The 71,354-nt window shown below is 42.3% G+C and overlaps 3 protein-coding genes across 4 annotated transcripts; 2 read left to right on the top strand and 1 right to left on the bottom strand.

The window, feature by feature from the left end:
* Positions 1-10,749: 10,749 nt before the first annotated feature.
* Positions 10,750-15,905, bottom strand: exd1 (exonuclease 3'-5' domain containing 1). Its single transcript, XM_026152208.2, has 11 exons — positions 15,526-15,905; positions 15,334-15,399; positions 15,187-15,220; positions 15,020-15,096; positions 14,358-14,431; positions 14,190-14,276; positions 13,997-14,101; positions 13,830-13,910; positions 13,549-13,692; positions 13,274-13,465; positions 10,750-12,000 (listed from the first exon to the last, which is right to left on the bottom strand). Exons 1-11 carry the CDS (start codon positions 15,653-15,655, stop codon positions 11,395-11,397), a joined length of 1,596 nt encoding a protein of 531 aa, XP_026007993.2. The 5' UTR covers positions 15,656-15,905; the 3' UTR covers positions 10,750-11,394.
* Positions 15,906-18,757: 2,852 nt separating this feature from the next.
* Positions 18,758-35,240, top strand: LOC113012193 (RAS guanyl-releasing protein 1). 2 transcript variants are annotated; one of them, XM_026152240.2, is made up of 17 exons: positions 18,758-19,025; positions 19,634-19,809; positions 24,327-24,432; positions 25,865-25,927; positions 26,015-26,146; positions 26,818-26,971; positions 27,175-27,348; positions 28,139-28,255; positions 28,362-28,637; positions 29,035-29,115; positions 29,750-29,854; positions 30,005-30,114; positions 30,558-30,702; positions 30,814-30,850; positions 31,239-31,370; positions 33,646-33,950; positions 34,034-35,240. In XM_026152240.2, the coding sequence occupies exons 1-17, from the start codon at positions 18,892-18,894 to the stop codon at positions 34,166-34,168; spliced, it is 2,382 nt and encodes a 793-aa protein (XP_026008025.2). In that variant the 5' UTR covers positions 18,758-18,891; the 3' UTR covers positions 34,169-35,240. The 2 variants fall into 2 exon arrangements, with proteins under 2 accessions (XP_026008025.2, XP_080149737.1); XM_080293611.1 differs by lacking the exons at positions 18,758-19,025; positions 19,634-19,809 and adding an exon at positions 23,507-23,523.
* Positions 35,241-53,113: 17,873 nt separating this feature from the next.
* LOC113012127 (synapse differentiation-inducing gene protein 1-like) lies at positions 53,114-60,238 on the top strand. Its single transcript, XM_026152134.2, has 4 exons — positions 53,114-53,507; positions 55,308-55,796; positions 58,551-58,688; positions 59,388-60,238. Exons 2-4 carry the CDS (start codon positions 55,374-55,376, stop codon positions 59,544-59,546), a joined length of 720 nt encoding a protein of 239 aa, XP_026007919.1. The 5' UTR covers positions 53,114-53,507; positions 55,308-55,373; the 3' UTR covers positions 59,547-60,238.
* The last annotated feature ends 11,116 nt before the right edge of the window (positions 60,239-71,354 follow it).

Genomic DNA, 71,354 nt, shown 5'->3' with positions numbered 1-71,354 from the left:
TGCTGTCACAACCAATGTTCCCATGGATAGAAAGGGACCCCTCGGGATCCGGAGATTGACAGCGAGCATAGTGGGACCAGGAATTAAAGGTCTCTAAAGAGTCAAGAAGCTAGTCAGAGTGGCAAAAATAAAAACATGCTGTAAAGTATGATCTGAGCTGTGACATGGGAACCTCCCACTCTAAACTATGCCCCCCCTGGACAGTGGGGGTTAGGTCATACATGAGGACCGGTTTGCAGCTGGCTTGCTCCCTCCCTCCCTCCTCATGCCAGGCTGAACTATGCTGGGAACCAACTAAGTTAAGCACAAAACTTGATGCTAGTGGACCCTCGCATGGCTTTTTTGATTTAAAGCCAAACAAGTAACTGTTTTACAAAGTTGCTTTGATAAGGAAATGTTGCAAGGCGAGGGAAAAGAGACTCTGGCAATCATCAGGAGCACAAAAAATTACTGCAATTCAGTAAGAAAACAACTTCCCCCACTGTAAAATAACATTATTCCTGCAAGGAAAGCAGAGGGAAGTTCCTCCCTTATATAGAGAGAGGATTGTTCTCCGACTTTGATTGTTTAAGCAAAGCTAAATGTGTTTGCTTTAAATTATGTCACAATATATCACAGAAGTGCTTCTAGTTTTGTACAGGAACAAATATCGCACGCCTCTTTTGGAATGAGCGTGCATTTGTTTAGCTCTGCATCTCTCGATTTCCTTATCAGAATGCATTAATCCTTGGGGACATGAAAAACACTACAAACTGAAGCCCATTGACAGAGCAATTGACATACCGAAATTTCAGCAGAGTATATTTTGGCTATTTTCTGATTTACTTTAGGATTTCGGGTTTTTTTGGCCATATCTTTACTTTATCTAAACTATCTTTAAAACCTTTTTTTTTTAAATTGTCCTCTTTGATTTGCAGAATTAGAGCGCATAAGGAAAGACAGAAAATACCAAGAAATATCAAATAACCTATTTCAGATACTTACGGTATTGCCACCAAGACCCAAAAGAGAAGATAGCCACCCTCTGCTCTCCTACGCCAGGCCTATTTTGACCCATCATCAATCTCCTTTAATAGCGGTTTCCATGGCACTCTGTGTTCTGCAGGAGAAGATGGCAGGATGACAACTTTAAAGTGACCAGTGTTTTGTGTGATGCTGGACAACGCTGCAAGCAAACATCGATTGGCTCCTTTCCCTCTCCTTTTGCAGCAGGTGTGTCTGCCGGAGAGACAAACAGATTCAAATTGAACAGGATTGCTGATTTGGCTCGGTGCTCTTTGGGCATCCCACGCATGGGAGGTGGAGGGTTTTTAAGTCTCAAATCTGGCCAGATATCAGAAGGACTGCAGATGCAAAATCTGGGCAGAGAATAAAATGTAAGGCACTGAAAGAGTAAAGGAAAAAAGATCAACAAAAGATTTAAGGTGCTGTTTTTTATGGGTTAAAAGAATAGTTGAACATATAATTTTAGAATATGTTCGTATATATTCTTAGAAAAAACAAAACCTTTAAACCAATCAGCTACAACATTAAAGCTACATGCTAAATTCTGTGCAAATTCCCTATTTATATATCTATTTATATACTAGCAAATCACAAGGTGCTTTATAATGCAGGGCAAAAAACTTGAAATAATACAGAGAAATCACCAACAATCAGATGACTCCCAGCAACAGTGGGAAGGAAAAACACCCTTTTAACAGGAAGAAACTGGCAAAACCGAGCAGCCAGTCAGGGAGGGGAGGCCATCTTCTGCGCCTGGTTGAGGGTGAGGAAAGGAAGACAGGACAAAAGAAATGCTGTGGAAGACAGCCAGAGTTTTACAACAACTAATGATTAAATGTAGATTGGTGTATTGAGTTAAGAAGAGACACTCAGCAGCCTAGGCCTATTGGAACAACGCTAAGGAAGGGTTCAGGATCACCTGGTCCAGCCCTAACTTTATCACAAAGGATAGTTTTAAGCTTAATTTTAAAATTAGAGAGGATGTTTGTCTCCCAAATCCAATCTGGGAGCTAGTTGCAGAGAAGAAGGGAGTGAAAGCTGAAGGCTCTGCCTCCCGTTCTGCTTTTAAATACCCTAGAAACCACAAGCAGCCTGAGAGCAAAGTGCTCTTTGAGTTCATATGGTAGTATGACGTCTTTACGATAAGAATGGACCTGATTATTCAAGATCTTTTATGTGAGAAAATCATTTTAAACTTGATTCTAAATTTAACAAGAAGCCAGTAAAGAGAAGCCATTATGGAAAAAATATGCTTACAAACTTTTTACCTCTCAGCCAGGCCTACATCCACTTCAGAATCAACAGCTTTCATAAGATCCTAGATTGTTGGGGAAAACCACAGGACAAACTAGGAATCATCATCTGGGATTTGATACTGCTAACCATTGCATCACCGTGCTGCCCAGCGGCGTGTAACAGCAGGCCGCAGCCTGATATCAGACTAGCTTTGACCCATTAAGGAATGGACAATCGAACTCTGGCGATATCTGTGGTGTCTGGACATTGGCAGCAGATCATTTGGGTTTTGTGGGTTGTTGGGTGGGGCATCTGCGCAGACACTTGATCACACTGGAATCTGGGGAGTTTGGATGCCAGATAAACTTGGAGATTTTTTTTCTTCTTTCGGGCATTATTGGTTAGTTTTTTTTAAACCTTGTGGATGGGATAAACTGTGCTGCCGGGAAAAACATGTGGGTGGAAGTTGAAACCAAGTGAATGCCACAATCAAAAGTTTTCCTGTATAACAGTGCGTTATAATGCCATGAGCAGTGTTCTTCAGTTTAACTGCCAGTGGTTATTAATGTTAAAGCTTGTAAGTGCTTGTTTTTTTATATATATAGCAAGTAAGGTACAGGAAAACATGTAAAATGATGAATATTAGAGGTGCCTGGATGCAAATTTAGAAAGAGCCAGCCTTGCTGTTTTAAGTCATCATGCCAACCTGGCTGAAGCTTCAACTCTTTGCCTCCTTCAAAGCACTCTAAGAGTAACAGCTGAAGCTCTTTTCCGAACTTAGTGGTTTCTGTCATATTGTTAGAAGCTGCTTATAGAACAGAAGGACTGGATGTTCATCAGAAGTTAGAGGATGTTTTCTGAATATGCAGCCACCCTTGGAAAACCCCTTAAACCATTCTAATGGTCATCGAACTTTATTGGTATATAATGAGGTGTCAAACTGGTCACAAAGGGTACTGGAGAAGTCGTCAAATGTCATCTTTATGGGGGAAAGAGCTAAATGGACATAATAGTGGTATAGATCTTCTCTAGAATCATTGGCTTCTAGTTTTCAAGACAGAGGAAATAGTCCTAGCATAAAACAACAGGGCCACATACAGGGCTGGTTCCTGTTTGTCCTTTTGGAGAGAGTGGCTCCTGAGTCTATGTTGCTGCTGGTATCAGGGCACAAAGGGGAAGGAGGCCTTCTGCAGACAACATGGCTCCCCTGAGACAATAATAGTAGGAACCTTCCTACCTTGTTGAGTATCCTGAACTGAAGTTTAAATGGCAATCGTTAAAAACTAATTAATCATACTCTAAAGAAATTTGAGTATGATTTCATTGTGTACAATCAAAAAAAAAAGTTTAAGAAAAACTCCACAGACAACATAATGTTGCTGATACAACACTATGGTGATACTCGAGACTTTAATTTTGTCTGTGACACAATTCAAATTGGAAATTGTGTCATTTTCCTTCCTAATCTACACCCACTTCCCCCCACAATATGGGTATCATCCCTGGGTATAACTCATAGAATTGTGAGGTTATGTCGCCGTCAGACATCACAATGTGCATTGTTCTAATGGCTGCTTCTGGCTGACAGCCCAAGAATAATAACTGAAAGACTGATACGTGAGTGATAATCTGAGAAGTGAAATATGTTCAGCTATTCTAAACTACAATGGCCATGCAAGGCCCTCAGTTTTTGCTGAACCACGTGTGAGTATTTGCTGTATTTAAAAGCATGTATGACCTGGACTACAGACGATTGCTTCTGCGTCCAGTCACCGAGTGACCCATATTGCCTTCTCTTTCATTCTGGCCTCCCCACAGCTACAACCGATACCACTACCTGTGACCAAGCAACCCCCGCACAACCCCCACCCATCCCCATCATCGACCTTCCTTTTTCACATTAAAGTAAAACCTGGAAACCATTTTGCTACTCTTTTTCCTCTGGAGCCCTCATAATGACAGGAAAGTGCTCTGGCCCCAGTGCCACAGAGAGCAAAGGCACAAGCTTGATGGGAAACTGTAAGCCTCTGCATCAATTTCTCCTTTTAGGGCTCTGTGAATTCTGTTACACCCACACTCTGCAACCATAAATTTCAAAAGATTAAATAGCATGTGGACCTTATCTTTATTTACACAATATAAAATATTTTATCTACGTAAGGGAAAATGAGAAAATTGACCCCTAGAGTCTAGAAAGCCCTAACTTCTCATGGAGGAAATCAACTTGAACTAGTTCTATAATTTTGTTTGAAAGAGAACAGTGTTTTTTCTGCCTCGCTGAATGTTCATGTGAGCACTGCTAGTGTCCGAAAAACTTTTATCCTCAAAGTGTGCACGCTGCAGGTAAAATGCAGAGAATTATAGATTTTGCGGGTAGATTTAAATTAAGGAATTACAGTTTTTTGCAATCCATTTAAAGAAGCATTGAAAGTAAGTAAGGGCCATAAAGGTTAACCTGTATAAAGACAGTCTCATATACATACATATCAATGATATGTATGTACAGTATATGAGACTGTCTTTTTTGCTTATGAATAATATGCTGTTTGTGTTGCACTAACGATGCAAGGGCCATCACCTTGCAGATTGGGACTGACTTTGCCTGTGCTTTAGCACTGCAATCACTTGCACTCTGCTCATAACCCGCCCTGTAATCAACCAAGAGTTCATCTTGTTCCAGAAGCCAAATCAAGCTCATTATCAGAGATCATTACCGTGGAATGGTGTAATGAATCACAGATTGAAAACAAAATAAAGTTGGTTGTTTTTCTGGACAACAAACTAGTATGATAATAACTGTCTGAGATCAGAATTTTGGCAGAGTAAAAGGGATTTTTTTTCTCCTTTTAATAATTATGAACCTTTTTTCTTAGCTTACTATTCATTTTGGTTGCCCATAGACAACCAGAACACCCAAGTGTGAAAGAAGGAAGGACGCTGGTTAAAACAGAAGAGGAACACACACACCACTTCCTTCCATAAATTACCACAGCACCCACTAGATAGATATGGCTGCCTAGGAGGTCTTCTCTAGTAAAAGTCAAAGCTTTTTTGCTATCTGTGGTTTTTTACGACCGGCGTTATTGTTTGAGCCTGACAAACTCTCAGGGTCAACAAAGAGCCAGACAGCAGATAAGAGCTGTAACACACCTGCGTGAGGAAAGAAACTGCACACCCAGTAACCTGCTTCCACTATCTCGTGATGGATTAACATACAGTAGGCTGCTTACTATAGAGATAAGATACTCCTTTCTGTTTCACAATCACACTCGTGCACGTATTTCCTGATTATGGTCAAAATATATTAGCTTGGGTGTTTATTTATTTCGATTTTAGAGAATTAAAACATATTGGTCGGTATAATGAGTTTTACAGGAAATAATAAAATACAGGCTGTGATAGCTTCAGATGGTTGCAATAATTAGCCAGCGGCTCCGAAACACTTTGCTCTCATTAGGGGCGAGCCATTGTCTGTCAGCAGTTAGCAACCATTTCGACTCTCTCATTACAAAACAAAGAGAGGGGAGGTAAAACAGTTTACCCACAAATCTTCCCCTGTGTGCACACTGGTTCACTCCACTTATTCAGGCGGGGAAGTAAAGCCCATCTGCTCGTTTTATAGAACTTCCCCCTCAAAACCTTCACCAGTGCACATTCATCAATTCTATTTGGCCTTAGCCAGCAGCATATTTGACCAAACACCCACCGAAACGCTCTCTTCAAAGCACGTCTCACTGAAGGCCAAGGTTGATTGAGCCGCTACTGGGTAAGGTGGCCGTTGCTTAGAATGTGAATGCAAGGTCCTTTCCTACGCATCTCCTGTTGGCTTGGCATGAATGGCTTGAGCCAAAAGGAAAAGTTGGAGCAGCACAAGCTCAGCCGTGACAGCCACAGGAGTAGCTTCACTTAAAAAGAAAAAGAATGGGCAGCTGGTCTCCTGTCCTCTCGTAATCAGGCATGAGGACAAAACATACTTACTAATAGTTAGTAAGCAAACATGCCACAACAGCTTAGGTCAATGAGATTGGTACTGAATGATAGAAACCTCAGTGTTTTGTTGCTGCATGCACCAACCATCAACCTCTCTAGCCATGCTTTCAGGCACAGGTTACAGGAATGCTGAGGTTTTTCATCTGCGCTGTGGCAGGCATTATTGCTATGACTTCTTTGAGTGGTTTCTCAATTGGGTCTGTTTGAAGGCGCAGCACAGGGGGCCAAACAAATACACATTAATCTACACTTTGTATGAATATTCAGATACAGCTGTCTGTGACACAGAGATAGCAGCTGGTGTGCTTGGGCCCCACAGATATCCCAGTGCCATGCCTGGATAGAAGCCGTGGCATCTGGGCCAAAATGGGCCCAGCCGGCTCTGGCAAACCAGGCCCAGAATCTGCCCAAATCCCAGAAGCAGGACAGGTTTAATATACAAGGGTGGTCAAAGTCAATGAAGGCCTTTAACAGCCTGAAGGAGATACACGAAGACACTTTCAGCACGTCACTATTTTGCAATGAATCTCTGTCAAATGTCTATTAACTCGCTGTCTAATGTCAGGAAGGATAAAGATGATTGCAACCTTAATCATAAAATTTCTCCAGCATCCTCTCAGGCTTGGACTTGTGTAAATCTGTGAAACTGACATTACAGTAACACAGTGTTTCCAGTGTTAGTGGAGCTAAAGGCAAGCTCCCACAGCTTTATGTGTCACATTAAATATACCACCTTGTTTTGTTTTGTTTTCTTTGAGCACATCTTGACAAAGGAGACTAAATCGAATTTATCTTAGGTGAGTCATATGGGCATTTACTTTACGTCAGCCTCTTCTTTTGATAAATCAAAGCAACAGCAGGCTGGTTTTTGAACCAACAGCTGTTTAAAACACACAACGATCACGTTTTTCATTACGGCCAAATGTCATAACCAGCTTAGTGTGGCATTTACGTTTTCCCTGATGACATGAACGCAACTTGCCCTTTTTCATTACCCGGCTTAATCTCATACTAATCCAATGATATTGCCATAATAAGTAAAACAAGTATGCTTGGAAGACAAAGCCCCGCAATGGTGACGGCGTTGGTGTGCCTGGCGTTGGCACCTCCCTTACTGTGTGCTGGCTGGCCATGACAACACAACGCCACAGTGCTGGCTGTCAGCATGCCAGGCCCCCAGAGCAGCTGCCAGGCCAAACCCATCGAGCACTAATTCAGCCAGCCACAGGGAGCCCTCCCCTCCGCAGTTTCTTCCTTCTCCAGGCCCTTCCCGTGGCTACAATCACCCCGTCATCTGTGTGCACACACCCACATTACACAATGCAGGTTTTAATTATGACAAACTTGCCAACAGCTAATAGCTCATCTTTTGAATCAAAGACTTTCTTACATAAAGGGGGTGGCCAATAATTTAATAACTCCATCTTGACAACACCTTTGTTTTTTATCGTCAACTCTCCTCTCAAAGCCAACAACACAGGAAAAGAAAAGACCCATCGCAGCTATTATTTATTTCTAAATGTTTCCATAATTGCTATAATTTATTACTCAACATGATATAAAAACAGCAAAGCTGCTCAGCATCAGAGGCTCGGGTAGGGGGGTAGAAGGGGGGTCTTGCATGAGTCATTTGCATGCTTGTCTTTGACACATGTCCACGTTCATTGCACAAATCATTAACATCCCGCTCGTTTTGTCATTATCTCCTGCGAGTGAAGGTGCACCTACGGAGCCTCAGGGACTGCGGCCAGGCCAGTTGCTCTGCGGTCGGTTAAGCGACGGCCAAAATGCGGAAACATTCAGCTGGTCTTCTGATGTGATGGAGAGCTTCTGTAGTTAAATCCTGCTGTGTCCTCGGCCCTTTGGGCTGATTGTGGTTGAAAGGCTTTTTCTACAGAGGATGAATGGAGTACTTTGGGTAAGAAAAAAACAGAAAGTATCTATTTCCATCATATTTCATCCAAAATAAAGAGCTACATTTGCACCAAAGTTAATAGAATTCATCCTCTTGCTGTCTATATGAAGCGTTGTTATGTCATAGCTGCCCCATACACTGGCTACTTATTAGACTGGACCAAAGTGGTGGACTGAAGGCTGACATTCCTAAATCCTGGCCTTTATCATCTGCTCCGTCACCTGTCACTCATCTCCTGTCTGTGCACGTCTATCCCAGCTGAAGGTCACAATATGGCTGATTCCTTTGGAGAGGCCCTCCCAGGTCCCGATGCTCCACGCCGCCTGAGTAAACATGGCGCAGCAGTTCATAAAGATGCGTATTGTGTGCCTGCATCTGTGTATGTGTGCATTTAAATGAACGTGTGCTTATTGAAGGGGGTCTTCCTGAGCAAAGCTTCCTGACTGCGGGGATACGTGCATGCCACTAGTGAGGCCGGCTGAAATATTGATGCTGTGTTTTGTTCTCATTTTCGCCTGTACTCGAGAGGCCATCTGGATAGGTCGGCCTTTCTCACGTTAAATATTAATTGTCCCGTTGAATATGACCTGGGGAGAGTAAAGGAGGGTTGCCTGTAACGTGAGAAAAAGAAAGGGAGAGGAGGGGTGGGGGAGCGGAGCACGATTCAATAGGTTTTTCCTAACAGATGGAAGACTGGCTGCAGGGATGCGGTTAGTGGCACAGTGGAACCTGATATCTGACTGTATGCCTCCCTGCCTATAAATACAAAAGGATTACATGTGGTTACATTAATAATGAAAATCATATTATTCTGTTGACACGTGTCTACACAACCTGTCGTGGCGCGGTCAGAACTGCTGATGCTGCTCATCAGTCTGGTTCTTTGTAGTGCAGCTACTCAGGTAAGACCAGCTGATTGTGTTGTTTCAACAAGCCAATCAAACAAGTCGCTTCTGGCCAAGTCTGCCACCCCAGGCTAAACAAAGTCCCAGAGGAAAGCAGTAGCAGGATTAAGCCGAGAGGAAAAATTTAAACAGCTCACAAACAATCTGATTACTGATGAGCCACTGGTCCAAACTCTGATTAGCTTTCCTTCTTTTTCAGCGCTGAGCTATATCTCCCATGATCTGAGTGAGCACTTAGTCAGCAAACATGATGATCAATTTTAATGACGTGTTACAACAGCAAAGGTTTTCATTCAACTGTCCTTTCACTTTTAATAATTAACAAGGGCCTATTAATTATGAACAAATCCTCGAGCCTAACCCCGATCAGGAGGGAAGGTGTTGTCCAGGTCGTGTCATTTTCAGTTGTAAGCTGGTGGGGTGGGAAGGAGGACAAACACCTTTGTTTCTGGTACTCTCACAACAGCGCCTGAAGCTCTGGTGATCAATAATGCAGCTCGGCACGTGTCTGGGTGGCTTCCTTGCCGTCTTTGAATAATGTATGCAGTTTGTAAAAGTGTGACTTTTAAAGTGCTCATCATTGTTCAGTGAGTGAACCATTTCCATTACACCTTCAGGCCTCGTGGCTCGTACTGCTCAGTCAAAACAATAAATGGTCTTGCGCGGTTGAGATCTCCATTTTCGGATGCAAAATCAACACAGCTGGACATCCTAAAGTTTGTGTTTATGTCTGTGCGCTACCTTTCCGACTTTTAGTCTAAAATTAGCTCGGCCGCATCCTGCTGTGATGCTGAAGGTGCAGTCATCTTTCCTCTCTGAAGGACATAACACTGTCTGAAGTTTGTGGGTGGAGGGGAGGGGAGGCCGAGGGGGAGGGAGGAAACGGTGACTACCGTGTGACAAGCGCGCAGTTCCTTCCTCAGAGGCCTGAGAAACAGGAAGTGCTGCACATAAGGCATTATTGTGACGGAGAGGAAATGCAAGGTCCTCTAAAATAAGAGCTCCAATCTGGTGGTCAATGACAGGAGCCTGTCCTCCATGGCCCCTCGGAGACCTGTATATCCCCCCCCAACAAACTACAACCCCTCCACAACTTCACTGCTGATTGACGCAGATAAATATAGAGGGGAGCAAGCTCCAGTCACATTATATGGAATGAATCCTCTCTCGCTGTGGGATGGGATTTAAGAGCAGCAGCTCAAAGATAACATCACACAAATCGGTATTAAGATGATGCGATAACCCTTTTGTTCCTTGCTGAAACCTCGCGTACACAGACCGAGTAACGGGAGCGTTTCAGAGGGCTGAAAGAGGCATATGGGTACGATCCACCCTGTTGCAGGGTGGTTGCTACGAGAGAAGCAGGGCTTTGTGTCAGGCTGCCTCCCAGTTAATTAAAATCCTACATTATCTGTTTCATGCTTTCAATTAGAAAGCTTTGGAAAGGGCCCAAGCCTCTGCATGTAGATAACCATAGCAATAAGATGTGATTAATACTGGTGGGGGGCTTGCTCTGCAGAAATGCCCTGCTGTTGTGTCCATGGCTTGTTTTGATCTCTGGCAAAAATGGCTGCACAAAATCTGCAAGGCATGTCAAGCAGCAAATTAACAGGATAACATCATCTTTTTTCTGTTATTACAAAATATGGCAGGTGCTGACCACCTGTGATCAAAGCACGTCTAAAACAGCAGCAATGACTGAAGATACAGAGAATCTGTATCCCTCTCTGTGTTCCTTCTGCACCAAGTCTAATGTTTCCCCCCCCTTTTATTATTATCAGTAATCAAAAGAAGTGTCAGCCAGCAATGTTTTTGCTCAATTAACAGCAGATCCATCAGTGCCTGTTTCTGCATTTCACAATCAATTAACTGCAACACAGGCTGTACAGGCAATCAATCACGCTAAGTTTAGCACATTAATGAGGTTGTGGAGTTGTCTGGGTGTACTTGGTGTTCCACCAGCCAAACCCATCATTTCTCGTCACACATGACATATTGTGACATGCTATCAGAGCATAATGTGTGCGATAAAAAGGGGGTCAACTACGACTTAAAACACAAGATGAAACATTTAGTTGTATTAAACAATAAGAACTCCTGTATATTTTTATTTTTCCAGAAACATAAATGACAAATGTCAAACAAATCTTTGCAAAACAAAACAAACAAACAAAGAACATTTACTGCCACCTACTGGCCATGCTAAGGAATTACACAGTGGAAAAGAGTAAACATTTGTGATGACTACTTTAATATCTGAATGATTGGCTCAGTGAAGATGAGATAGGCTGGGGACTTAATGTAAATTCTTCTCCACTCAAACCACAAACATCTTTAGGTGGGTTACTTTCCAAGGCCAGGTTCTGACATTTTATTCTGGAAAGGAGTCGCTTTCACACTACACTGATGTTTGAAGTCCCCAGCACTCTCAATGGGGATCTGAGTGGGTGGTAAGTGGAGAAGGAAGCCTCTTCCTCTTCCTAAGAAAGGAAAAGTGCCGGTGGATGGCTGCTCTTTCCCAAAGAGCCTTCCTCTTCCCATGAGATCCATTCGTACTCCTGCATCCCCTCTGCTCATACCTGCTGACAGAGAACAGTTGATGGACTCTTTATTGGTGAGGTCTGACACAGTGGCAGGAGCAGGATCCCGAGCATCCACAGCAGGCCCACTGGTGACCCTCAAAGGGCTAGTTGCAGACTGGTTAACAAGAAGCTCCTGTGATGATGGTGAAGGAGATTCTACACTTGCAGGTTCAGACACATCTGGATGGTTTTTCCTTTGGTCTTCTTCTACAGCAGGTGAGGCCTGGGATGAAGACTGAGGTTTGGGGCTAAAGCGAGCCAGCAGACCCTGCTCTGTGAGTGGATAGTGACTGGAAGCCCACTCGTGCCTCTCGCGACGCATTACCTCCAGCTGCCTCAGCTCTCTGGGCAACTCCAACACACTTTCCTGTGGATACAAACAGTTGATTGGGACGGTTACTGCTAACCTTTAAACTTCTGCAAACCTCACATGTCAATTAAATACTCAAAGCAGTTTAAATCTGTGCAATGCTTGAGTAAAGAAAACGCCAGATTTAAGACCTTTACAGACACACACAATTAGCCCGCTGTGATCTGTGGAGTTATATTTCAATCTGAAATCCTGCAACACATTAGAGCTGATAAAAGGAAAAGCAAAATGTTTATTTTTGGCATTTATTTTTAACTTTTTCACATAAAGTTATATTAGCTATATTAGCCATTTCGCATGCAACGCAGGGTACTGTAAGAACAATTGAATGAAAAGTGTTGACCATGACTTGTGGACTTACCAATAACTGGTAAGGACAACCTTACCACGCTGGTCTACAATAACATTTATTTAATGATGCATAAGTCTGCGTGAGTGCAGATCATTAATATGTAGACACAACCGAGAAGACTGCATTTATCTCATGTGCTTTTGTGAATTGCACAGCTTAAAAATCATCTGAGAATTGCATCATATCGCATAGACCCTGTTTCTTACCTCAGCTATCATCTCTTTCCTTATTATTCCCAATCTGGAAGAGAAATCTCTCTCAGACATCTTGTACAAGGGCAGAGGGCAGAATCGACACTTTAAAAGATGGATGTGGGTTCTATGTTTGAAAATTCTCCCAGTTGTATAGAACTCTATAGGAAAGCAGCCCTCGGATCTTGCTCTGTGAGCTCACCAAACACTTTACTGATGACTATATTGGCTCACTCACTACTTTCGAATCATGCTGAATAAAATATAAAATCCACTTTGTGAATTCTGAGCATTATTTAGCCACCGTTATCAGCAATCACTGAGACATCAAAGTGGCCACGTCCGTCTTATACACTTTCTAAGAGACAGGCCCATACTCTGTGTTTTACTGATGACGGAGGAAAGAACCAAACATACAAATGTGCAGTTACATCTCACTAGAATCAATGCCATACATTTTTACCAGATATGAAAATACTGTACATAACATGCAGAAATGTCTTTCTGTGTGTTACTGACGTGGGAGTGTGTGAATGAAGCAGTGAAGGATAACGTAAACCTGTCCCACGCGTGAATGACAGGAAGCTGTCACTTTAACAGACTGATGAAGCCAGCAGTGTTGACTAAATCATGCGCGTTTCTATCATGTTGCCCGACTTTTGACTGGAGCAAAAAACTGAAAAGGATTATTTCTTTGAAGACAGCTAATTGTTTCTTAATTACCCACCATGCCAACATGCGCCAGTTCATCGGGCTGGTAATGGCTGCTGCTGAGGTAGGAATCAACCAGAGCCATGTAGTCTCTCATGAGCGTGTCCAGCAGCACCAGTCTGAACGGCTGTAGGTGGATCACTGATAGAGCCATCACCTTCAGCAGGGGTAACGGACAAGGCCGCATGTGCCACATCTTGCTTTCTTCCTGTAAAAACATAAGCCTGTTATAGCACCAAATACCTATACAGCACAAGAAAAAAATACCCTGGATAGGTCTGTGTGGTGTACCTTAGTGAACTGTGACTTCATCTGAAGAGACAAAAGCTGGGAGGGGGGCACCCTCAGATGCAGACTTAACACCTCGTGGAGAGTACTGACTCTGTCAGGAAGGAAACCTCCCGTCTCTGAGTAGAAGCACATGACATCTGCCACCTAAAATATTTAAAGAAGACAAAAAAAATGATTTCAATCAAACAGACAAAACAGAGACACATAAAATGAAAAGAACAATATGGATAATTTAGAGAATAATCTAAAGATTAGCAATAATGTGCATACTGCGCACGTACCTGAGTGTCAAAGACATTTGCCAGCTTTACTCCAAACTGAGCGATCAGACATCCAGCAATGGCTCTGCAGTCATGGATGACCTATAACAAATATCAAACCAATATGCTACGGTAATCATAATCACTGCCATAATTTTAAGAGAGCTTCTAATGCAGTTATTTGTCACCTTTAAAATGTCCTTGCTCTCCAGGATCATAGCGAGGCCATTCTTAAAAGCCCGGGCTCCGAGTAACAGGACATCAAATAGGTATACTTTGTTTTTAGTGGCAATCTAGAAGAATTAGGTTTAAGTTATTTTCCTTTTTCTGTCCTCATGATGGAGAAGGAACAAAAAACCAAAAGACTGACGACCTTCTCACCTGCAGCCAACACAGTCGTCCATTCTTAAATACCTCAACTCCTTCTGCTCCCACACCGATCACGTGCTGTTTCTTGATGTGCATTATCTAACACATTTGGATACGGTACATGGGTCAAAGAAATCTGAGTCATTTAAACAGTAGAAAGCAAACATCAAATCAACTCACAGTAGGTCCGAACTTCTCATGAAACTCATCAACAACTACGTAGTTGATGTACTCTTCATCCTCCTCGTCATCATCTGCAAAAAGAAAAAGAAAAATCCTCTCAAAAGTGAGACGTTCAAAACAAATGTGTAGCTCAGGGTTGTCTAACTCACGTTACCTAGTGGGCCGGACAACCTTGTGTCAATGCGAACGGCACATGTAACCCCCGAGACGACTCAATATGAGCAAAAAAGGGTAATTTCAACACTACGTCAAATTCTTTCTGCACAATAAAGAAATGCTGTTGTAATAAAGGAAAATAATCCTGTCAGGACAGCTTTTTTGGCTTAATTTGTAAGAAACAAACAACTGTGTTTTCACAACTGCATAAAATTATAGAAAAGAATCTGGTACCAGATATTCCTTTAATTATAAAATTTAAAGTTTTCAATAATTTACTTTGATTTTTTTTTCTTTACCGTGGGTAGAAAACAAGCAAACATGTAGTTTAGGTGTTCATCTATTACTTAATTACTTTGGTGTAGTATAAATGACCATTAGCATACAGGCCTCCTTCATATTTTCCAAAGCTTTCCAAAGCCCATTCAGGACCCCGGGCCTTAGGTTTGACACCCCTGGTGTAACTGGTTCATCATTAGCTTTAGTGGAATAAATGAACTCACCCAATGTGCCTGTCTTCCTGTATGGCTGAAACTTTGCTACATCCAAGTGGTCCTCTGGTCTGTGATGGTGAATATTTCTGTGCACAGTTTTGTACATTGAAATTGATTACAAGCCAGGACAAAAGGCATTCTCACCAAAAGTGGCACCTCATGCATGTCTTACTTACTCACGGTCACCGTTCCCATCACTGCTAAATTCCACTGTTGAATTAATTATATAAAAAGTCAAGCCAGATATCAGAATGGACAATGAAAGAATACTGTGCAGCTTGGTACAAACCTGTTCAGGTATTACTTTTCATGAGTGAACTCACCATTCAGAATCTGATGGCCAAAGAAAATGTTTGTTCCGGGAAACCTCCAGCCATCACTACTGACAACTGCAACAAACCAGAAACCCCAACTATCTTTCCAAGACACTAATATAAAGTATTTAGCAGTTTTACTCTCTTATATTACAGAAAGAATTCATAAATAAAGTACAACATTAATTAAAAACATCTAACCGTCCGCCAAAATCAAAGCTTTGTTGGGGTAAATACGTTTCACGACCCCGAAGAACGATGAAGTCTTGAGGATCAATTTGATTCTCGCTCCCTTGAAGTAAGTCAGTAGTTTTACATCATCCACAACCATTTTAAATCATGTACGAGCTGTTTCAAGCGAATAAAACAGTGTATTTGTTGATTTGGAGATATCCTTATCCCCAATCACCGGTTAGCGGCTAGGCTGTTAGCTGCTTGCGATTAGCGCGCTGGCCGGGAATGTTGCGTTCATGAGCTCGTCGTTACTTAATTGTTCGAGCGCCTTGACTCCATAAAAAAACATCACCAGATAAAAAACAACTAACACAGTTTTTAAAATTACATTTACGGCTATCGGAAACTTTGCGTAAAGCAACAAACCGATTTTTTTTTTAAATTTTATTTCTGACTGTAGGGACGCTCTCTGGGATTAAAAAATGTTTTTGTTTCCCATGACAAATGAAGGTAACTCCACGAGTCAGTTATGGGTCGTGCTTACGTATTTCCAACATTTTAAAACAAGGATGACAGAGTATTGAGGGCAACGAGTGCCAAAATTATTATTATAATTTTTTTTATTTAATTAAAATGGGAAATTATTAATTAATTTAATATATAAATAAATGATTACAATTATGTTATCATCATTTAAACCACTTGATAAATTATTTAGTACTTTATTTCCATTTTTTATTAATTAATGACCCATTTAATTCACTATTTAACAATTCAGTTGTTAAATTCACTCGTGACCCTCCATAATCACGAGTTCAGCTCAATTTTCGTCAAATGAGCATAAAAACCTCGACAAAAACAGCTGCTACAGAGGTTGGTGGTCAGACCCAAGTTCAATTAATCTCCCTGCTGAAGGGAAACTGTGATTTGAAGAAAAGAGCTTGCACAAAAAGTACTGTCTTCTCCTGGATGGTGATTGATGTATTTGTACAAAAGATGCTGAGGCTAATTTCCAGTACCTGCAAAAGGACATCATCCTCTCAGCTGGACAGCAGATGATTCAATATATCCACCAGGGGGTGTCCACAGCTCAACTATTGAGTTAACGGCTGCAGGTCCAAGGTATTTGACTCTTTCTTCCTTGAATGTGACACTCTGTGACATCATTTACACCAGTGACCACTGACTACCAGAATAGCAACATAGCCTACTTGATGTACTGTGTGACTGTCGGTGTCTTATTTTCTTTAATCATCAAATGTCATTTTCATGTTTCAAAATTTGCACATTCACTTGGAGTGCATGGCAATCAACAGATATACCTAAATTTATCACATGTCTGAAACAGTGCAGCTTATCAAAGAAAAGTACCTGGCATGTGTTTAAAAGGCTACCATTTTCTTTCACATCAGGATCCTTTTTCTGTTTGTTTAAGGTTGGGTGGAGACTCAGAGAGCAGCAGTATTTTCAAGTAATAGAAAATTAGTGTGTGTGTGTGTGTGTGTTTTATCTCAAGCAGCACATTTCTACAAGTAGCACTGGGATAAGATGAGTGAGAAGTTTGCTTCAGAAGTGCACTTAGATGCATGGGGGCAAGTTGTAAAGGTATCACCAAGCAGTCCGATAACAGCAGAGACACAAAAAAGGGTGCAGATACACTATCTTATCACAAGCAGCCAGCTGGTCTTTACACATATTCTCATGACTTCACTCTGCATGAGCTCAAACTAACACATGAACCCAAGCTGCTGGTCATCTGTAGATGGCATGCATGTAGTCGTCTATTCAAAGGGAGGATATTCCGGTGTGCAGGAAGCAGAAAACCTTTTGACCTGAGTAATCCTGGGTGTGTGAGTGAGAACAATGGACCAGTGTGTTAATTTTCACATTTAAAATAGCCCAACTAACACACACATACACACACACAGAAAAGTACAAATCATTTTTTTTAAGATTATAGATAATTAGATTAAACCTGCACAGTTAAACTGAATACAGACAAATACATAATAACTGGATTTCAAAACCTTTTATACTCATACCTGTCGTCTGGCCAATGGGGGAGGCTCATGTGTTTAAATCCGTTGATGTGGAGTTAATAGCGCTTTGATGCCAGTCGAATTCACTCAGTCAAGGGGCATGATTCACATTGCAAGTGACGTTGATGAACACGAAAAAATCTCTTGTCATGAACAAGCATTACAGAAGGAAACAATAATCATCCACTAAGATGTTTTTAAACTCCCCCTTTTCAGGTTCAGGCGTGCACCTTCCCCTCACAGCCATGCTGACTAAAGGGAACTACGTACAGGGAGTGGAGATAGGTTTCATGACAGAGATGCCTCAGCTTTTCTTACATCACAGTCTTCACAGATGTGTATGCATCCTTCTTTTATGGTGTTGTGAAAATTCAAATGCAAAGCTCCAGAGCTGATTTAGTATGATTTGGATGATCATTTGTTTATCTGTTTATGACAGGGGGTAGAACTAGAGGATCAAACTTCTCCAGGCTTTCTTCTTACCTTTAACTTGCCAGCTGGCCTGAGTGTAATTTAGAAACCAACTCAGGTACATCCATTTCTCACTTGAGGAAAAATATCTCAGAAATGGGCTTCAGTTTAAAATTAATGAGACTATTTTCAATTTAAAACGTTCAGATCTCATATAATCGTGGCCTCTGGAGTAAAATGTGAGCAGCCATAATCCCCATATCTACGTTTGGATGAAGGTGATAAGACTTCCTAAAGCTCCTGAAAGATTTCAGGAAACATCTTCTTTGGACCACCTACAGCACAATAACACAATCCCTGATTTAAGCTGTAGTGGTAATGGAACCTGCAACCTCTGTTATCTGTTAAAGGAAGATCCACCCTTTCCTGTTGTGCAGAATGAACAAACAACATCTTTTAGTAAACCAAAGGAAGAATCACATTACGCAGTGATTATCCAGAATGTACTCATATTAAAGGGATATTTTAACCTCTGGTTATGTGAATATAATGTGAATTGTTATGGAATAGCAGGAAAATGTGAAAATTAAAAAAATAAAAATAATATGTGATCAAGTTCTAAATCATTGATAGAGTGCCAAAAGATAATAGGAACATGTGCTTTTCATTTTCTTGGATGGAATGACTTCAACGAGCCCCCCCCCCCCGCGCCGCTTCCGTGATTAAAATCTTCAAGTATAAATCTAGAGCACGACTTTTGACGCAAGTATAATGACTAGTGAAGCGCGGAGTCCACTCCGTGTGAGTGACAAGCCCGACAGCAGCAGCACGGCCGCCCACTCACAGACAGGCTGGGTGAATCTTAATTGTGTAACGTTCATTGACGAGTCAGCACAATGCTTGTGAGACCGCGGAGGCGCACCGAGCCCAGCAGAGCGATGTAATGCTCCCATCGAGGAGGACACAGATGGACAGCCTAGTTCAACCGCTCGTCGCCCAGTACCTCGCAATGGGATGTCAGTCAAAAGAAAACCAAAACGAAAGTATAACATCAGAGGAAAAGGGCAGAGACGAAGCGTAAGTCGGCTCATCTTTTTGTGCTTTTACTGAGGAGTTTCTGGTTGGTTTTCTCTGGTGAAAACGTGGGCACCTGATCGAAGGTATAGGAAGGTTAATCCTACTATCAGCTATTTGTTAATAGTAAATGTGGAATTTTGGCCAAAATGGTGTCAAAAACTGATGCTTTCCACTTGTTATTGCGCACAAGCGTGTTCAAGTTCACCCACTTCTCTGCGGCCAGACCTGCTACGCTTGAAGCGCTTACATGCGTAAAACTGTTCCATTTGTAAGCTCTTTGCTCTGGTCACTCGAGAGTTTTATGTGGATGTCCGCAATCAGCCGGTATTTCCCCAAGTTAAAGGAAGGAAATGAGAACAATGAATAGCAAAACACACCACGGGGGTTTCTTAAGTGTAAATAACACCTTCGAGTTGTGTGACTGTGGGACAAATCCTTTCATGCGTGTGGGCTAATAACCCGTGCTCTCGTAAAATCATGGTTTAAGGAGTGTGCATGTACAGTCATACATGTTAATAGCAAAAGGAGAAAGGCACACTTTCACTGCAGTTAACCCTCCTGTACCTCCTCCGCCCTTCACTGTTCTTCTTGTGTTGGTGTTTCTCAAGGAGAGTGACTCAAGGATGCACCTCCAGGTCTAGAGTTTCTCCTCCAGGTCGGCCTCACAGGTTCCACAAACCTAGCCCGGCCCATACCCCGCCGAGTAAATCAGTAATGCCTCTGGGACACCTCACCAAGGGCGCAACCTGGGAGGAGCTCATCCAAGCCTGCCTGCAGTCTTTTGGTAAGTTAGCGCTGACCTTCTTGGCTGGTTTGTTTTACAAGGTGAAGTCCTGCAGTGAACAAAAGACTCCAGAGGGTGTTTGTGCTCTATGGTTGTGTAACAGGTTATGCAGTCCTTCGGATATCAGAAGACATTAAACCTTCAGGTTAAGCGAGATCACAGAATGTTGTAGCTTAAGGAGTCTGTTTTTCTCACCACTTTCTCTCACCAGCAACAAGTTTAGGCAGGCCTCTAAAGAAAGAAGGGAGTGCCTCGTGTTGGAAAGTAAAAAAGTGATTTCTTACCAAGGCTGACTTTATTTTTGTTTAGTGTAAGATTTCATGGTTTGAAGATAAAGTCTCTTGTCGGTCTGATTTTGTGCCTTAATGTTGAGGGACACGGTGTTTGAGGCTTGCTAATTTTTTAGAAATGCTTTTTGCTGCACTCTATTAATTGTGCATTAATATTTCACTGGCTGCATGATATATAGAGGGCGTACTTAAATGAAAGAACAGCACAGCAGTGATTGTGTAGGCTATAGTTGGATCAATCAAGCAGATATCATTGGCTTCATCGAGTTGTCTGGAGTGCTCTTTGAGTTATGGTGATTGCATCTCTGAAGAGACAAGCTTTCAAACTGCCGTTGCCTGGTTACGCAAATGCAGCAAGAGCAGTGGAGAAGTGTTACAATGGACTGCACATAAAATGACATCTCATAACTACATTCATCTGCAGAGATGCAGGTATTAATCACAGTCGGCTTCCCGTTGGCAGGATACAGAATCAGTGGGAGGGGTTTTAGCCCTATAGACCCCGTACGCTTGAAAGTTACACCCTCAGTGTGTGACAGTGTCTCTCTGTCAGGATAATGTGTTATGACTGGGGTTTTCCTTGCACAGCCTCTCCTGATAAAATGCATCACAGTTCTGGTCCTCTTGACTCACATCACAGGGGACCCCTAAGGTCCTCGAGTCCTGCCACCTTTTCAAATGTGAGAGTGCACGTAAGAGCTATTTGAAGGATTACCGGATGGCAGCTTCAAGCCTGGCTGAGCTGAAAGGTCAGATCCCTGAACGGTAGTCCTCAGATGCTGACCAACCTTTGAAATGCAGAGCACTGCGAGGTGTGGATCAATAGCTGTTGACATCATCTTTCTCCTTGGACCGCTCAGAACACACCCATATTTTTTTTTCTGTTTTTGTTCTTGCTTTCTTTTTTGTTTATTACAGTACTGCTTGCATTTAATTTGCCTCTTTTTTGCAAATTTGGCAAAATATTTATAAGCCAATAGAATAAGACGCGCTATATAAGTCAAGAAACAGTGGTGGGGTTTTTTGGCCTGATGGAAAGTCTCAATCTTCACAGCTGTGAAGAAAACAACACTTTGTTTATTGCATAAGAATATTTTTATTTTTGTATTTATTTACCCATCTACTCCCACATAAATGCGGGTGCAGATGTTTCAGTATTTATTTAATTTTAATGTTTTTGTTGCAATGTATCTACTGCTTGGACACTTCATTAACTAACATCAAATCCCAATTTGTAGCTATGTAACATTAATGGTTATTTAGCCATGACATTTAGCTTTTTTTTAAAATTCATTACAACTGGCTTTCTGTTAAAATGTGTTAATTTTGCTTGCTCATGACTTTACATAACTACATATTGCATACAGATCACAACATCTATTTCACATCTTTTGCTGTTAGATAACGGTTTAAGTTACTCTTTCATTTTTAAGCTGTTTATATTCAGAGAGCTTTAGCCTTTAGTTTATTTAACCACTTAAATCCACTTTTAATTCATCCTTTTCTATTTGTTTATATGCAGTTTTTTTTTTTTTTTACTTTACTTTCTCCATCTAAGTAGTTTTTTTTTTGTTTATTTGTTTGCTTTTTTCCTGCTTGGGAATTACTGTTGTAAAGCACGAATGGAAACAGTGTTGTCAACACAGTTTCACAGAGTCCGAAATATTATGGAAGATTTTGCCCAGAGTACATAGAGATGGCAATCTGACTCGGGTTCTTCTAAAACAAAAGGACCGTCCAATCTGATAGCCTCTGTCAAAACAAGGAAACATGACGTGCATGTTTGGATCGGCCGATGAATGTCGAAGATAACCTTAAAAGTAGGCCACCGGCCGCATGCCCACTGCAGTGTTTATCATCATTCGCCGGGCAGCAGCTTTCCTAATGTTCCAGTCACTAACAGCCAGTCCGGAGGGGATTTCCTCCCACAATTAACCCTGCACAGGGAGGGTTAGTGGTTGGAAAGTTGTGAAAAAAGTATGGCGTAATTGTTTGCCTTATGGAGACTCACAGCCTCCTGCTGTGCTTTATTTTACAGTAGGTCTGACTCTGAGTGTTAGTAAGTTAAGAGAGTATTAACTGATAATTTGATTAAAGCAATCTTATTATATTTGTGTTTACCAGAAATGCCAAGAAGGAGTGGGAATTGTTCTGCATGCATATGTCTTAACTTTAACTGCACCAAATTTTTGCAACCTGTATCACATGTGTCATTTTATAAGCAGCCCTGTGTTTTTCTTGTCTCTTTTACTCTCTTAATGACTTGGAGGGTAAGGTCACTGACATTCGCTGGGTTTAGATGGCAGAGCCTGCGTGTTACAAACACAAACACACCAGATGCAGGATATGAGGGATGGATTAGTCAGCTGCGGCAGCAGTGGCAAGTTGCTTACAGATAACAAAGATTAGAAAACATGTTGCCATGGCGTCCAAGGTATTTCCAAGGTGATATTGTTTAAAAGTGGGTCCTCAGACGCCTGATATCCTTGATGGTGTAAAGACACTGGCAAAGCTTAAAGGGAAACAGCACGCAGCTTGAGACTTCGCAAATGTTGTTCTTAAGGTTTTCAGCCCATTTTCAGGGACCACAGGGGAAGAAAGACACAAATAGTCTAGAGCTGCTATTAAATTCACTTCCTTTTTACGTCAACCGCAAATTTACGGAACAATACAGTCATTTTTGAATTTGTGCTGAAGATGAGTGGTTTGTTTGAGTGTGTGGGAAAATCACTTTTTGTGCTCATCTTGTCCGATATTAATAGGTCATTGATAAGAAATTTGTCTTTCTTTTCGCGGTTTCGAGATGTCAGTCATAGCGTGGAGTCAGACGAGCATTATAAGGAAAGGTGGTCTGCATACAAAGAGAGGAAGTCAGATACATGCAAGGAAAAAGGAAGCCAAAAAAAAAGGTAGTGAGACAGGCGAGCAGCAGAAGTAAACACAATCAGAGGAAAAGGTAAGCGTTCAACGGAAAGGTAATGGCACGAGAATGTGGGCATAAGTTTAAGCTAACTGTCTCTTGTAAAGTGATGAAAATGTCTATGCTGGATTTATGTAGTACAAAATAAATGAAGAAGGAGGAGGGTATTTCTTTAACATTATTGATGCATAGACCCTCATCCCACCAACATATCTAGCATGCAAGACTATTGGCTGGGGATAGGGTGGCCAAGCGTCTCATATTATTCTGGACTTTACAGCACCTTTATCTCTTGTTCAGCATGCTGACATAATGTCCCACATTTTGATTGGCTCCAGTTTGCGAAGTGAACAAATATTATAGGAAATGAGGGGCTTATGTATGTGTGCATCGCTGCTGAAACTCAAAGATACCACACAGAAAAGTAGCTGAAATAACAATTTGCAGTTTTAGCAGATGCTGCAAGAGAAAAAGCAGAAGACGCAAGAGCACAAAGACTGTTACGTGAGTCTATAAACACAAAGTTTCACTTGAGTAAAGTTGTGAAAACACTGAAATACAATATTTGGTCTTCACATTATATGAATGCAAAATCTATATAGCTTGCAAAATTTGTGTGTTTATTCTGTTAGTTCACAATATCAAAATTTCAAACTCCCCCCTCAGCTTGGCCTGCATTTCCCCACATAAATATACATTTTGATCCAGATTTATTTGCTGTAAGCAAGAAACATCATGGCAACATGTTATTCTGTTTGCCTTCAAAACATCATCAGCTATGCGATTAACTTTCTGTGAGAAAACTGTGTGATGGATCTGAAAACCACATTTGAGTTAAACATGATGCGAAACCAAAAGGGGGTTTATCTTAGTACTAGTAGCGGCTTCTGTATTTAAAAAATACACACATATACACACACACGTATATGTATGTATATATATATGTATGTATGTATGTGTGTGTGTGTGTACGGTGGCCCTGAGAGGCCAAACGGAGTGCATATATACCATCTTTGAGTCATTTGATATTCAAAACCCACCAGCCCCCCAAAAAAGCAACAAAAACCATGCCACAAACTCCCATCTGATCTCTGATAATCAAACAACAACAGCAACAAAAGCAGCTCTAATAGTACATTTTAATGTGATGTGTTCTGGTTGATTGTATTTGATGAAAGGCAGGCAGAAGAATTCTCACCATCAGAGCAGGTTTTATCTGAGAGGGTGGCGTGTGTTTTTGTAAACCTCCTCCTCTTTACAGCGGCGACGCCTAACTCGAGCACGTGTGCGTTCGTTTTCTTTTGCAGACGCAAACGGATGTGTAAACGGGAACGGCCACTTGCTGAACATCACCCTGACCATGCACCGTCACCTCATCTCCTCCGGTGATCTGCTGGACAAACTCGTCTTTTTATATCCTTTGTGGAGTGCATCATAAAAGCTTTGGGGGGGGGCTGCTGTCACAAGGCAGGGACGTGATTCAAACAAATCAGCGGCCAATTCTGGGCAGAAAATGTAGACCAAGATCAGACCACTTGTTCTGCCGTGTGCTGCTTTCATTTGGTTGTCAACAGCAACACGCTGTCAAGTTCATACTTGGCTCACAATGCAGCCTGTAGCTGTCAGTGTGTAAAATGTGATAGGAAAGTGGCAGTTCGTGTTTGCTCCTCCTGTCAGACATTTTAGATTTTGTACATCAGTTGCTTTCAGTGTGCAACTTTCCTCTATTCTGAGCTGGTGTATTCAATAGCGGGGAGTCTATTACCTTTCAGCATTTTGGTCTCTTTCAGAATGTTTGGTTCAGTGCTTTTTTATTTTCTCTGCTTCACACCAAAAAAAACCCATGTTTTTTTAATGCCTTGTGACTTGTGGGGAGGATCTATAATCTCAGCTTTCATTCAGGAAACAGCAGTGGCATCACAAAGCCCCTCAGAGGAGCTTATCAGCCCCACGGTGAGAAAGCCTTGTGGTTTCAGGTGTTAATTACCTCTGCCTCTTTCACATACAAGTTCTCTCCAGCTATATATAAACACAGACCCTCCACTGCCTAAAGAGCCCCCCGCTCGCGCAGACCCACGTCAATGCACGCACGGCCGAATGGGCCTCTCTGCTATTTTTAACCCTCTCGTTCTGTGCCCGAGACCCAAAAGGATGCATCAAATAAATACAGTGTGTGGGTTAGGATCAGGGAAGAGGCACAGGGGGCCATTAACAGTCTTCATCACAGTCTGGCCTTGGAATTGCGTGGGCACTTCTTCTGCTCCTATGACGCAATTAGCCTTTTTATGTGCTTCACCGCAATCTCGTTCCTGCCAGCGCAGAGCTATACAGTCGGTTGGATATAAATTCACAGGGCGGTGTTTTTCTGAGCAACATGTGCTAAAAGGAAGGCAGAGTGACCTCCGTAATAAATAATAGCCTTTCGAGCTGACAGCACTGTTTAAACTGCCGCACGTTTAAAGATCCGTCGCAAAACAGTTTTTCTACAATATACGAGGCACCGATTCTGCGGTTTCTTTGTGCATTATGTTGTTCTCTTACCTCTGTAAGCCAGAATGATTCATTCCGTGATGCTCATCGGGAGTTTTGCTTCATGCAGTCGCCTCCTCCCACATTAACAAATGTCACCTGTGTTTGCCTTTTCAGTTTAGTTTTTTTTTATTAATGACTTTGTTTGCTGGAAAGAAGTTGCACAGTCACATCAACCATATGTTCATTATTTACTCCAGAAAAAAATTGTCTAGAATAACTTGCTGGCAAGACAAGCAGCAGTGAATCCAAGCTTTAACTTTCATATTCATCAGGTTTATGCTCATGTCACTTGCTCCTTAACTGAAGTCCTCACGTTTAAAACGGCAGTAGACAGCGAGCAGCCAGCAGAGTGCCAGAGGATATGCTACCTCATCAGGTCAGTCCCACAAATACACCGACTCAGAGTTCAATTTGGCTTGTTTTTACATCTCATTCACACTGTTATCATTCTTTACTCTTACAGGCACTGGATCCAGGAATTCTGGATGATGTTCCGGTTGCACCACAGCTTGTCAGACAGCCTGGATGAGTTTCGGGATCTGATCCGAGAGCACGGACAGGAGCGACTTTGCTCTCTCCTAGAGACCAAATGGATGTAAGTGTTAATCTCCGGCCAGCTGGCCAACTGAGACATTAGGTCTACAGAACTCTCGGTTGCTTGTTGCAGTCATAAAAGTACTGAAATCAGTCACGATCAAGAATAGAGACTCTCACTATGAAGAACACAGACCCGTAGTAAGCATGCTAAATCTTCCATTTTTTATTGTTGTTGTTTTTTATCATTTAGGTTGCTGTGATGAAACTGGACTGCACAGTTTTAAGTTAAATACTCAGATTGATGCTGCAGCTAACTATAATTATATTTAGAGAATAATCTGCCAATTAATAATTAGTGATGCAAAGAGTTGTTTTATATATAATGTGAGAAATATCAGTTTCACGCATATCACATGCTTTATTGTGTCTGATCAACAGCCCAATACTAAAGCAGCAACATTAATAAAAGTGGTAGATACTTACATTTGTTAAGCTAAAATCATTGAACTGTAGAATTAAAAGATTAAAACTCCAAACTGCACGTTTTGTAGCTGCACCATTTTTCTCTCCAGGAAGTGACCGCAAATAAATGTAATGAAACGCTCTGTGGGAGACTTCCATGAATCAACAAACAAAGAAATCCATTTGCAGCTTTTCAGTCTATGAAGTTTTGCTGCTACATAACCTTTCTTCTGATGCATTCACGTTTTGTTTCGTTGTGTACTCCAGAACCGAACGAGACTGGTCGTGGAAAGCCAGCCAGAAGATTAAAGCTAACAGCAGTAAAAAGAGGAAGGTGTCGCTCCTTTTTGACCACCTGGAGCCCATTGAGTTGGCCGAGCATCTCACCTACCTTGAATTTAAATCCTTCTGCAGAATATCAGTGAGTATAAACACACACCAACTTAAAAGAACAAGCGCACCTGTTTGTAGCTTATCATTAACACTTTGCTGTTTTGTTTTTGTTCTCTGTTTTTTTTTTTTTAATTACATTTACTAAGAACCATTAAGTGTTTCCTCCTGACAGGAAATGCTTTGCAGTTTCCGTGCAGCGGTTTATGCTCCTGTCTCTGCTCTCTTTGCCAGTTTGTAGACTATCAGCATTACATCCGCAGCTGCTGCATGAAGGACATCCCCGTGATGGAGCGTTCCATTGCGCTGTGTAACGGTGTCTCCCAGTGGGTTCAGCTGATGGTGCTAAGCCGGCCAACCGCTCAGCTGAGAGCTGAGGTTTTCACTAAGTTTATCCACGTTGCACAGGTAGTGGTTAAATCAACCCCCACTTCCACTACACATATACTTTCTGTGCTTACATTTCCTCTTCGCTTAAATCTATGTGCGGTTGTTCCAGCACCTTATCTAACTAGTGTTAATATGACTTTTGTCTCACTCTGAAAGCCCCTCACATGTTAGTAATTGTGTAATGCATATTCAGAGAGCTTGTAGTGATTCTCAGGAGCTGTGCTGCAGGCTTTTAGGGTATCCAAATATCTTACCGATAGAAAAATATTATCTGAATGCAAGCTAATGAAGTCACCAAGTGGAACACTCTTAAACAATGAGGACTTTGTAGGAGAAGAAAAGCAGGAAATGACTCGTGAGTGTAGTCTCTGATCAGAGCTGGCTTGTTAAAACCACTCCAACGTGAAGCTGTGTGCAGCCTGCTGAGAAGTGATACACTGGCTTTGGGGAGCCGTTAGGCAGGCTTGTACTCTGGAGGACCTCTTGCAACACTAATGCACCAGTCTGCTGCTGCTCACTGCTGTCAACCTCGAAACCCACGGGTGTGGAAACGAATTTCACACCATAATGCTCCAGTGACAGCAAGAACTGGAGAATTTATAAAAAATAAGAGAGGGAAAAGCATTTCCAAAAAAAGAGCGAACCATCAGAGTGCAGTAAGAAAAAGCCAACGATCTAAGTGGCTTATGTAATGCCACTGTTGTGGATTATATAACCAAGGCTACCTGAAACAAGTTTAATTGCGCGTTTATAAGTGTGTGTGTGTGCGTGAATGGACTGACGTGTGTTTCTTGTGCGTGTCCGCCAGAGTCTGCACCTTATGCACAACTACAACACACTAATGGCGGTGGTGGGAGGCCTATGTCACAGCTCAATCTCCAGACTGAAAGACACCACGTCGCACGTACCGAGTGAAGTCACTAAGGTAAAGGGTAACTGGCAACGCGATGTCCAGTTCATTTAGAGTCAAGGATCAAAATACTGGAGAAAAATAACTGTAGCACAATGATAAAAATGATTTCATTCCCCAGGTACTGAACGAGATGACAGACCTGCTGTCCTCTTGCAGAAACTATGACAACTACAGACAAGCTTACAACAAGTGTACAGGTTTTAAAATCCCCATCCTGGGTGTCCACCTCAAAGACCTGATCTCAGTCAATGAGGCCATGTCGGATTATGTCGAGGACAACAAGGTGAACGTCCAGAAGCTCCAGGCCCTGTACAACCACATCAACGAGCTGATCCAACTCCAGCAGATCCCACCCAGGCTGGATGCCAACAAGGACCTGGTTCACCTGTTGACGGTAGCGAACTGCTCGCGGCGACTTTGGGTTCATTTGAAATTGTTATGCAGCTTCATGTGATTCAGCAAGTAGCGCTGAACACATACAAAGATGCAAATGAGTGCAGCATGTGGATTGTCTTTTTCTCGTGTGGGTGTGATTAGAGTCTATGATCTATGAGTGTGTGGGTGACAAGCTGAATGTGAATGAGAGTGAGTTCAGATTGCTGTATTGTTGTATTATCTGAGTGCAGTGTGCTAATCCTACTTGAATGACAGCATGCCCGTGAAGAGATAATAATTACCCCGCAACCTGAATTCACCTTCACCAAAACATGTTTCAAGGAGAAATCTAGAGACCTTTTTCTCATTCTGTTTACCTTCCATGCAGCAATAAGTGGCTTTTTAATGTCTTGCAGCTATCCTTGGATCTTTACTACTCTGAGGATGAGATTTATGAACTGTCGTATGCACGGGAACCCAAGAACTGCAAAGCACCTGTGAGTGATAGCAACAGACACGATTTAAGTAAACATTTGTTTACCAGCTGGAAAAATTCAGCATATCAACAAACTAATAGATTGTCTTGGAAAGCAGGATTATTCACTCTCTTTCTTTAGAGAGAGCAGCTGTTTATCTTGGCCTAATGCAAAGAGACAGAAACAGCAAGCCTTTCACCTCTTTGGGACCTGAGATTGGTTAAGCAAAAGTGTAATGATGCTTAACGGAAGCAAAGGCTTATTTGCTTTCTCTCAGAGATGAGAATATAGATTTCACTGTCTCTTGTGTGTGCTAAAAATGAAGCAATTACTTAGTCTGAAGACTGAAAATAAGAAAGTGCCTAGCCTGACATCCGTGCAACATTGTTGAAAGTGAATTTTTATGCTTTTGTTAAACTGACTAACTTAAGCGCAGTAATTAGCCTGTAATGTCTTGGTTGTTTCACCCATGCACTCAGAAAAAGAGTCTTTGCCCTCATAATCGTACCTACGTAACAGATTTAAATGGAATTAAATTGCTTAAAGTTGTCGTCATTTGGGCCTTATTTTATGGAGTGTATGATAACTGAAACTCCTTTGGTCAGATGTTATTTTGCATATCTCCTGAGACTTAGTTTTCTTTTTTTTTAATCAGCCAGCCACACCTTCTAGACCTCCCGTGTTTGTGGACTGGGCATCAGGAGTGGCTCCTAAACCCGATCCTCGAACCATCAGCAAACACGTGCAAAGAATGGTCGATGTAAGCGCTTCCCTTTTTCAAGCCTCCACAGTTTTCAAGCCTCCTTATTTCAACTATTCTCTTGCATGATGCCATCCTGACAGCCTGCCTTCCCCGCTATTGTTCGCTAACAACTGAGCAACAATGCTTTTTATTTGTTGTCATTCGCAGTCCGTGTTCAAGAACTACGACCACGACGAGAACGGCTTCATTAATCAGGAGGACTTTGAGAAAATCGCTGCTAGCTTTCCGTTTTCCTTCTGTGTCATGGACAAAGAGAAGTGAGTCTCTTGACAGGTCATGTATTCGCTCAGAGGCTATTTATGACTTCAGGGGAGAGGAAGCAAAAGTGGCATTTGTAGATGTGTAGTGGCGAGTTTAGCAACCGGAAACATAAAATAGCTGCGGAATTAACCATAAAGCTGCCGCTAAATGTGTACATGAAAACCAGCACAACTGATAGGCAACCGGTGCTGTAAAAAACATTGTCACTAAGTGGTATATGTTTTTTTTTACAACCACTGGGCAGATGAGTGGGTGTAGCCATCTATAAATATGGAGAGACATTAATGAAAATTTTTTAAAAAACCTACAAAAATAACATGTAAATTATTACTATTAATAGATTTTTAGTATATCAGGCTCTTTTGCAATCATCCTGTATCACAGCTCTGTTTCCTCTTTTAAACATCAGCTTACAATATATGTGTTGTGGTTTTTTCAGGGAAGGCCAAGTCAGCAGAGAGGAGATCACAGCTTATTTTATGCGGGCCAGTGTCATCTGCTCCAAGCTGGGCCTTGGCTTTGTCCACAACTTCCAGGAGACCACTTACATGAAACCCACCTTTTGTGACAACTGCTCAGGATTTGTAAGGAAACACAAACCTCCTTGGTGCTGTTTTCTAAAAAAAAATGTCATTTGGGTTTTGCTCTTTTATGTTTAGTCACATAAATGTTGTTCTCTCTCTTTTCTCTCACAGTTATGGGGTGTCATCAAGCAAGGCTACAGATGCAAAGGTGAATATGGTGATCTCTCTCGTGTAACTTTGGTATCTCTGGCCAAATGTCAGTTAACTCAAATACTTGGAGAGGTACACTCTGTCTTGTGGGGAGCAGGTGAAATGGAGTGTGGTTTTTTGTTGCGTTGCATGTTGCTAGTTGAACCTTGCAGCACATGACAGAAAGAGACTGCACTGAGAACCACAATTTTCTTCCCCCTCCCCCGTCCTTCTAAAGATCTGAGAACTATTTGTTTGCTTGACAGTAAGCATGCAAAAACAAGAGTCTGAGAGTTGCATTTGCAGAACAGATAGTGTTCAAAGAGAAGTGAGAAGTCAGTTTATTGAAGCTAGATCAACTTCGGTTCCTGTTGTGACATGTCGTGCATTCTTTTGGGCCTGCACAGACTGCGGGATGAACTGCCACAAGCTGTGCAAGGACCAGGTGGCGTTTGAGTGCAAGAAGAACACCAAAGTGACCAACGCCACTGACAGTCCGACCCCGAGCTCCACGCCGGTCACCACAGGCACTTCAGAGGGTGGGTTGTGTTGATGGGGTACACCCGCATTCAGTACTGTTAATCACGCCATGCTTTTCTTGCACATGTTACCGCACAATCTCACCTCAAATATGTAGACAATAACAAATACCCGGCATGGAGTAATCACTAATTTTCTGTATCATGTGCCATCTTCTGGCGGAAAGTTTTTAAGCCACTTGTTCATTGGTGAGACAGTTTTTGTTTCCTGTAATCACTGCCTCCGACACTGCACAGAAAATAAAGTTGTTTTTTTCTCATCTGTGCCAAAAAGAGTTTGCAATAGCTGTAAGAAAAAACAATTCTTGAACGCAAGGTCAGGTCTGCTGTGAGGGTGATTTCCCTCCATCTATCGCTAGGAACAGTTTCACTTACAGTAAAACTCAAGCTGCCCACCGGCTTTAAAAATGCTTCTATATTCGGAGCAGAAAAACTTTCGTTTTTGCTTATTATAGGCTGACTAACTAAGAGACTCAGGCTCTTTCAAAATTAGTCTTTCTGACGTACTGTTTTGTCATATGGTGTGATAACTGATCTGAGCCATTTTCTTTAAGGATCACTGATTGCTCTTTAGGCATAAAAGTTACTTTAAAGAGGAGCTTTTTAGTTAATAACATGAAATAAAAGAAACCAAAGAATGTTTTAAACTATGAGGGTAATCAAAGTTACATTTCAAAATATGTCCAAATCTACTACAATTATTTATAATATTACGAGGATGAAGATCCATTTTACTGTAGTTCAAATGGTAAATGGGCGATCTTCTACTCGCACACTCAAAGCACTTTGTAAAACATGCCTCATTCAACTATTCACACCCATTCATTCTACGCCTTTTCTAGTGCTTTATATCTAGCATTTACATCCATTCACATGCATTCACATTCTAAAGAACGCATCTTAGAGCAACTTGGGGTTCAGGATCGTATTCAGGGATACTTTGGTATGCAGACTGGAGCAGCCAGAGATCAAACCTCCAACCTTCCAATTAGTAGATGACCTGCTCTACCTCCTGAGCTACAGCCACCACATAATTGGTAATATACACTCTCTGGCCACTTTATAAGGTACACTAGCAGTTCCCACTAGTGGTTTGGCCTTTTTATTGCATAGATTCAACTAGGTGCTAGAAACATTGCTCAGAGGTTTAGGTCCATTATTTGCATGATAGTGTCACACAGCTGCTGCAGATGTGTCGGTTTCATATACATCATGCAAAGCTCCCGTTGAGCCACATTGCAGTAGGGGCTTTATGGGACCTTTGGGCAGCAGAAGACCGCTCCTTTTATGCCCATCTGCTTGTATTTGTATGCAGAAGAGCACGTGTTTTGCATTTAAAACATATTTGTGATAAGTGAACAGGTGTGCCTAGTAACGTGGCAAGTGAGACAAATCTCTGTTTAATATTGTGAACAAGACAGTGTCTGGAACAATGAATACCAATATTAAAGTCAATACGTGGTCTAAAAGTAAGTTTAGAGTCAGTGCAATGTAAATATTTTTCTGCTTTCTGAAGGGGAAAATATTCAGGCTATGGCAAAAGATTTTAGTTAAAGGTTTGTCTTTACGCTAAAGAGCATAGAGTAAGTTTTTTTGATCTACAAAGCAATAATTTGTTAGCTGAGAACCAGGTTTGAAGAGTTTTAAAGTCAAAGTGCAGAACTGTTGAGGTTGTAAAACAGAGGTCTTTGATGTATAGACAATAGTGTCATCTGCGTAAAGTTGCGTAGAGTAATTAGTTGAATAGAATACAAAAAGAAGTGGTGCTAGGATAGAAACTAGCAGCACCCCTTGCTGCTGAGTAATCAGATCCGATTTGCACCCACTTAAAAACTGCACGCTGCTTTCTGTTGCACAAATAGGACTTAAACCACATCAATGCCTGTTGGGAAAGAACAATAGCATGGAGATTGTCAGTGAGAAGATGCTGATGAACCAAGTCAAACGCATTGGTAAGCTTTGTAAGACAACCGTGATCAGCAAAAAGGAATCATTAGACAATTTTAGCCCTTTTATTTTAGTTGTATCATATTTCATACATGAGCTTTTGAGATCTCTACATCATCAACGTGATTTTTATTTTTGTTTTTTTGAAAAATGTGTTGTATACAATCAGACACAAGCAGTGCTACTGTGAGCAATAAATTGCACAAAAATGTTGGATGTAGCTCATGGTTCAGGTTTTACAGGGCTATGAGAACAATAGCTATTTCCGTCTGTTAATGTGCATTTTGAAATGAACAGAAATAATTACTAAGCGTGTCCCTCTGCCCAGGTTCAGAAGAATGTCCTTTCCCCTACCCTCCGGATGACAGGAGAGACTGGAGCCCGGACTCCCCAGTCACTTCCAGTTCGAGGCCTAGGAGAGTCCATAGCCATACCCAGACAGATGGACCTGAAGTATCGCCCACCTCAGCTTCTCTCTTAGTCCCAGCAACACCCACCCTCACCTCATGTCCCAGCCCAATACCCCAAAGAAAACAGCGATACTGTGCCAAATGGGAAAACAGAGCTTCTGTTGTGCAAAAGCCTAAAGAGCCAGAGGAGGAGAGCAAACCTACCTACGAAACTCTGGAACTGGTGAGTATCACACTATGAATTATACTCTACTTTTATGCACCATATCGCCCACTTGTTATTTTAATATAAGGTTTCTTTAACAGGAGAACCAGAAGCTCCGTAAAGCTAATGAGACACTACGTAAGAAACTAAAAGAGACAGAGCGGGAGGTGGAGATACTAAAGACATTGCTGAAGAGGCACGCTCTCCACCCAGTGGAGGAGGACTCCTCCTCTTAGACTTATACATACACTGATGCTTCAGCAAGGGGACTGGTGCTGCCTCCGTGTGGCAGCAGGTATGAATCCTGATTTGATCATGAACAGTGCAAGTATTTATCAGTATAATGAGATGAAGATAACATGATATAAAGGAGAAAACGCTGCACAAGTTGTTTTTATCAAGGAAGGAAAATCTGTGTGTCACCAATAATAAGGTTAAGGAATTTCTTTAAAGGTGGTGGATTTTTTAAAGCTAAATACGGTGCAATTTAACAACTTGTTGTTTTTTTTTAAATGCACATTTATCCAAATTACTTTTTAGTGGGAAGATGGTTTTAAAAAAGGCTTTTTTAAATTGCAAATCTGAAGTAAACAGGACAAGCCCCTTTAATGTTTTCAGCAGCTTAGAAAGGTGACAATCAGTAGCTTGAGCATTACTTAATTTATTTAGCTAGTGTGCAAACACAAGGCATCATTGAATGAAGGAATGCAGTATTTTTAGAGGGGGAAAAGGCATTTGCAGAATGTGTTTGATCAATTCTTGATCAGTTAATGAGCTTAGCTATTTATGTTAAACATAAAATGGAAATCAAAGGCTGCAGTAAAATGTGTGAGCAGCGGAAAAGGTCATCAAAAAGTGCATGTCGTTACTAGCAATGACAGGAACCCACTGAGCTTAGAGCAGCAGAATGAAAGTTGTACAGATTGCTTTATATTGTTTTCACTGCTCGTTTCAATGCACAACATGCTTCTGTCAATATTTATTGTGTGAAACACTACACACTTCATAAGAACAGTGAGATATCGGAACATTTTGTACAGTATAGTGGTACTTTCATGGAGTTATTTATGCTTATGTTGGCTTCATATTGATACTTAAAAAATGGCTGGTGCAGCCATGCTATTTTGATGTAGTGTGGCCCATCGTGTGAGTGTTGTACTGTGAGCTGAGATATGTGTTTGTGATGTACATGTAATGTATTGTAAATACAACGTATACACTGTGCCGTTGTACTCATGTCGAGGTTCATCCTATTTCTCAGTATTGTTCTCTTATTGTTCTAATAAATAATTCATATTCTATAGTAAACATTTTCCTGTGTTACTCAGTGTGACCACCGGGAGTCACCAAAGCATCACCATAAGAAGGTTTTCAGATTCATTTTAGTGATTGCTGGTTTTCAGTTTCTAAACATAGAGGTATATTCTGTGAATGCTCGAGTTAGCTGTTGTATGTCTATTTCTAAGAATGTGCCCTGCAAATAATATGAGTGGTAGTTAACTTCAATAACATCCTTTTTAATGCTAGGTTTAAAATATATCGTTTTTAACAACATCCACTACTAGTTAAAATAAGTAGCACATCTCCAACACATTGTTTTGCAAGAATCCACAGACTTGTGCTGAAACAAACCGTTAAAGACAGCATGTATCACCCCGTCTGCCAACTGTGCCAATCTGGCCTGTCCCTAGAGCTTTGCTGCAGGTAATGAGTCTGACTCCACAGTACATGTTGGCCAGTAGATAATGAGAGGGCAACTGTCTGCTGTTGCAGGAGGAAGGACTCAAACGAAGGACCTAATAATTCTCTTTTTTTGTCACTGCTCACTGCAAACAGCAGGTGATTTATACACTACTATATTCCCGGTGCTGTGATTCAGCATGTCTATATTTCTATAGCTGTATTTCATCAGATAAGAAGGCAGCTATCTGAAAGTATAAAGCATTTCCACATATATTGCATCTGTATTGTTGCCTGGACCAGGATAGCTTCTTAGGCACAGCAGCAGTTCCCAAGCCTAGCCTTGTGGTGACAGCTAATTTACTTTTATTTGAATGTGACATCCAGCTGCTGGGGAGTAGCTCCTCGAGTCTACCAGGCTCCATGCACACTAATGCTGAATAATTTCCAATACCATGGCTGGCTGAGAGAAAGTGACAGAAAGAACACGTGTTAAACTTGAGAGAAAATGTCATCTCAAAGGCTGCTTTTTTTCAATCAAGGCTGTGATAAAAGCTTGAGAGGAGAAATGTCTTTGCCCCGGTGTGCTAAAGTAGTCGTCAAAAAGATAAATATATCAGACACAAATCCATTTACAAACCCAACAGAGACTGTAAACATAACACATTGTGGTGCATTTAAGTCTGAAAGAGACCACAAGACACATGTAGGCTAAGTGATACAGAGTATGACTTCCTTCTACGTACACTAAGATCAAAATATGACCAACCAATTAAAGCAGGCAGACTGAAATGATTTATCACCCAGACATCAGTTGCCACTAGGTGTGAATGTGCGAGTGAATGTGAGTGCGAATGGTTGTCTGTCCCTGTGTGTTGGCCCTGCGACAGACTGGCGACCTGTCCAGGGTGTACCCCGCCTCTCGCCCTATGACAGCTGGGATAGGCTCCAGCGCCCCCCGCGTCCCTGGAAAGGATAAGCGGAAGCGAATGGATGGGACATCAGTTGCTGTGTACTTGGGGGAATTGGGCCATTGTGAGATATCCATAAGTTAACTTAATGTGCTAAGTCTAATGAACACACTCTCTAAAACTAATCAGACAAAGATGTGAGCAGACCATTTTATGTCCCCCCTGACAGCATGCAGAAAACACATCGGGAGCACACACAGGGGACTTTCCTTTCAAACACGAACAAGCGCCACCGCCGCAGTGCCTGTAGGATACAGGAACACCACAGCCAAACTCAGCTCCACATATTCCCTTGATTATTAAACAGAGTTCATCAAGTTCTAATGATGGCCAAAGGACCATTGTGGAAGAGCAGAGAGAGAGAGAAACCCCAAGTGAAGGTGCAGGAAAGGCAGAGAAAGACACGTTTTTTCTAAGGAATCTTCCAGAGGTGGCTTTAAAACTGAAGCTGTGGTTACATTTTTTAATTAACCTTGATGATAGCGGAGGAGTGTAACGGGAGAAGAGAAGTGGAGGAGTTCTGCTCTGCAAAGGCAAACAGTACTGCTCAGCTGCCTCCCCCTCTTTCCAACCTTTGTCAGTGAAACCTAAAACAGTCAGTTTTAGGTTTCTAATGCAAGCTAATGCACCTATGAGCTCAAGGTAAACACAGAATAGCAAGAGAAGAGTTATGTCTGAACCTGATATGAAGGTAATGAATGTGTGGGCACCACTGTGTGTGCATTTACACAGAGAGAAACATCAGGCTGCCCTTTCTGGGCGCACACACACACACACACACACAATGCAACCTATGGGTGAGGAAATTCATATCCTGTAAATATCCAGTGGAGTGGCTTCATATTATTCATCTTGCTGGCATACCAGCAAGGCGGCTTTGGAATAGGCATATATTTTCGAGGCTTAGAAAAAGAGGCACAGTGACAGAATGGTGTGTGTGAAAAGCCAAAAAATACATAATTCCTCTTGGTTGTTTTGTGTTTGCAGTGCATTCCTGCAACTTGTAACCTAGAGCATCAGTGATCTGCATCACAAGGAAAAGACTTAGGTGCTGTTTAGGTGATGTGAGATGTACACGCTTCACCAGTGCAGCTGCCAGTATGATTTATGATAGATATTCACTCCCCTGTTGTTCCCTAAGGCGTACTTTGGTGCAAAGTGAGAGTGGTATAAACAAAAAAAGAAACTCTAAAAGTTATAATTGCCCCGAAACAAACACTTTTATATTGGCTCACATCTGTGTGAAATTGAAAAGCAGATTGTTGGCAAATCTATGTCTTGTTTTAAGCTGCTCAATACAAAGATGCCAAAAAACAAGAGACATCTGAAGGCAAACACTGATGGTTATATAGCATCTAACAGAACAAGTACTTCAAAGACAGCCTGGAGAAAACGCAGATTACCGTAACTGATGAAAAAATGAAACCAGGTGGTGATTTTAAAAAAAGAAGAAGAAGAGAAATCACAGGTACAGGGAGTGCAGAATTATCAGGCAAAGGAGTATTTTGTCCACATCATCCTCTTCATGCATGTTGTCTTACTCCAAGCTGTATAGGCTCGAAAGCCTACTACCAATTAAGCATATTAGGTGATGTGCATCTCTGTAATGAGAAGGGGTGTGGTCTAATGACATCAACACCCTATATCAGGTGTGCATAATTATTAGGCAACGTCCTTTCCTTTGGCAAAATGGGTCAAAAGAAGGACTTGACAGGCTCAGAAAAGTCAAAAACAGTGAGATATCTTGCAGAGGGATGCAGCAGTCTCAAAATTGCAGAACTTCTGAAGCGTGATCATCGAACAATCAAGCGTTTCATTCAAAATAGTCAACAGGGTCGCAAGAAGCGTGTGGAAAAACCAAGGCGCAAAATAACTGCCCATGAACTGAGAAAAGTCAAGCGTGCAGCTGCCAAGATGCCACTTGCCACCAGTTTGGCCATATTTCAGAGCTCCAACATCACTGGAGTGCCCAAAAGCACAAGGTGTGCAATACTCAGAGACATGGCCAAGGTAAGAAAGGCTGAAAGACGACCACCACTGAACAAGACACACAAGCTGAAACGTCAAGACTGGGCCAAGAAACATCTCAAGACTGGTTTTTCTAAGGTTTTATGGACTGATGACATGAGAGTGAGTCTTGATGGGCCAGATGGATGGGCCCGTGGCTGGATTGGTAAAGGGCAGAGAGCTCCAGTCCGACTCAGACGCCAGCAAGGTGGAGGTGGAGTACTGGTTTGGACTGGTATCATCAAAGATGAGCTTGTGGGGCCTTTTCGGGTTGAGGATGGAGTCAAGCTCAACTCCCAGTCCTACTGCCAGTTTCTGGAAGACACCTTCTTCAAGCAGTGGTACAGGAAGAAGTCTGCATCCTTCAAGAAAAACATGATTTTCATGCAGGACAATGCTCCATCACACGCGTCCAAGTACTCCACAGCGTGGCTGCAAGAAAGGATATAAAAGAAGAAAAACTAATGACATGGCCTCCTTGTTCACCTGATCTGAACCCCATTGAGAACCTGTGGTCCATCATCAAATGTGAGATTTACAAGGAGGGAAAACAGTACACCTCTCTGAACAGTGTCTGGGAGGCTGTGGTTGCTGCTGCACGCAATGTTGATGGTGAACAGATCAAAACACTGACAGAATCCATGGATGGCAGGCTTTTGAGTGTCCTTGCAAAGAAAGGTGGCTATATTGGTCGCTGATTTGTTTTTGTTTTTGAATGTCAGAAATGTATATTTGTGAATGTGGAGATGTTATATTGGTGTCACTGGTAAAAATAAATCATTGAAATGGGTATATATTTGTTTTTTGTTAAGTTGCCTAATAATTATGCACAGTAATAGTCACCTGCACACACAGATATCCCCCTAAAATAGCTAAAACTACAAACAAACTAAAAACTACTTCCAAAAACATTCAGCTTTGATATTAATGAGTTTTTTGGGTTCATTGAGAACATGGTTGTTGTTCAATAATAACATTATTCCTCAAAAATACTACTTGCCTAATAATTCTGCACTAACTGTATATGAGAGATGAGAGAACAGATGTTGCAGTGCTGGGGCAACCAGAAATGCTCTCAAAAGTCAGCAGAACTCCTTGGCAAAATCAAGGAAAGTGAAGCAAAGCATGGCTGCAGCAAATGCAAAGCAACATACAAGCTCTGAATATAGAGCATAAATGGGAGATAGAGGTAGGAAGGGAGTGAGTTCCTCCCAGTGGGAATTGCTTATGAAGGTGAGACAGAACAAATCAAGCAGCTGTCTAAGCCAGTCTCCACCTGGACTTTTGAATTCAACATCCCCTCTGAGCAGGGAGTCACAGTGGGAGTTCCCACGTGTGACAGCAGCCTTCTCTCTATTAATGCAAAAGCCATAAATGCTTTATATACGACTAAAATGAGAAATCACTTGTCTTTGTTTGTGATACTGTGGACAGCTTGTGTTTTGCAGGATACATAATAAAGACTCACTAAACTATAAAGCACTTCATATTTCATTTCGATGCTATTTCGTGTTTATTAATACATCGAAACCAGGGGTGCTCAAAAACAGCTGAGCTATAATAAGAATTGGAGAAAATCTAATAATACAGTTTACCATTACTATAAACTACAACATGAACTCTAGAGTAATTAAAAAAATACTACAACCAGATTTGTGAGGCCGTATTTAGGGATGCTCTAACAGAGGCAGATTGAATGTGATTAGGTACTCCATTTGAGCTCTCAAAGCCATTCATTCAAATGCCTTTTTCTACAACAAAGAACTTTTAACATTACGTTCACACATTCACACAAGGGTTCAGGATACTTTAACATGCCGACTACAAAAGCCGGGGACCAAGCCATCAACCTTCCAGTTAATAGACAATCTGCTCTAGATCCTGAGCCAGGGGAGGTTAAAAGATGTGGCAACTGACAGCAACATCAGAAAAAAGGAGCAGACTGAAATGATAGAGAAACACCAGGGGCTGACAGAACAACCAGAAAAGACTGGAATAGATGAAGAGTGAAGACCAGTGCTATAAACAGCCCAAACTGGGAGAAAGGCACAGCACCATGAGGAAAAAAAGTGCAGTCCACAGGAAAAACTAAGACACTGTTTAAAAACGGTTAAATTCTCAGGCCTCTGGTACAAGATCTGATCCTGAAGACACAAATAGAAGCCCCACACATCGATATGTTTGGTGGAGTAAAGGTGAGGCTTTGAAACCCAAAAGCACCGTACCAGCTGTGAAGCACAGTGTTGGTAACATCATGCTCTGAATCTGTTTTGTACAAAGTGGATGGACCTCCAAATACTTTAGCCTCACCTCAAATGAGCAGGTAGAGGGTGAAACTTGGATACAATGAAGTGAATCCCAAACAAAACTGATTTTCCAGTTGATAAAGCAGGTTGACACTAGCTTCTGAAGTGCTTCTCCCAGAGCCGTCAAATCAGTTGTGAAAATTTGCAGGCTGCACTCAAAGGCTGAATCACTGCCAGGAAGCCAACCAAGTAAAATGAACTCAACCAAATTTTAAGAAGAGTAATCAAATATCCAGAACTACCGCAGAAGCTTATTGATGCCTGCCGAAAACATCTGGTCGAAATGCAACTTGCTAAGAGTCATTTAACCAAATATTAGTGGGGGTGTATCTATATACTTGAGACTGTATGTCTACTTTTAACCCTGTGTGTCTTTTAGAAAATCTGAAATAAATTCAAACTTGTGCAACCAATTCTTGTATTTCAAAGCCATTAAAGATGTAGGCTTCCACTCTGAAAAAAGCTCTTCAAAGAAATAATTTAAAGCCCCAAATTACTATAACGTTCATTGCCATAATGAGTTGATGTAAACTTCTGACCAAAACTGTGGTGAGCACGAGTCACGAGTCATGAGTCAGCAGAGTTAAATAAATAAATATTTCATAATTTAATAATTAGGCCTCTTGACCTAACCAGTGGCATTGGAAAAGCTAAGCAGCAATTGCAATTTATAATGTTTAAAAGACTGTTATTGCGTGTAGCATTGATGATATCGGACAAGAATTTAATTATTTAAATTTGAAACATCTGCCCGATTACTTAAGCTGACTTGGAAATTTGCTGCAGCTTCTTCAGAGATGTGATTAAAGGATCAGCCAACATGCATCTGAAACCATCAAAATGACCACACACGAGACCCCACAAGGAAAAGCCATCATCAACTGAAATTTGCCTCTGGCTCTGATGTTAACCTCTAGAGCCTTAACTTTGCCCTTTGTGAAATTGATTGGCTTGGGAATAGATTTATACACTGAGGCCATATTCAGACCAAATATTACCCTTTAGATGTATCCAAAACAAATTATATATCATGTTTAACAAATTTCCCTGGGCAGTCTGCCCCACTGATTTCCCTGCTATTTCTCTGCCCCTCCATGCTCCTGTAATCCTCTGTCCCCTGCTCCCGTTTTGTTGGCCATTCATCTAAACCCTTGGCTTGCCGGTCACTGGGTCCGTCTCTCATGTGTCCATGATTGTTTTACAAATGTTTTTTGTATCCTTTTGTAATTTGCTTCCCTTGTGCTCATTATTTCTCACCCATGTCTTTTTACTTGCCCTTGGTTTTTGTCATCACCCTACCTCTTCCACCGTTCCTTAGTCAGACTGTCTGTGTTGCCTTGTGATTGTTGCTGTTTACAATAAAGACGTATCTTTCTAGTAGGTTTTCAATATAGTTGCATGAATTTACTACTATGTAATATGCTATATTAAAACAGTGCTTACTTTAAGCGAATATTTCCTCTAATACCGACAGGGCTTTATTTGAGATAGCTGCTGCACTCAATTTGCATATTCCAGCTTGTACACAACATATTGGCACAGTGAATCTTTAAACAATCATTGCTTGCTCCAGAATGTGCTTTCCAGCAGCAGGAGATTCATTGTAGATTTCATAGTTGCAGGCAAATTAAATAACCGGAACACTGTTTTTACACCTAATCAAGCACTATGTGATAGTACATAAAATGGATCATCAGCAGTAACTGCTCCATGGCCACTGAATGCATCCCTTTAGGAAGTGAAAGTAGAAATTGTATTTATTAGTCTACTATTAAAGAAAGGATACAATCTGGAAGCAAGTTGCACATTTTAAAGGGATCTCTCTGTGATTTTATTCTCTAATTAGGCAGCAGTTTGGGGGTGGGATAGGGGCTTTTTTCAGGCTTTTGATTGAACATCACGACCCAGGAACTTCACCGAGCCTGTAATGTTCCCTTCAGCACATGATACGTTAATGCTACAATCAAACCAAATTAGTTTCAGATTTCAGGGACGAGGGAGCGCTAACGTGATCATTTGTTAAACAGAGTTTCGCTCCGTTGCAGGAATGTGCTAGAAGTTTGTTTGTTGCTGCACAGACTGAGAGACTATCCATTTACTGGCACCATCAGCGGCACCTCTCCGTGAAGGCTGGCTGAAATAGCCAAAAGACTTTAATGAAGGCCAGCAGGCTGTTTAAAAGCCTTTTAGCTACTGTTGATCACCCACCCACGCCTGTTGCATTCTCCATTGACCTTAGATGTAAGGACATGTCCAGGTGCATGGCACAGTCTACCTTAAATGCCTTGAGGTGACATCTGAACCTGGTGCATCATAACAGCACAAAACCATTAATATCACTTACTGCTCAGAGGCATGCATCACTTAAAGGTCAGAAGCAGAGGTCTTTCTATCATTCATGTGACACATCTGCTTTCTTTGAAGGTCAGATACCCAGAAAAAAGTGGAGAGGAGGAGGCTGCATTGTCACACTGGAGGAAATAGAAACATTTATAAAGCCAACAAACTTGATTGTGTTGGCGCAGCACAAAAGGCAAAGAGAGATTTTGATATATATGCAAGGTGGTGATCTGTGCTAACAGCGTCAAAGCCAGACACAATCACATGATCCAGCTTTATTATTTGTCACATTTCTGATGCTGTATTTCACAATAATCACTATCCAGGATCGCCTTGTTGATCCCTCAAGTCAGTAGTGCAAAAACGCAAGTTAATTCGGGTCAACTTGAGAGAAGTTAAACACCTCACGCACAGCTCTCTGCCATCTGCAAGCATCCGGCCCAAAGGGACCAGCCAACTGTTCAGATTAATGTGATTTGATGCTTTCCTCCTTGCACGAGTCCCCGGAGAGTGACCATTAGCAGCGTAACCACTTTTCCTTCAGAGCAGGATAATGGGAAGTGAACGATGGTCATCTTTTTTTCTTGATGCTAATAATTGGAGTGGGTTTAATCGGCAGTAAAAGCAGACATATCCGTATTGTTTAAGAGCCATGCGTATATATTTCTATAACAATTTAATGTCTTCCAGTCGAACCGCAAGATTGAGAAATATGACCGAATCACGACCTTCATCTGCATGAGGGGAGGACCACGGATAATCTGAACAGACAGCGCTGCCACAGCTCTTCATTTATACATCCCATCGCCCGGGAACCTTTCTCCTGACATGTCAGAAACCTCAAAATCTCAAATCCCAGGGGACTCCATGAATGGTTGCACAACATCAGGCATGGACCACGTCAACTCCAGAATTTGGGATATTTTGATGAGTGACGATATGAAGGCACGCATCACCAGGAGTGTCCCACTTTTACCAGCCCAACTGGAATACTTTTTTTGTGACCGCCTGGTTAAAGATGTTATTCTTTGGACTTAGCAGTGTTGCAATTACTTGCAAGAGCTCCTTACACATACTTTTAAACTGGGGAAGGAAGTGGACAATGAGAGAGGGAAAAACAAAAATAATGAGCAAAAACAAGGTCACAATGCAACCACCATCGTTTAGAGGATCACTGGAAGAACTTTGTGGCCTTGTTATTTTTTGGAATGCACTCAGAGCATCATTAAATATATCTAAATATGCATTTTAATATCAGTTATGTAACGAAGGCGCTACTCTAAGTTAAAAAAAATCAGTAAAAACATGTAATAATCTCACTTAAATGTGGACTTTGAACTACTTTAAATACATTTAAATATGCACTTTAATTCTAATTCTAATTCAAAGTTATTACTTTACAAGATTTCTGAATAACAATAAAAGAAAACTTTTGTGGAAATAGATGGTACTTTTTTGTCATCTCTTCTCATCATTCTGAGACTCTAGTGTTGCTTGGATAGTGGTGCCATCACACATATGAACACTATTACTTTGTGAGTGTTGAGTGGAATATCATATCAGTCCTTTCTCCTTGGGTAAGAGCTTTTAATTTTCCTTTCTTTGATAATTTGGTGCAGAACAATCAATTATTTCATCACTTAACAAAGCAAATTATGCTTTGTCATGAAGATCAAATACACCTGAAAGAAAAAAAAGTCTCGTCTGCTGTCTCTGTGATTTCCTGTTTCTCTCACGCTTGCTTGCCAATGCAACTTGGCGAGCAAGCCTGCAGTTACTGGAACATTTGCATGGAACTATGACATTTAGTAGATGTAGTTTTAACATCAGCTGCAGTGTGCACGGGTTCGTTTTTCCAAATTAGATCTGTGCATATACATACAACACTTCTGCAATATAATATGTCAGATGTAGGAAACATATGTCAAAATATTGTGATAATGGCGGCGTTTCTGGTGCATCAGTTGTAGTAACCCAGAAAACCCATGTGTTTCCTCGACAGGTTCACCCTCTCTCCTTCCTCTTCCTTAGTAACCATGGTTACCTTGGGTGTCACATTGTCAACCTATTTTAAGAAACTATCGGCCCCTATATAGAGTACCACACACATACACAAACACACACACACACACCTTGTAGGAGGAAACCACCCTATTTGTCATGCTTTTGGTTATGCACTGTGTAACACTAGCTAATCTCTTTATGGTGCATGCAGTGTGAATACATCACCAGGCCGTGTTAAGTTCATTGTACAAGACACTCATTAAGATAATGCAATTTACTACAGCCATTCCTTTCTCCATCAAGACTGAGTGCAGTAACTTTATTTAGTACTTGAGGCTAATCTAAACATATGCACATGTTAGCAGGTATTAGCTCAACTATGTATTTAAACCTAATTTTGCCAGTCAAGTGGGAAAGTGGAACCTGCTTCATTCTCCCCTTTTACTCTAAGAAAATGTGTTTGAGACCATTAACTGATCAGGAAAGTGTTTACTGAGGTCACAGATTGGACCAGCTGAGAGTATTTTTCCACTTCCACTATAATTGAAACCAGAAGAGCAACCCCCCCTGTCAGTCTTTAGAAAGATTGCAGATTTAAGGCACTTCTGACACTGGCTAGACTTTTCAGACTGGCAAGTGTCATCCATCTTTCATATCCCAGGTATTGAAATATCTCAACTAGTATAGCAATAGATCTTCATGAAAATGAAAGCAGACATTCACTGTACTGAAACGACACAGTAGCCTCACATCTAATAGGTCAAAGTTACTACCCAGAGTGACAATAATATCATGAAATCCAGTAAAAAGTTGCTTTTTTAAAATCCTGGATGAATTTAACAAATGCGTTTGCAGGCTTTCTTGCCTTGGCAACTATTAGTTTTAACATGATTGGATTTGTCACAGGCAATTTCTCTGTTAAGACTTGCACTAACTTTAAGTAACTGTCTGAGGTTCAGCTAAATGCATGCACAATGGAGCCGTGGACATACTTTAAGGTCTGTGCTAATTAACACTGGCATGCTGTAAAATGAGATGGTCAACAAGGGAAGCATTACCTCAGCTAAAATTCAACATGTGAGCCTCATCACTGTGATCATGTTAGATTCTCAGTGTGTATCATTTAAACTTATTGGCCGTTGTGTCAGGTGATTTCAAGCAAAACGCTATCAAATGGACATAAACCAGAAGCAGTGATTTCAATTAGAAATACATCACTGATTCAGCACAAAAATCACAAATCTAACTAAGATAACTTTTTATATCCTGCACCTCAGCAGCAAATTGCTTCTATTCAGTTGAAAATGTCCTTGAAAATGAAGGGAGAGTCCCTGGGTTTTCCAGCTATCAGTAAACATCAGTATCCAGCAGCTCCCTGTGTGTGTTATTCGCTTGCAAAGCCAAAATCTACATGAGACTTTCTTCCTGACAGTTTGCAGTGCCACAATGAAACACCATGTACACCTTTGGCTCAATGTCATGTGAAAAAATAGGTCATTATGAAATGAATGAGAGATTAAAGAGGACCTGATTAAATCTCCATCAAAGCCATCACTCAGCATAATGAGCACTTCAATAAAATATGTATACTTCCAGAAGTTCCTAGTGTTTAACTGACTTAACTTTAGTGTCCAGCATCTCTGGAGTCACAAGTTCATTTTCCATTACCCTTAATAAATCTGTAAGTGGGTGCACGGGCCAGACTTCTGGGCATATATTTATTCACAAACGTGGATCTTCAGCTCAGAATTTGGACCAAACGGGAGAAGAAAAAAACAACACCTCCTCTGTGGTTTAGCATGCTCTGATTGCTCCAATTGTGGTTGTGAGGTTCTCATTACATCCTGCAGATCGCCTCCATTCCTCTCTTGATGTCGAGAATAAACAACACAGACACTGGATGTGGCAACTCTGGCCTTGAATGCAGGAAAAAAAATGCATTTCAATGAATTATGCACAGCTAGACATCTATTTTTCAGCCTAACAAGGAAAAGCAATGTCAATTATGGTGCAGACATGTTGTCACATATCATCCACAGTCACATCAGCTCGTGCAGAAGCTTTCGGTAATTGTTCTCCCAATGACATTCTATCTTATGTGAGAAAAAATTCTTCACAAACTGTGTCAGGGTCGTGTTGAACGTATTGCCAACATACATCGTATTAGCTTAATTATTGCTGTCCTAATTACAGCATCCTGCATGTGCAATAAGATCATGACCTCACTGAAAAGACAAATACCAGCTGGATCCCTTTACATTGCTTTTCAGGGCTCTGTTGCTGCAGACAGCTGTTGCGAGGTAGATGACCAAAATGATGTAGTAGAGGAGACCGGTCATTTAATGAGCCTTGGACCAGAGTGCTCCGATGGATGAGCTGTTACAGAAAGCACTTCCTTCATCTTAGATCCTGATGATCAGTCTTCTCCCAGGGGTTACACGCATGTGCACTGATTCTCTTAAAAGGCTGTCCAAGTCAACGCACATCCTGTGGCGCGGCGCTCAGATGTCATTGACACAGAAAACGATCGTGTGGCAGAGCATCGTGGATTTCTGGCAGGGTGTTAAGCCATATTCGTCCTGTGGAAACAAGACTCACGTCTCCTGCGGGTGCATTAGAGGCTTTTGAAAATGAAAGGCTGGCTAGCGCTCACAAACAAGTAGTCCTATCCTGATCTTTTGACACCCACAGGAATCCCTGGGTTATATTGTTTATTTGTCACAACACCAGCCAAAGTGACAGCGCGCGCTGAAAATAGCTTTTTAAATAAGGGCAGCCACAGCAGTCTGGCAGGGCTCAGATAATAAACCCTCCTGAAATTACAGCTCAGAGAAGAACATTAAAGAGGAACATTAGGGAGTGTGTGGCTATTGATCCAAATCAGTGGAGGAGTTTTATGGTGCATGCATAATATAAGCTTCATGAAATGAAATAATTAGTTTTACAGTTTTTGTTCCAGCAGAATATGGCTTTCAGCTACATTAGATTGCAGAACGTGATGAAATCTATGACAACCTTTACATCAGCATTTTAGTTTGAGTGTTTGCTGCACACCAAAAGATTTCATATATATGACAGAAGCTGTAATACAAAGTTTATCTGGGACACTGAATCTACCCAAGCATTCGATTTTCTTAAATACAGTCCTGATCAAATGAAAGCACTGTAATAGAGCCGAGGAGATCAGCTAGTTAAGATAAAGTAGAAATGAGTCCTTCTTAAACTTCATTAGTAATATCTATGTATGTGCTACAAGATCTTTTTGCATTTTAATCTGTGCAACTTTGGTTTTGTGTTAAAGATGAGTCACTTAACACCAAATCATCAACTACTGATCACCTAGATCTATGCAGTTTGTCTGTTTCATAACTTTTCTTTTCTTTCAGATGAAAATGCATTGAGTCCACTCTTTAAGAGTGCTGAGGGTGGGGCCTTAGCAATTAGATTAAAATGCCAAAACACTCCGAGGAGCTGAGGAAAACTGCACAATCCAGTATTATTTTCTTTTGGGCTCGTCACTGAAAGTAACTCCTTTTGCATTTCACACATTCATTTCATCATTTCATCAATAGACTTCAGTGATGTGCCCTCCAGCAGGTTCTTCAGTCAGGGATTGTGAGGTGGGGTTGCAGTGACAGGTGCAAACACCAGGTAACTGACATGATGCAATGAGACAGGGCAATGAGTCACTACCGCCCTCAGCGAGCTCCCTTGCCTTAACCTGCAGCCGCTCCTGAACGATTACCTATTTATAACCCTTCCGCATGAGTCCCACAACCCCTGACAGACGGTGGAGTCTGCTTTCGAACTGAGCTCTCTTTTGCACAGAAGCATATTGAAGTTGTAATGCTAATTCATGAGCTGTTTAATAAACGCTTTAGTGTATGATCTTAAAAAGTGGAAAGCTGTAACATATGCTGGGTGGTCCCATGACAAATGAGGGACAGCAGCTCTGACAGAGGCAGGCATGCATAATTGGTAATTCTCCTTTTTAGACTGATGGGATAGAGTAACAGTGAGTAAAACCACATCTCTGCAAGTCATACAGCGCACTGTCATGCCTGGCTGACTCATCACCTGGAATACCTGCAAATACACTCAGAAGGATTAACAGTGTGTAGTTCATTAGGAGAGATCCAAATAAAAAATCATCTGAGGTATCGGTTCTTGGAAACCCTTAAATCCCTGTAAAGAAGCAGTGTCAGTACTTAATAGCATTTTTTTTGTGAATCCAAGCGAACAATGAACAAAGCTGTGATTTTTGATTTTCTATTTTGTTGTCTTTTCCTTCACAGCTCGGACTTCTGGCACAGCATCACTGCATTAGAGCAAATCCATCATATTAATGATCCTGAGGCCACTTCATTATTCACAGAGAAGCAGCTCTGCTGTCCAAATAAATTATCATTGGTGTTCCATTAATGGAAGTTTTCAAATCTAGGCACAGTGATGCCATTAATCTGCACAGTGCGTCTCTCTCTCTAGAGGACAGTTGGCTACTGTACCGGTGCCAGCGATCTGTGAAGATGAGAAACTCCCCACTGTCCTCATTCAGGTTCCGTCTGCTGGATGAAGTCCAATTATAAGTGACGTTAACTGCTGCGACTCCAGACTGGATCTCTCCCAAGTTGCACACTTTGCATTTGTTATGCGCCACTAAAGGGAAGCGTGCTCGCAGGTGAAGGGTAGAGCCACAAAGTGGTGATTCTGTCTCAAATTGTGGATGACAAACTCCGACCTTTCCCCTCCTGATGGAGCGCTTTCAGCTAATTCGACACATATTGCATTTGTGTGTTAGATAATTGCAAAAGCCAAAAGCCTCTGCGGGTCTCTTGGGATTTCCAGCGCATCCATTCCCACTGCGCCGGCACGCAGACGCGGGCCAGCTTCCAGACACACACTGTTAATATTCTGATTGAACATTTGTGGAGGGACCTTGAGAAGTCACATACTCCGCAACTTTCTAACGCTTTAATGAAATTGCTTCTCATAATGTTGGCATTCACTGACTATTATGTTTTTCATTATGACAACCTTCCGTGGGAGTCAAGCTCATTTTCATTTTCTCTGGATGTAAGAGGGCAGTAAATCCATTTCCTTTAATGCTCTGCACCATGTGGATTTATTATCAAACCCAACAAATACTAAAGTAAATTTCTATAATATGGCTCGCTGAAATTAATTTGCCTGATAGGTCACTTTATGGTAAATAAATGGACCTTTTATTTAACAAAAAAAAGGGGAGAGGGGGGCTTGTGTTGTGTCTTAATGCTATCTGCTTCTTTAAAAGAAAACATCTCTATCTGAGGCCTTCATAGATTAATGTACTCTTTTTTTCTGACCATGACAGGACACAACTCTGTTATGTGCTTCCTGGCCAGCTCATTCCACCCTGAATATGGTGTGAGTATGAGGCAGTATTTACCTGCAGCTTTACTCGCTTCTGTGAGTTCACAAGTCTGAGGCTTGCATTATGCCTCCGGGGCTGGAAGGAGCTCCAATCTGTGTTCCTGCCAAAACCTTCACCATATGCAGAGCCTCCTCCTGCTCCTGCACCTGAATCTGGCACTGCAGGAAGTGAAGTCCTGCTGTTTTCCTCGAACTGACTTCTCTGTGCATGATGACTTTCTCACACAGCACCTAATGTCTACAATAAAGACTGGGAGCAGAAAAATGGGCGGTAAAATAACCACAAATATGAACTAGTTCACACTTGTAATGAAGAGAAGTAGGACTGTTGGTCTGAAACACTGCAGTAAATACACAAACATGTCTAAATTAAGCAATCTGTCAAGTACTAACAGTCAGTATGGTTTATTTTTGCCTCTTACTAATCCCATGGGCTGTTTCTGTGGTCAGAGGTGCTCTGCTGGCATAGACCTTGCAAAAGTGCTTAATCAAACATGAAATAACACACAGAATGGTCACGTGGGAAAAGCCGCTTAAATCCTCAACCCCCCCACCCCCTTTCTTCGCAGAAGCCAGCTAGGCCAGATCAAATTAAGTGGTTTGATACTTTCTCTGCCAATCGGATTAAGCTGATTAATTCTCAAAAGTGTTTAAATGATTAAAGCTGGTTAATGGGCCTTAGGAAAGTTCACGGTGTCAGAGTCGGCTCCGATATCAAACACAGGTGAAGGAGAATCAATACAAAAAGGTAAATGTGAAAACCTATAATCGCTTTTACCTTTGCTCCCCCCCCCCTCTCTCTCTTTTTTTTGCCAATTAACAGCACACACATATCTGCATATTCAGCTCTAATTATCTTTTATGTTTCTTGAAATTTGATGACTCTAAAGGTGGTGGTGGTGGGGGGGGGGGGGTGCTTGACAAATAGCGCATCTGCCATGTAGTGACACAGTGCCTAAATATAGAGCGGAAAATGGAGCAGAAGAAAGGGACACAGAGAAAACCATAAATATTCACAGTCCATCTAAAGAAGACTGGCAAAAGCGCCCTCTAAAGAGAAATCTTGTCTTGTCATAAACCATGCTTAATGTGCCCCCATTGAGCTTGACTGGTTTTCCTCAAGATTTCATATTTTACATGTTTCCTCTCTTGATTTTTTTTTCTTTCGGGAGGGGTGGGTCATTTTGAATCAGATCCTCATTAGACAATGTTCCTTTTTCCTGCAGTGAATGAAAGTGAAGGGAGAGAATGAGAAGGAGAGAGACAGAGAACAAGAAATAAAGAAAGAAGGAGGAGAAGGAGGAAGGAAACTGTTACAGGTTCCGCCTCGCCCCTTCACCCCCTCTTCTAATATACTCGTCTCCTGAGGGAGTGGTATCCATCACAGAGATGGCTGGGCTGTTATGCCATGTCGCCTCGTGCATGTGAACACAAGGTGACTCTAAAAGAGAAGCAGCTCATGTGAGCCCAGTCTTATGAATGCAGCCCCATGTTTCCCCCATAAAGTGTCCATCAGCGCCTTAATGCATCTCCCAGTGAAAGTGACAGAGCCTGGGCTCGCACATTATTAACTCCAGACATTTTTATGAGCCTGTGGAACAGAGTGCTCCTTCTGAATAAGATATGTGTCCGGTGTTCAATGGCACTATATCAGTCTTTTACTTTTTGCCACAGCATGATGTCCCCTGATAGACAGATTTAAGTGTGTTTTTCATGCCCCTAAACTACAGACTGAGTCCCTGTAAATGCTATAGCTCCTCTGATCAGTATAATTATTATATTATTCTAGAGTATGATCTGATTCCCATTTTTCCTGTGTGTAATCTATTATGTTACCAATTTGCCTGCATGGGAAATACATCTACATGAATGTTATGCAAGCTGTGTTTACCATGATAAATTGCAGTATGTAATCAAGAGCAGCTCCTGGGAGTGGGGTGAAAGGCACATCCAAATTGGCAGTCTCATGATAAATGCATGGGATTTGTCTAAAATATTAATCAAATCTAAATGTGCAATGAATTTGATAGTGGCTTACTCCTGGGCTATATTTGGAACCAGTTCAGAGCCGTGCTGGGACAGGAGACAATAAAATTAAATTGGCAAATCTTCTCGAAACTAGTGATACAGCTGGACTCATGCGAAGAATGGGAAACCCTAAAAATTAATGTAGCAGAAGGAAAGCTTTACAAAAATGTTTCCGTGTTGTGTTTTTATCTTTAGTGGGCGCTCTCAGCGAGAATAACACCTAATCGTTTCACTGTGAAGATGCGAAAGTTAGAAGCAGGGCGATCATTTCACGATACAAATCAGATGCGTTTGCAAAGTGGGAATGGTGGCTCACGTGATCACACATTTCAGAGGCTATATTAAGAACCTGATTCGAAAAGGACTCTTATGCAACAATGCAAAATAGAACCGCTGGGAGGAGGCGTAGAAGAAAGAAAAAAGAAGAAAACCGGCCGACACTTTAAATGCTGAATAGAGTTAGACGACCAAGCAAGAGGGAAGTTTAGAAATGTCAAATCCTTAGTCGGTAATAGAGTTCACGCAGCCAATCACTTGGCTGGAGTCAGCTCAGCCTCCGTTGGAGTTGTTTGGAGCCCGAGCCTCGGTGAGATACTGTGCGTAAAATCTGCCTTAAACGCAGCAGCGGCACTGTCACAGCATCCAGAGTCCATTCTCTCACACACGGACTTACTTCCGTTTGAAGGGGAGCTGTTGTTGTTGCTACGATGGCAGTTTTGCGAAAACTGTTAATGTGAAGTGGGAAGGTGGGTCCACTGCTCCGTCTACCTCGACTCAGTTGCGTCGAGGAATGATGCTGAGCAAACCTGCCGGAGGATTTTCAACTACAGGTAAGATGACCGTCGATGTTTAGCTGCTGGTTGCCACAATATGTTCTTAGGCTGCTGTTCTAGGATAGATGTATATCTGAGAGTAGTAGAGTGGGAACAAATAGGAAATTCCCTCCATTGTACGTTGAAAATTAAGTTTTCCAATTTTACGTGAAGCGGACGCACCACAATAGGGGAAATATATTGTGCCTTTGTTTGTGTTTGTGGCTAAGAAAGTGTCATGTATGAATAACCCATAGCAGATTAAACAAAGACAAGGTAGATAGACAGAGGGACAGAGGTGGTCATTAATAATCGCGGAGTCCAAGACTCTCATGTGCTAAGTGCACTCATTCCAGAGTCTGATGAATTATTTGTGGATGTGAGATGTGATTTTTGTTGTCTAATGTAGTGTGTAATGGAATTCCTTGTTATCTGAAGAGCGGCTCAGGCACAGGAGCATATGAGGATGGACACAGTGTTGAAGATACTGAGCTGAGTGTTGTGCGCGTGTACATATGTGTGAGTGTGTGGGCTCACATTCAGCCACTGGCCCACATTATTCATGCTTCCCCACGGCAAATAACTGTGAAAGCTACTGTGGATGCATGAGCTTTTTATTTTTTTAATCATAGGAGGTCAAAGGCTCCAAAGTTCTCCTGTAAATCTGCATGTGTTTAAGGACCGCTGTCTCTGACGGCCAGGAAGTCACTGCATATGGAGGAAATAATGCATCTCTTACAACACCCTCTGCCTGTTTTATTGTTTACTGTTTGTGGAGACTGTCAGAGGCAGCCAGAGAAGTCTAAAGGGTGTAGTTTATGCCACACTGTATACTATTATTTTCAATATAGATAGATAGATAGATAGATAGATAGATAGATAGATAGATAGATAGATAGATATTTTGCCAAACTCATGTATTTCTGTATGCCATTATGCTCCACTCAGTCACCTTCCAGACCTCAAAAATCAAAATCTCTGGGCAAAATCACAATCGCATCCAAATGTGCTTGTGCATTTCCATCCCTGCAGCTTGTTTCTCAGTTTTCAGACTTTCAACTAAACAAACACATGACATAACTCGGACTTATTTTCATAACATAATGCAGCCCCTTTATCTCATTTCGCCATTAGTCACGGGATGAAAAAAATGAATTTGATGGACGAGGTCCACAGGGATTGACCGTTTTGCAAAACAAAGTAGTGTATTTGCTTAACCCCAAATCTGGACACGCTCATATCACAGAGCCTCTCATTGGTGGACTGGTTGCCTTAGTGACTGCCTTTCCTGACAGCGTTCTTGTTTTTGTTGTTGTGTTTTTTTAATTGCTATTATTTTACATAAAGCAGTCATTTATTATTATTATTATTTTATCTTCTACTCATTAGTCCCACTCTTCAGCTGCATTTGAACATCCAGGCGGAGTCGAGGAGGCCACTTCAGACTTGTCAAATTAGTATGCACCGCGAAATACAGCACCAACTATCATCCTTTCTCCACGTATTCATTATAGGAAGCTGTGACACGTGGAAGATATTTTTTCACTAAATGTTTATATAAAACTGGAGGGGGGGGGGTGTGAGATGCAACAGTTGAACATACACCAGATGGTGATTTTTATGGCTCAGACTGGTGAGAGCTTAGGAGAGGAATCCTGATTGTCAAACAAGATGAAATATTTCCTGCATTAGAAATCTGTTCTAGAGGGCACATTTTCATGCTTAGATCAAACTGGAGACCTATACCACACCTAGATTAACTCTATATTCCCTAGAATGTGCTGTGATTAGACTTGACTTCTTTGACTTTTTTTTCAGCTGCCAGACTGCCCGATATTCTCTGGACTCCATCCTTTGATCCACAAGACGTTTGAACCAGCCCTCATGGAGAGCCTCAGCGAGCTCCAGAACCCCCTGCTGGACAAAACCAGCAGTCATGCAGTTCCTAACGACTACCAGGGCTACCAGTGTGACTACCCGAGCCAGCCTTATCAGGACAGCCTAATTGGCTACTACTGCACTGGGGCCAATGGCAAACATAAGGCTCAGCAATTCTTGGATGCCACCTCTCTCCATTTGGCAGTGGAGGCCTTCTACAGGCCCAGCTTCATCCTGTGCAAGGACGACATCAGCCTTCATAGCAAGGACTCGAAAAGCGAGAGCTTTGAAACCACTTTCACAGAGAGTAAGGCGTCAGATGGCGTTTCCACGGAAAACACAGTGGATAGCGCGCAAGAGGAGAAGGATGCCAAGATACAGACGGTATCCTATGAGGTGGAGGAGGAGCAGCAAGGTCCTGAGTATGAGGTCAGAGGTCACATGAAAGGAAAACATGAATATGTCGTCTGCATAAATGGCAGGGCACCATGCTTTATAGGCATGTTATCCATAGCTCCAAGCATCTGATGCAACATGAGGAAGTCTGTGTTATTAAGTTATTAGAGAAATAATAAACTTATAATTCTTCATTTTTTATACAAGGCATACAGGAATGATTACTGTAGCCATACATGCATAAGCAGCAGACCGAAGCAAGAACCGTTTGGCAGTGTTGACAGAGTAATTGAATATTGAGTCACTATATGAAATTAAATGCGTTTCAACACTTGCTTGTAACTGTCAGGGCCAGCTTTCAGCAGAAAATGAGTCACGGTGCTGTAGTGATGCTTATTATTTCATTTGCTGTTCTATTAGATTGTCGGCGTGATTCACGCGCATTTCTCACTCTTTTCTGCAAATGGTCAATCTGCTTGTGACTCTTTGAAATGCGGTGCGGGGTAATTGTTCGCTTTTGTCTTATAATTACATTCCAAGAAAATGACACATCTGATTTTTATCTATTTTGCAATTTTTCCCCTCTTTTTTGGGGTTAATATAGTCACAAAAAAGATAACATGACAGCAAAAAAGAGCAAAGTCTTTTCAGAAGTGGTGAAAATCTAATTTCACCCAGGGAGGCTTGTGAAGTACTCAGGGCTCTGAGCTGGCAGAGGAAGAAGTATAGCACCCTTACCGAGCTGATGATCACGCCAGCTCCTGTCACTCGGAGGCCTGGCAGATAGATTGAGACATAGCAGCAACTGCCATTAATGCCATAAGTAATGTCGTGCTTTAACGGTGTTAAGCGAGGCTGTGCTGATTCATGGCCGTCAGAGCAGGTGAGCCCGGAGCCAAAGTTATTCCATGTCAATTCAAAAGCGCAAATGAATGTGATTAACAGTGCTCTGATAAAAAGCTGGCTTTCCAAATGGAATATGAGACCTTTTGCACCTACATTTCTTTACTTTCTCCTCCTGCCTTTGTGTTTGTGCGTGCATCCGTGTGCCGCAGCGCTAATATTCGAGTCATGCCGACTCAGAGAAACTGTGATTAAGAGGATTTTTACAGCTATGGGAATATAAATAAGAGAAACAGAGCAGCAGCTGGGGAAGGTCCATATAGTTCCAAAATTACCCATATATTGTCTGTGGCAGCTGTGTTTACACATTTTCCCTTCACAGTTGCATGTTGCTGCAGGCCTTGTGTACAATCAGCAACAGAGAGGGGGGGAAAAACGTAGACCAAGTCTCTGGCAGGTGATGTTTGACATTTGGGTGATACAGACAAAATAAATTGCAGGTAACAAAGTAACAAGACCCTGTGCATGATGCCACTGTGATTGCCCCTGCTAACTAGGTGCACAGATACGTGCATATGTGTGTGTGTGTGTGTGCGCGCCCCGGTGTTGAGTCGTCTGTCCCCTTCAGACATTAACAAGGACTAGGAGAGAGCTGTGACAGGGCTGTTAAAGGCACTGAGCCTCGGCGGACCCCCATCCGTTATACTGGCAGACCAGACTGGGAGCGTGTTCCCAGCCGACCGGACTCTGTGTCAGGCAAGCTGTCAGTAAGACTGAATGCAGCAGTCACTCAGAACTGTTATCAGTTCTTGCTACGGAGATAAAAGGAGATTACTGCTGTTTGTACTCACCAGTTTATTCATGTGATGTCAGATTATGCAGTTACCACCAGCTGCTGTTTTGATAGATCGTACCCGTCTGTCTAGGTGGACAGTGTTCATAAAGCAGATAAGAGAGAGCTTCGTAATCTCTTTCTTGGCAAAGGTATTTGTTTGTAAACTCTTTGGACCCCCCGCTGACCTCTAAATAAGGTTTCTGAGCAGAAATCCTCTGAATATAGCTCAAAGTTATTACATTGCATCCAGTGTTTTGGTTAATTCGGATGCGATCAGACGCTAGAAAATAGTTTAGAATATTCTGTGAAATGTGGCTATTTACAAGTATGGTTCCTTTTTCTCTTGCTTGCCTCACTGCCTGTTCCTTAATTACCTCTAAAATGGTCGGTTCAGTTCCCGCCTTACACATCGATTTCTGTTTTTGCACTTTCCTTTTTCCCTGCTTTGATTGATCCGAAGGCAGGAAGACTAACAAATGAAACCTTGCTCCTGTGGGGGCTGTTTATTTAGACAAACATCCTCTCCATGTCTGGGACAGCTAAGAGAAGTAAGGCCACCTTCTCTTAAAGGTCACCTGTGTAGTAGTCACATTGCCATCGTTGCTGCAGGCTCGGTGTGCCCATGTGGCCTAAGTGGCATTCAGATCTATCACTCATTAGCTCCCGTGGCCCTGACTTTCAAGGTACGATGCGTTCAACAGGCTCCTGTTGTACACCTCATAAGATGCCTGGTGCATTAAGGAAAGATGGTGGAGGTCTCTCAGAGTGTAAAAGCAATTTAGCACATAAATGACGCTCTGTCCTGTCACCTTGCAATGATGGAACAATCCGTTAATCCTGTGTTATCTGTCAGACCGCTCATGTGTGTTGACAGAGGCACCAAATCCTCTCTGGCTGACTGAGCACATCCTGTCCTGGGCGGTTGTAGAAAAGGTTAGATACAGTAGAGAGGGAGCATGAGATGTCAAGCTACGACACCATAAAGCTGTCCAAAGTACACCTGGCTTTTTATACGTCAGCCATACTCTGTTATTATGTTTATATATAAGGTTCCACATCCGTTCTTTTTCTGACTTTTAATTTTTCTGTATAAAATCAACGTCTTCCAGAGTGACAGCTCCAGTGACAGTGAGAGTGAGGACAACTTCATTGTGCTGCCCCCTCGGGACTACTTGGGCCTCGCCATCTTCTCCATGCTCTGCTGCTTCTGGCCCTTGGGCATCGTTGCCTTTTACTACTCTCACAAGGTAAAGGCCCAGAGATCTCAAGGATGTCATCAACTCTTATTACACTGCATTCTATTTAAGGTCAGTGAGCACAAGCGTTCAGACAAGTGCAGCCGCAGCCCATTTTCCACCCTGTGACCCTCCTTGCAGTTGTTTCAGATGATTGGCTATGTAAATTAAACAGATTCGGCCCACTTGTCAGTCACCTGTGTTCACTTTGGGAAACCATTAACTCTAAGGTTTTGGTTCACAGTGCGCTCCTGTGTGAGCGACCGACTGCCATTATATTGTTTTTTTAACTTGTTTTGCTCATAGCTGAGAACTCATTTGCAATTATAGCAGCACCTTTGGTTGGTCTTATGGTTAGCATCCTGCTGGTCTAAAAAACCATTAGCTTCAAGCCCTCTCACCTCAAACGCAGCACAGTGTTTCTCTGTAGTTTTGAAACACAATAATTGCAGAGACAATTATACCAGAACAGAAAATAATGTGTCAAAAGAATAAATAAAGGCCAGCCTCATTTTTGATAGGAAACCAAAACACCCAAACAACACATTTGTCACTGTCAGAGGGATAATGACCTAATTGCCATGGTAACTAATGGCTCCCTGAGAGCATTTCTTGTTTTCTCTCTTTTAACTGTGGCTTTACACCTACTCAGACACTCGGTGCTGATGAGTAACACACCAGCTCATTTCACTCTCTGCTTTGTTTTGTCAGACTGGCAAGGCCGTTGCAAAGGGAGACTTCTCCAGAGCAGGGATGAGCTCCAGAAGAGCCCTATTCCTGGCTGCACTTTCCATTACCATTGGAACAGGGATGTATGTGGGGGTGGTTGTGGCCCTCATAGCCTACCTGTCCAAGCCTGGACATGTATAGCACTAGGACCACATGCTTGGAGGGTGGAGACGGTAGACATAAAGATGAAAGGAAGGGAAAGGGTGGACAGATATTTGCCTCTCCTGAAGGTGTGCGTCATTGTCGAAGCTGGCTCTCTGCAAAAGCAGAAGCTATATGAAGAGAAAGAACAGAAGGAGAGCAAGAGAAGAAAATATGTGTGGATGGAGTATTACTTGGACAGCATATTGATCTGGATTGAATCTTTATTTCTGGAATGCAACACTCCCGATCCCTCTATAAAAACACAAAAAGACAGTGCTGAGAAAGATGACTACTCTTCCACAAAGACTGTGCTACACTTATCTAAGAAAAAAATGAACTCATAGAGTATGACACTACCTACCTTTTATCACATTAATCATTTACAGCATTTTTATTTGACCTTTACATTCAGTGTACTATCTGTCCTTACTGTTGCAGATTGTGTATTATTCTCTTTGTAAATGAATTTCTTGGAAAAACAGTCAGCCAATGGATTTCTGGGTGATTGTTCATTTAAGGAATACTCGAAAGGGATCCAGTTAGTAAGACGTGATAAGTGGACCCGTGACAGAAAGACAACAAATGTGTCAAGTGTACACAAAGATGCCAAGCAGTGGACTAGAAATTTATTAGTGTCTATTGTGAACTGTAAATTTAGTCAATAAATATATTTGGCATGAATAATTAAACACTCTAATGTCTCATATTCCCTTATTCAATTTTCTTTGACAGGTGCGCCTCAGAGCAGGGATAGTTCTGCACTGGCATGGGGCTAGGAAAAAAGCAAGTAATTAACTGAACTCCAGATTATAATTTGATTAAAAAAAAACAAAATTAAAAACCCCATTCACAACACAAAGTTTCACATATTAAGGGATGTGTTTATGTACAAAATCCCAGTGGACCAAAAGCTCAGAGTTAGCTTAGACTGTCTCAGCTGCTTGATTTCTGTTTCTAGATGTGAACACAGCACCTGCTGTTCAGACACACTGTTTATGATGGGCAGCCAATCACGACAAAGTTGGTTTAACTGGAAGGGAACTAAAATGGTTTGTTTCAGAGACAGAATGGACTGAGGGGAGAGTCTTGCACTACAGCTGAACAGCTAAATGGCTAAAGGGGTTAGCTAAAAGTATTGAATGATGGAAAGTTGCAGCAGTTAGTTGGGCTAAAATAGTTAGCAGTGAACAATAAAGACTTAAACTACTTAAGCTACATTTGACATAGCTGTTGACGAAAGGTGATTGATAAGCAAAGCTTAAACTAATAACTAAACTGATGAAAGATTAGCAATAGCTATGGTTGGTAAATGGACTCATTCTTACACCGCTTATCTACTTTATCTGTGTTCTCAAAGCGTTTTATACAACATGCCTCGTTAACGCATTCATCCAAGCACTTGTTCTTTCTATCTAACATTCACACCCTAATGTATGCATCAGAGAGAAACTGGAGACTGGAGCGGCCATGGATCAAACCACCAATCTTCTGATTAGATGACCTGCCTTACCCCTGTGAGCTGACGGCTACCTCAATGTAATCAACAAACAGACAAAACTATTGGTTGGAAAAATGTAATGGTAAAATGGCTCAAACATCCAAGCTAGTCATAGTGAAAAATTTTGCATCAAAACCTACAACACTACGCAAAAGTCTTGAATCACAGCATGTAAGGCAGCCTGAACTCTATGAAGTCTTCAGAAACAGATCTCCAGGCTTCTTGAACGACATTTAAAGCTCTTCTTTGTCAATATGATCCCACACTGCTTCAATAATGTTGAGATCAGGCTGTGGGGAGGCCATCAATTTTCCATCAATTTTGACAAGATGTTCAGCGTCACTGATTGAAATGCAGCCCCAAACCATGACAGTGTTTTACAGATGGCTTTAGATGCTCACTGTTGTACCTCTCATGATTTCGTCAGTACATATTGACAATGAGTTTGTCAAAAATGTAACATTTTTATTCATCAATCCATAAGAACTGTTGCCACTGATTTGCAGTTCAGTTCTTGTGTAATTTGATATACCTCAGCCATTTCACTCCATTTCCTAAAATGACACACTGCACTCTTGAGAGATATGCCAAGTCTTGACATCGACCCTTCAACTGTTTGATGAGGTTTCAGCAAAAAGTAGATTGGATCTGAAGGGCCAGATACATCTCTCAGGTTCTGTGCCATGTCTTAGCAGAATTGTTTTTCCTGTTTCTTAAGGACATGACTTTCAGATACTGCCCATCTGCTGTGGAAAGGTTTTTAAGCCTTCGTGCTTTTATTCAGTTTCCTCAATTGGTTTCTTTTCGGACACACGGCACACTGTGCCAAGAGATGACAAATTTTCAGCTAATAGCTCTTTGGGAATCACCTTGTTGGCACATTAATACTATTTTATGCATGTCCAACAATGCTGTCTTTGAGATTTTTCATAGATTCAACTTAAGAAATGGGAGCAAATTATGTCGCTGCTAGCAACACAGTGCCTTAAGACACAATTTATATTTACGTGAATACACAATGCTGGTTCATCCTTTGAGATAGTTACACTTTGACAAAATTAACAACTTTTTTTTTTTTCAAAGAAGTGATCCAAGGTAATTTATTCTGTCTTTTATGAACCGGCATTCTGAATGTATGAGATTATGTTGTTACAACGTGAAAAATGTTTACCGTTTCTGCAGCAGATGTATTTTTAATGTAGTCTGCAACGTCTGTTAAAACAGCTCCAAGTCTCGGTTGATGGAGGCTTCCTTGGCTTATTTATAAGGCTGTCAAGGTACATCAGAGAACAAAGGTTGGAAACAAGTAAACGGGACACCGATTGTGTGGTTTGCAAAGCCTGTCAAAGCTTATTGTCGACCACGGAGCATTAGATTGACCACTTACTGTTGCAGGCACAAGCCAGTGCAGTCACTGGCTTGTCTCTTCACTGTCGTTTGGCATCACTCACTGTCGGGGCTCGAGGTGACTTCAGCTGCCAGAATGCTGTGAGCAGGAACAGGAACAGTGCCTACACTCTGAAGTCAGAATGTCAAAACAAAATTAGACCAGCGCTTCACTCGGCTCGAAAACTTGGAACCACCACCACGCACGTCCTGTTCTCTTGCCCCACCTGCCATGCATACAGTTCATTAGCCTCAGAGTAATAGCTGTCAGGTTCAACTCTGCAGACAGCATAGCCAAGAAGCAGGAGAAAACAGATCACAACAAACAAATGTAGTAGACACTAATATTTAAATGCTAAGAATCCTACTCATCATAAAATCAATTCAGGCAAATATCTGGCACATTAATGAAAAAATTTCTTGAGTCATATGAAGCACACACAGTCCTGCAACAGACAAATTGTGCACATGATGTTGCTTTAAAGCAGCAGCACAGGTAACCACTTCATATAATAAATCCTGCCTTATCAGCAAAGCGTTTACTGAGGTCATAAATCAGAGTGCATTTTAATTTTCCACATAGAATTCCACATCCTTTTGCCCCCCATTCCCAGTCATTAGAAAGGATTCACGTTCAAGGCACTTCTTTAATAGCTTCAGACACTGAGACTGCATCCACCTTTCACATTCAGGTGCTGAAGCGAACAATAAAAAGAGGAACAGAAGAAGCGAAAATGGATGAACAACTAAAATAAGTCTCAAACTGGCCCTCAGCTGCTGTCCAAACCTTTGTGGAACCAAATACAGGAAGACAGAGGCCTAGCTGGCTTTCCACTGCCAGACAAGCAAGTAACAGCAGCTGGCCATGTCCCACACTGCAGAACATGTTAGCCTGTGTTTGCAAAATCTTGTTTGCTCATCAAGACTGTATTGGACAGGCACAACATGAAGTAAGGACATTTGTGTTTGTGTAGATTATATCTTTGTTGAAACAATGTATCTTGGCAATATCACTGGAAAGCTTATTTATATCCACTTAAATGGTGATGTTACGGGTCCCAGATGTGAAGACCACAATAACAAAAAGAATACAAATCTGTAAAAATAAAGGTAGAGTCTCAGAGAAAGAATCACAGGAGCACTCGTGTCTTTTCCCGAATTGCATCTGAGAGGACAGGAAGTTGGTCCGCTCTAGGCAACCGCGGGCGAACGACTACAGTGTCAACAGTTCCGCTTATTATTTCTCACTTTTACTCTCCTCAATTGTTATGGACTACACGTAATGAATGTAAAATAATAATTGTCTTAATTGCTGACATATGTTTTTCTTAAAAATAATAAAATTTACCAAAATGTGGTAGCACATTTGTGTTCACCACACGCTCCCCAACAGCAAAAGTGGCTCCTGACACTTAACTTGAATTATAAAAAAACCCTTTAAACTAACAAAGTCTCTTTACAGAAGTCCCTGGAATATTCCTGTTGCCCAGGTGTCCTTAGACTTCAGGCATTCTTCTTCCTGAGATTTCTGTTCGATTCAATAGCAAGGAACAACATATGAAACAGGTAAGTAAGGGCTAAGGGTGAGGGGAGAGGGGTAGGGGGGTTGGGAGTAGAGAAGAGGGTAGTAGAGGGAAGGATATGGCGAAGGCTGGACGTTGATGGTGTTCACCGCAGGATGAGCCTGATAGGCTGGTTGACCCAAGGATGGGTAGGTGAAGAATGTGGTGGGACGTCTCTGCCTGCTGGACTGCCTAAGATGAGATGGTGGCTCTGGATGGATGTCATCCCCTGGCTCCACCCTGGGTTGCGGCTCTGGGTCAGGAACCTCTACTGGATCAGGACTGGACTCAGTGACGTCAACTTCTTCTTGAACCTGAGGCATCTCCTGATCGTCACTTAGTTGAGGTAGGTCTGGGTCTCTTAACACAATTAGATCCTCTTCCGGAACCATGGCACTTTTTTTTCTAGGTTGGACACGAGCCCTTAAGACTTGTCCTAGTTCACTTGGACCAGAGCTCCGTTGCGCTCCACTTGGAACTGGTGTGACTGGAGAATGGCCCCCTCGAGGGTATCTGGGTACACCAAGCCAGTACAATGGCTCACCCTCTTCCGAGTCAGTTGTGTCAGGGTTCGGCTCTGGTGTCATTGGTCTTCCGGTGGACTTCTTGTTTCTCTTGTGTGGTCTTGTAGCCTGACTTTGGATAATGTCCACTGGCAAGTCATTTACTTGTAACAACAAGTTCCTGTGCAAGGTGCGAACAGGACGGCCTCCCGCCTCTGGACTCACTTTGTAGACGGGGTTGTCGCCCACTTGCTCCCTCACAATGTAGACCGTTTGCTCCCAGTAGGGTCTCAGTTTGCCAGGGCCGCCCCTTTCACTCAGGTTTCGTACCAGTACTCGGTCTCCTGCCTGTAGCATTACTCCTTTGCATCTTTTGTCATAGTTTGCTTTGCCTTTGGAACTTGACTGTTGACTGTTTGCATTTGCAATGCGGTATGCTTCTGTCATCTTCCCTTTCCATCTTTCTGCATACCCATGTGGTGTCTCAGTGTTGTTTTCTGCCATGAGACCAAAGAGAAGGTCTACTGGAAGACGAGGGTGTCGACCATACAAGAGGTAGTACGGAGAGAAGCCAGTCGATTCATGCTTGGTACAATTGTAAGCATGGATAACATGGGGTAGATGTTCCTTCCAATTTTGTTTCTCCTTTTCTCCCAGTGTACGCAGCATCTGTAACAGGGTGCGATTCAGTCTTTCAGTAGGGTTGCATTGGGGATGGTAGCGGGATGTCCTTGAGTGACCAACTGATTCTCGAACTCGCGACCCTGGTCGTGGTGGAGCTTGGAGGGGTAGCCGAATTTGGGAATGTAGTCATTGAAGAGGCGGTCTGCCGCAGTCTTTGCGGCCTTATTCTTGGTGGGATACGCTTGTGCGAACCTGGTAAAATGGTCTACAACAACCAGTATATATTCAAACCCACCTTTACAAGACTCTAAGTGCAGGAAGTCAATGCAAACAAGCTCAAGAGGGGAGCTGGACGTTACCCATGGGTGCTCTCTCGTGTGTCGTTGGCTTCTTCTGGTTGATGCACTGACACTTCCTTGTGACGTACTCTTCAATTTCTCTCTTCATGAAAGGCCAATAGAACCGCTCTCGAGCCAGGTTCAAGACTTTCTCCACGCCGACATGGCCCATGTTGTTGTGGAGGTGTGTGAGAGCTACCTGTCTGTAGAGAGTAGGTAGGACCAGCTGCTTGCGTCCTGTAGTCTTTCTATAGAGAAGGTCATTCTCCATGTGCAGCCGACTCCACTCTCTCAACAGTCTCTTTGTGTTAGTGTCAGCCTTGTCATCTTCTGTTGGTCTTATGTCCTTCTCTACCATGTCAATGACTTTTCCGATTGCTGGATCTGCTCTCTGTGATTGTACAAGTTGGTCATGACTGATTGACTGTAGGGGTTCTTTGATGGGTAGGTTTGGTGCGGTGAGGTTAAGGGCTGCAATCCATGCTACGTCTCCTTGCTTCGCTCTTCTGCTCCCTTCCCAAACTGCACATACGGCTTCCTCCGACAGTTCCTCTGAGCACTCTCCCATGAACCTCTCAATTTCAAGTGGGCAACGTGACAGCACATCTGCATCAATGTTTACTTTTCCCGGCCGATATTTGATGTCGAAGTGGAAATCTGCCAATTGTCCGACCCAACGGTGTCCAACTGCATTGAGCTTTGCTGTGCTGAGGACATATGTCAAGGGATTGTTATCTGTAAAAATGGTGAAATGTGGAGCATAGTAGAGGTAATCCTTAAACTTGTCACAAACTGCCCACTTGAGGGCGAGAAACTCTAGTTTTCCGCTGTGGAAGTGGTAGTTTTGTTCAGCAGGTGTGAGCGTGCGAGACCCGTACCCAATCACTCTCATCTTGCCTTGTTGGTTCTGATATAGGACGGCACCAAGGCCCCTCTGGGATGCGTCCGTGGGCAATATAAAAGGGCGGGTGAAATCAGGGTACGCTAACACTGGTGGCTGAGTGAGCATGTCGATCAAGCGCTCAAGGATCTCTTGGTGTTCTTTGTTCCACTGTATCAGGGCTCGAGAAGGCTGCTGAGTGTGTTTTGCTCTGCCTCTAGTTGGCTTTGGTGGCAGTGTGTTGGACGGGACTTGGAGCAAGTCATACAACGGTTTGGCTATGCGGGAGAAGTCCTGCACATACGTCCGATAGTAGCTTAGGAATCCCAGAAGCTGCCTGACTTCTCCGACGGTCTGTGGCCTTTTGTGTTTGAGTGCCTGTACTGCCTCGGTATCTTTGGGGTCCACCTTTACTCCATCTGCAGATACCAATCGGCCGACATAGCGAACCTCTTTACGGAACAGCTCACACTTCTCGGGTTTTAGCTTTACACCATGCCGTTGTAGGGCTTGGAGGACTTTCTGTAGCACTTGGACATGTTCGTCAAACGACTTGGAAAAACAAAGCACGTCGTCAAGGTAAGGGATACAGCACTCGTCTCTGAGGGTGTCAAGCATTTCTTCCATGCTCTGTTGGAAGGCTGCTGGGGCATTAGACAGTCCAAAGGGTATCCTCACCCATTCGTAGAGGCCCCACGGGGTAGTGAATGCCGTCAGGTACCTTGAGCCTTCTGCGATGAAACCTTGATGATAAGCTTTACCCTGATCCAGGATCGAGAACCAGCTGTAACCACCTAGCGAGTCTGTGAGATCCTGGATCCGGGGAGTGGGTGTCGGTCTGGCACAGTCTTGTTGTTTAAGAGACGGTAATCGATGCACAAACGTAAAGACCCATCCTTCTTCCTTACGCAAATGACTGGAGCAGCATACGGCGACTGTGACTTCACTACCCATCCCTTGACAATCAGCTCTTGAATATACTCCTTTACTTCCCTGTAGAGGGGTTTAGGGATAGAAGCATAGGCCCTCTGGACTGGTGTATCATCTTTGAGCCTGATTTCCATTTGTAGTGAAGGGATACAGCCTATGTCTGTGCTGCTACGAGAGAACGCCTCACACTCTTCCCTTAACACCTTTTCAACTGACTTCTGTTGGTCCGGACTCAGGTGGCTAAGATCAACTGGGGGTAGCCATGACTCAGTGGACAGTTCAGAAACAGGGGTGGCTGCGCTTACCTCAGCTATGGTGATGGGGCTCTGTGTGGGTTGAGTCAGCTCTGGTGTGTTTGTGGGTCGGTCTGCCTCAATAACTTTAGCGACATGTTGAATAGTACCCAGGGTTGTTCTCTTCGGTAGAATTATTTCATGTTTGGAGTGGTTAGAGATGGGGACCTTAACAAATGGCCTTTGAGGGTTGTTGATCTCCAGGAGCCCTTCCCCAACACTCAGGTGTCTCAAGGCAGTGTTCTCGTCGGGTTCGTACAGCACCAGGGGGTCACAAATGTCAAAACTTTGGGGTACTCTGCACCACACTTGGACTGCTTTTCCAGCAGGAATGGTCACATTGCTCTTCCCAATTCTCACTGTGGCTGGGTCACATTCTGCTCTTTGTGGTACTTGTATGAAGTTTACCATAGCCATCACTTGCTCTTCGTCTGTACCAAAAGCTTTGCGTAGGAGACTATACAATAAAGCACTGGCCTCTCGGTCTGACTCTTGTGTTTGGATAATGGCGCCAAGCACGTTCGCTCCCAGGAGGGGCTGAGGGAGTGACAGCTTACTGACAAGGAAAGGGGCTTGCACAGTAAGATTGGGATCTTCGTGACCAGCAAGAGTGACTGTAAGTTCAACCCACCCATCATAAGGAACTGCTTGTCCGTTAACCGCATAAACTTCAAGTCCATCATTTAACAGCTCTTGGAGGGGTCTCACCTGATAGTTAGGAATAAACCGCTGAACCCACTGTCTGTCCACTAAACTCACTTGTGAGCCAGAATCAAATAACACTGTCACTGGATAGCCACCAATCAAACACTTGAGGAGGCTTTTCTTTCCAACTAGGGGGACTTTACAGCTGTTTGGTGTTAAACTTTGGCAAGAGGTTACCTGTTGCTTTCTCTGGTCTCGCTTTGGCTGCCTTCTTTTTAGCTTACTGCGACGTCTTGCACACTCAGTAGTAAGCTGTGCAGAGGAAGACCTTACTGGCTGGGACTGTGACTCTGCGCCGGCCTCTGGCTGTCCCTCGACAGAGACCGATTCCAGTTTCCCTGAGTTTTGGTCCGCTTTAAACATCCCACCGCTCGGTGTCCTGACTCGCAGCATACAAAGCAATGACTACAGTCCTGCAAGTTCTGTTCAGTACACTTTGGACAAAGGAACGCTTTCTTTTGAGGAGGTCTGTTGGGGTTGGCTGGGGTTTGGAAAAGCGGGTTGGGAGGTGGTTGTGGGGACAGCTGGCAAGGCTTTTCCTCCTGTTGTTTAATTAGGCTGGCGACCATGTTAGTTAGAGTCTCTACTTGGGCGGCGAGTTGTTTGATTGTTGGTGAGGATTGTTCTTTGGCTATCTTGTTGTTTGCTTCGATCCCAGCACTTTGGGCTTGTGCACTCTTTTGGCGGGCGACTTGGCCTAACCTTCGCTGGTGTTCATTTTCATCACTGATAATCTTTGTGACCTCACTAAGAATCTCTTCGTCAGTGACATTGTTGTTTGAGGTGAGAGGTCTTAGTCTTTGTCGCAAGTCTGCGTACTTAGCCCCCAGGCCTTGATAGATTGTGTGGAGGAAAACTTCCTGGACGGTTCTTGGGTCATAGGAGATCTCAGTGTTGGCCTGCTTCGACTGAAAAATAAGCTTCTGTTTAAGTCCAATCATGCGATACAGAAACTGCTGGGGCGTCTCTTGTTCACTTTGTCTAGCACACATTAACTCCTGGAGCATTTCAGTTGTCGCTTTTTCTCCGAGATGAGACCTCAGAAAGCCCTGAAGTTCATGGAGAGACAGGTCATCTTTGAGCATTAACATGTCCCGGAAAGTGCCAGGCTTCACAATTCTCAACACACCTCGAACAATTTCAGCCTCCACAAATCCTTCTTTAACTCCTTCATTAATCTGCTTGGTGAGACTGTTGTAGCTGATTTCGGAACTGTTGTCTCCAATCTGTCCTCCAAACACTTTGAATTCTCTGCGTGGCAAGTACGAAAGGTCTCTTACAGTGACTGGCTGCTTAGGGCTAATCTGTATGATTGGTTGTGGTTGCAAATTGCTCTGCTGGCGTGCTACAGCAGGTGACCGGGCCCTTACAGTTCCACATAGTCTTAGCCTCTCACCCAGTGTCTCATACGCTTTCCTCAACTCCTCTAACTGTTGTATTTCTGCGTTTGCATAGGGGGGTTTGGTGATATATCTGGTGGATCTTCCGGCGGTTGTGGGTCTAGCACGGTATTGGATGGTTGTGGACTGGGCATGGCATGTACTTCATTCTCACCAGCTGTTTGCACGGCAGGATTACTTCCTTGGATGACTAGATTAATCAAATCATTCAGCGTCAACAAATGACTCATGCCCTCATCTTCAAGTTGCAATAGTGTATTTGACTGCATGTAGGAGGTGATATAGTCCATACAACCTTCTTTATCATCCTGACTGAGCTGTGTAGTGTCTTTGTTTTCTGATGCGAGGCTCTTAGCGAGTTCGAAGAGGTCTTGACCTTGGAGTGAAAACAAGCGTCTCCTGATATTCCAGGCGAGTTCCTTTCTCTCGGTCGACATGTTGTATGTATTTCTGATTATCCTTCAGCTCGATAGTGACTAGGATGCGTCACACTCCCCTCACTGCAGTACAGTTCCACGTCGAGGCAAAGGTCCCCTTTTCACCTCACTACCTGGACACCTACTCGCTGGCTTGGCTGGAGTAACGGCCTTGTCACAATTGTGTCGTGGTTCTGGTATCACTGGATCTGCCCTCGACGACTGTAGAGGAGAGATCCCGGACGAGCCCCCACAGTTTGTTACGGGTCCCAGATGTGAAGACCACAATAACAAAAAGAATACAAATCTGTAAAAATAAAGGTAGAGTCTCAGAGAAAGAATCACAGGAGCACTCGTGTCTTTTCCCGAATTGCATCTCTTATTTCAGATCAACAAATATAATTTACATCCAGTGCTTTCACTTGTCAGATATGCTCAATAACTGTAAAAGGTAAATAAAAGGCATTTGGCAAATATATGCATCTATGGTCATTACATTTCTCCAGTTTACACTGTTAATCACACTATTCCTTCACTCATTTACATCAGCAGTGCAGATACCATATAATGCCTTAACTGTCTTATTGCTCTCTCACATATAGGGCAAACTCAAAATAGCTTATCCACAAATCCGATATAAGTGCATAAATCTTACTAGATTAGACAAAACACACCTGGATGTATTACTTTGCAATGTAACAACATAAATGTACATTCATTCTCAGCTTATTCTTAACATTTCCACATCACTTGAACCATAAAGTGTATATAAGATATTTTAATCTCAAATAATCTGATGTCAGGGCCTTTACAGTTAAATTGGAGCACCACACACACATATTTGCTTGTTAAATGGAGTTTACCCAGTTTAAATACATCCCGCGGGCTGGCGAACTCTCGCGGTAACTCTCGCGATAACTCGCGGCAACTCTCGCGAGACTTGGGGCTGCGCGGCTCGGCTTTACCACCGCTGCGGTGCCGCGCTTCAGTAATTTTCAACTAAACCCCACTTAAGGTTACATCGGCGGTGTCAACATAACTCTCAGTAAACACCGAAGTAGAACAAGGCACAAAACCCTCATACACTGTATTTTTAAGACGATACTGACCTGTAAAAATAAAGGTAGAGTCTCAGAGAAAGAATCACAGGAGCACTCGTGTCTTTTCCCGAATTGCATCTGAGAGGACAGGAAGTTGGTCCGCTCTAGGCAACCGCGGGCGAACGACTACAGTGTCAACAGTTCCGCTTATTATTTCTCACTTTTACTCT

The sequence above is a fragment of the Astatotilapia calliptera genome, chromosome 19 (assembly GCF_964374335.1).
Source record: "Astatotilapia calliptera chromosome 19, fAstCal68.1, whole genome shotgun sequence".
NCBI lineage: Eukaryota > Metazoa > Chordata > Actinopteri > Cichliformes > Cichlidae > Astatotilapia > Astatotilapia calliptera.
This window is presented reverse-complemented; position numbering and strand designations above follow the sequence as displayed.

Excerpts from the sequence above, each read along its gene's own strand:
- LOC113012193 (XM_026152240.2), top strand. The coding sequence starts at position 18,892 with ATGCTCCCATCGAGGAGGACACAGATGGACAGCCTAGTTCAACCGCTC. Across the intron at positions 19,026-19,633 it reads GAAAAGGGCAGAGACGAAGC|GAGAGTGACTCAAGGATGCA; the intron begins GTAAGTCGGCTC and ends GTGTTTCTCAAG. Across the intron at positions 30,703-30,813 it reads GTGACAACTGCTCAGGATTT|TTATGGGGTGTCATCAAGCA; the intron begins GTAAGGAAACAC and ends TTTCTCTCACAG.
- LOC113012127 (XM_026152134.2), top strand. The coding sequence starts at position 55,374 with ATGGAGAGCCTCAGCGAGCTCCAGAACCCCCTGCTGGACAAAACCAGC. Across the intron at positions 55,797-58,550 it reads AGCAAGGTCCTGAGTATGAG|AGTGACAGCTCCAGTGACAG; the intron begins GTCAGAGGTCAC and ends AACGTCTTCCAG. Across the intron at positions 58,689-59,387 it reads CCTTTTACTACTCTCACAAG|ACTGGCAAGGCCGTTGCAAA; the intron begins GTAAAGGCCCAG and ends TTGTTTTGTCAG.
- exd1 (XM_026152208.2), bottom strand. The coding sequence starts at position 15,655 with ATGGTTGTGGATGATGTAAAACTACTGACTTACTTCAAGGGAGCGAGA. Across the intron at positions 13,693-13,829 it reads CAAATGTCTTTGACACTCAG|GTGGCAGATGTCATGTGCTT; the intron begins GTACGTGCGCAG and ends TAAATATTTTAG. Across the intron at positions 13,466-13,548 it reads TGAAGTCACAGTTCACTAAG|GAAGAAAGCAAGATGTGGCA; the intron begins GTACACCACACA and ends ATGTTTTTACAG.